The sequence below is a fragment of the Cynocephalus volans genome, chromosome 3, assembly GCF_027409185.1.
Source record: "Cynocephalus volans isolate mCynVol1 chromosome 3, mCynVol1.pri, whole genome shotgun sequence".
NCBI lineage: Eukaryota > Metazoa > Chordata > Mammalia > Dermoptera > Cynocephalidae > Cynocephalus > Cynocephalus volans.
Genome location: NC_084462.1, coordinates 38,772,121 through 38,844,209, shown reverse-complemented (window position 1 = coordinate 38,844,209; position 72,089 = coordinate 38,772,121).

The window sequence follows — 72,089 nt, the reverse complement described above, 5'->3', positions numbered from 1 at the left end:
AGAATTCAGCTGTAAAGCCATCTGGTTCTGAGCTTTTATTTGTTGGAAGATTTCTGATTACTGCTTCAATCTTGTTGCTTGTTATTGGTCTGTTCAGGTTCTCTATTTCTTCTTGGTTCACTCTTGGTAGTTTGTGTGTGTCCAGAAATGTATCCATTTCCTCCAGGTTTTCATATTTGTTGGTGTATAATTGTTTATAATAATCTCTAATGAGTCTTTGTATTTCTGTGGTGTTGGTTGTAATGTCTCCTTTTTCATTTCTGATTTTTGTTATTTGGGTCTTTTCTCTTCTTTTCCTTATTAACCTAGCTAATGGTTTGTCTGTTTTATTTATCTTCTAAAAAAAAAAACTTTTTGTTTCATTGATCTTTTGTATCATTTTTTGGTCTCCATTTCACTTAATTCTGCCCTAATCTTAATTATTTCTTTCTGCCTACTGCTTTTAGGATTGGATTGTAGTTTTCCTAGGTCTTTGAAGCTTACTGTTAGGTCATTTATTTGCAATAAATGCTTACATCAAAGAATGTTTTGTTTTGTTTTTTAAATGTTTCTCATATCCCTCTGTTGTTGTCTGGGCATCTGGTGGGGCAGTTGCTTATTTTTGGAAGTTTTTGAAGGGAGAAACTCTTTCCCATAGAAGTGTTCTATTGTGACACTAGGATAGCGTGTTTTAGGTTTTGTTCTGGGTGACTACAGTAGTGTACTCTTTGCATGACTTCTTCCACAACATTGAATCTTGGAGTTGTCTGTGGGTGCCTCCATGGCATCAGTGGTGGGCACTCAGCAGTTCCTTGTTGGAGTGGGGTTGTTAGGGCTACAGGCAGTGTCTTTAGCACCTGTGAGATGTGCAGGTGCACTCAGTGTCTCTTAAGCTGAAATGAGACAACTGGGCAGGGTGGCTGGGGTCACCATTGGGGCTTCGGTTTTGGGGACAGGTATAGTTGCAATCCACTGCCCCACTGCTAAAGTGGGCAGGGTTACTGGGGTATTGGGTGGCTTTTGCACCCCTGGGATAAGTACTGGGAACTACCCTATGCCCTTGGGGAAAGTGTTGAGGTGTCTTTTTTGATGCACATGTTATTTAGAAGTGTGTTGTTTAGTTGACACGTATTTCAGGGCTGTCCATTATCTTCCCAGTTATCCTTTGATTTGTACTTTAATTCCATTGTGGTCTCAGAGGATACACTGAATGACTCCCTTTATTTTAAATTTGTAACAACATATGTTATGGCCCAGAATATGATCTACCTTAGTGATTGGTCCATGTGAGCTTAAGAGGGATGTGTAATCTGCAGTTGTTTTATGAAGTAGTATGTAGATGCCAATTCCATTCTGTTTGGTGATAGTGGTGTTCAGTTCAGCTGTGTCCATACTGAAAATTTGCCTGCTGGGTCTGTCCATTTCTCATAGAGGGTATTGAAGTTTCCCACTATTCCAGGGGACTCATCTCTCTCATTGCAGTTCTGTCCATTTCTGCCTCATGTAATTTGACACTTTTGTTAACCACATACTCTTTAGAATTCTTAAATATTAATGTAAAATTGACCCCTTTATCTTTATGTAATGCCCTTTTTTATCCCTGATAATTTTCCTTGCTTTAAAATATACTGTGTCTGATATTAATACAGGCACTCTTCCTTTCTTTGATTAGTGTTAGCATGGTCTACCTTGTTCCATCTATTTATTTTTAAAGTTTATTCACCTTTATATTTTAGGTAGGTTTCTTGTAGACAACATATATGTGGGTCTTGTTTTGATCCACTCTGACAATCTGTTTTTTAATTGGTACCTTTAGACCATGACATTTAAAGTGATTTTTGATTTAGTTGGATTAATATGTACCATATTTGTTACTGTTTTCTATTTTTTGCCCTTGTTCTTTCTTCTTATTTTTGTCTTTCATTCATTTTCTACCTTTTGTGGTTTTACTTGAGCATTTTTTATGACTTTATTTTATCTTCTTTCTTAGCATATTAACATATCTTATTTACCTTTTTCAGTGTTTGACCTATGGAATAAAACTTTTTTTTTTTCATATTCTTAATTTATTGTAACAGAGAATTTCTAGAAAATAACAATAGCCAACAATGTATTTGATTATGTATATATCATATGTGTTTACATGCATATATATGTGTGTGTATATACATGTATATGTGCATGTATGCTTACAAATAAGTGAGTTGAATGACACCTATAATACAAGGGACATGAGGAAGAATTAGGATTATTTTGTTATTATAAGGTACTCATCCTACGGGTGAAGCAATATACTGTTATTTGAAAAGTGGCTTAGATTATTTTTAAATGTAATATTGCAGACTATAGGGCAAGCTATTAGACAAAAAAAAGCTAGTCCCTTGCTGGCTATTGACCATAGGCTGAATTAACTTCCTTGCCATGTCGGCTTTTCTCACATGGCAAAATGCTTCATAAATTCATTAAGAGAGTGAGAGTTTTCTAGCAAGACAGAAATCATAATCTTACACAACATGATCACCCAAGTGATGTCCCATCAACCTTCGCAGTATTCTGTTGTTTCAAAGCAAGTCACGGTTCCTGTCAACACCCCCTGGAAGGACATTAGAACACAAGATGGTGTATACCAAGATGTGGAGATCAATGGACACCATTGTGGATCCACCTGCCAGGTATTTTCCAGTTTGAAACAGGTTCTTAGTCTTCACTTATTTTTCATGACACTGATCCTTTTGAGAAGTACTGATCTGGTATCTTGTAGAACATTCCACCAATATGGATTCTCTGAAGGCTTTTTAATGATTAGACTAGGAATATACATTCAGTTAATCACTCACATTTATCTGTTTGAATAGGAAAACTTGAAAAATATACTATTTTGAAAAACAAATATAGAGAGAAAAATAATAAAGAAAAAAGTTGGTAATGACAAATAAAAGGGTATTTCAAAGAGCTCGTGGAAAAATGAAATCGAAAGATAAAATGAACCTTTCCATGAACTTTTTGAAGTATGCTTGTAAGTAATTCACGTTAATAATAACATTAAGAGGTTAAGAAAGATGAAGATGCCAGAGAGATGCACTCAAGGGGCGTCAACAATAATGCTAATGCTCTGTTTTTTAAGCTCTGTGGTGACTTTAAAAAATAAGATTTAAAAAAATTTTAGAATAGTTTAGATTTACAGAACAGTTGCAAATATAGTATAGAGTTTCTGTATACTCAACACATAATTTTCCTTGTTATTAACCTCTTACATTACTCTTATCCACACTTTATTCAGATTCCCTTACTTTTCATTTAATGTCCAATTTCCTTTACAGGATCACATTCAGAATGCCACATGTTTAGAGATCCTGTCTCCTTAGGTATTTTTGACTGTGACAGTTTTTCAGAGTTGGCCTGTTTTTGATGGCATTAATTAACATTCCCAGTTTGGTTTTTTTGCTGTTTTCTTTCATGATTACACTGTGTATCTGTGTGTACTCACTTACATATATTTCTTTATGAATAAATAATCCAACATGTGTCCATATGTATCTATATTAAATTAACCATGAATTCCTACTAATGTCTCCAGCACCACTTGATCTAATCCTGCACAGCATGAATCAGTCTACCCATTCCCACTGGCTTGTATGTAGCCTCCTACTCTAAAAGTTAATGTAATCAGTACATTCCAAAATATAAACATAGTGGTTTCAGAAATGGTAATCTATACCCATGAGATGCAACTTTACCAACTAAAGTGCAGTGCTTATGTGCTATCACTTTGGCCTTTAGACTCAGATTGTTTACTTATTTCCTAAGTTACTTAGGTCAGCTCCCTTTTCCCCCACTCCCCTCAGTGAGGTTACTTCACACATTTATAATATAGTTACATTTGTGTGTTCATCTCTTCCTGTGATCCCCCAACTTACTAAATAGGGTTTTTAGTTAGTAGACATTTAAGTACACTTTTTGTGTTAGTTCTATAGGATTTTAAAAACAGTATCATGCATCCACCATTAGAGTATCATAGAGAATAACTTCATTGTCCTAAAGAAAGCCCCTTTACTTCACTTTTTGACCTTCCTCTCTCCCAAGCCCCTAGTAACCACTAATCTCTTTACTATCTCTATACTTTTACCTTCTCCACAGTGTCATGTAAATTAAATTACACAGTATCTTGCTTTTTCCAATTGCTTTTTTCACTTAGCAATATGGCTTTTAGATTTGTGAAATATATCCCCAGTTGATTACATTTGCATGTCACTAAGTACAAAAGGTGTTGGGCATCTTTTCATCTGCTTACTCAACTTGACTATAGCCTCTTTGGAGAAATGTCTATTCAAATAATTTGCCATTTTTGGGCCGGCCCGTGGCTCACTCGGGAGAGTGTGGTGCTGATAACACCAAGGCCATGGGTTCGGATCCTATATAGGGATGGCCGGTTGGCTCACTGGGAGAGTGTGGTGCTGACAGACAAATAATTTGCCATTTTTAATTGGGATATTTGTCTTTTTATTTTTGAGTTGTAAGATATTTTTATATACTCCCGATAATAGACCCTTATCAGCTATATCACTTGCAAAAATTTTCTCCCATTCTTTGTGTTGTACTTTCACTTTTAATGGTGTACTTTCATCACAAAATGTTTTAATTTTGATGAAATTTGATATATATAGTTTTTCTTCTTTCACTTGTGATTTCAGTGTCATATCATGGAAAACATTATTTAACCCAGGGCCATGAAGATGTACTCCTGTGAGGAAAATAGAGAAATGTAGTCAGGTCCCCCGTCTCAGGTCCAGTTGGGGGTGGTACAGCACATTCTTTGTAAACAAGTTGTGTGGGGGTGGAGTTAGTGCCCATGTGCACCTGTATAATTTTAGCTTGTTGCTATTCTTATGTTTTTCTTCAGAGAGTGTGAAGCAGTGCTCTGAACTGCTAGTGGGCAGAGCTCGCATCTAAACATAGAGCATGTTTATTTTGCTGGCAGCTGCTCAGTTTTTCTTTGGACTTTGCCAGCAGCTGCTGAATTTCTCCTTGGACTACCTAGCTTTTAGATGTGTGTGTGTGCTGAATAAAGCTTATTATCTCTTTACCTATGGCTCCAAGGACCTTTTTCCTGTTATCTAGCTCATAGACCTGTGTGTGAAGGTTTTGTGAATGGGCTTGAGGGGTCTGTGAGCTCCAGACCCAGCTCAATTGGCATAGTCCACATCAGGATTCTGAGCCAGTACAGGAGCCAAAATCTCCTGTGAGAAGAAGGAAATGTGGCTACTTTTGAATATGTTGTGCCCCATGGCCACTTTCCTGTTGACCAGGATCTGGTTGCTGCTCACTGTACTACAAGGCAGCATAGACCAGGCACTACAGCGGAGAACCCCTTGGAAGGGGGAGGAAATGTGGCTGTCCTTGAGCATGCGGTGCCTGGTGTCCACTTTTCTGCTGGCTGGAGCCTGGCTACTGCTCACTATGCTGCAAACTGATCGAGATTTGAAGATGAAAGCAGAGTTGTTGGATATCCCTCACACCAGGGAAAACAGCAAACCCAGTGGTGAACTGGGGGAGACTGTGTCTCCAGGCACAACCTGTTGTGCATCAGAAAGTGAAACATGACTATCCTTTGGGACAAGGTGGACAACCAGTGGGCAATCCACAGGTGACCCAATTCACTACCTATGTCCCATATACCCAGGTTGAATTAGTTGACTTGGGGAGACAGTTCTGGCAGAAACAGGGGGATCCCCTGGCTGCTTGGCTGTTGCAGTTATGGGACCTAGGGGTGGATAGTGTGGTATGCTCTGCTGAGAAGATGGAAAAATTAGCCTCCATTACTGTGCTCCAGTCCCTGAAGCAGCGGCTACAGCATAGCCACAGATATGCACAAGGGCCAAGTAATCACTCCTTAATGGAGTGGGTGAGTGCAGCTGCCCGAACCATGTGGGCAAATGCTGGAGAGCTGCCCAAGATTGTGAGTAAATGGCAAACATGCTGAGTTGGTTTAAATAATTCAGGAGCTAGGGATGTGGCAGTCCATGTTTAATGTGAACACCCATGGCCGGATGATGAAAATTTTACAGGTAGCATGAGAGACATAGTGCTGCAAAATGCCCTGTCAACATCCTTTGGGTCACTGATGGCTGTACTGGCCCCATACATTGGTTGTCCTATACATGAAGTAACGACCATGATAGCTAGCTTGGGTGAGGTAGAGGAGAAAAGAAAAGCAAAGGGGGTCTGAAAGGTGGCTAAGACCAAACCGCCAAGAAATATTTGGGATTTTATCCCAAAGGGACCAAGCAAGACTAGCCATAAGCAGATGTGGCTTGACTTGCTTGCAACAGGGGTTGATAGCAAGAAAATTGACTGGCAGCCAAATGCGGTTCTGTTTGCCTTGTAGCAGGAATTGCACCCTGAACAGCGTTTAACCAAACATCTGGAAACAGGTAGCAAGGTACGTTCAGTGGATTTAAAGAATTTTTTGATTGCTCCTGAGGAGGCAGATGAAATGTTTCATTTCAATTAAGGAGCAGGCTGAGGTACTCATCTTTTGGGAGCAGGCAAGGACTGGAAGCCTCAAGTTTAACTGGCAATACATTGGTCGAGGACAAATGCGCAGTGTGTTTTGGCATTTGTGGATACAGGCACAGAATATAGCCTGATATATGGCAATCCAGATAAGTTTACAGGGGCCACAGTTCGTATAGATGGCTATGGAGGAAATACTATCAAAGTCAAAGCTGTGTCCTTGCCATTGGTCATAGGACGATTGCCTCCTCATGTATTGTGTGTGTGTGTGTGTGTGTGTGTGTGTGTGTGTGTGTGTGTGTGTGTGTGTGTGTGTGTGTGTGTGTGTGTGTGTGTGTGTGTGTGTGTGTGTGTGTGTGTGTGTGTGTCCCCAGTAGCTGAATACATCTTGGGTGTGGATGTACTTTATGTGCACCTGCAAACAACAATTGGAGAGTTTAAGCTGTGAATACATACAGGAAAGCCTGTGTTCCGAGGATATGCTAAACATGGCCCACAGGTGTTACCCAAGCCAAGACATGTAGTTAATGTAAAGCAGTATCACCTACCAGGAGGACATGCAGAGATAGGTTTCACTATATTGAAGTTAGAGAAAATTGGCATTATTTGTCCAGCTCATAGCTCATTTAATGCTCCAGTATGGCCAGTGAAAAAGCCTGTTGGTACCTGGAGAATGACTGTAGACTATTGAGAACTAAACAAAGTAGTGCCTCCTTTGCATGCAGCTGTGCCTTCAGTTCACGACTTGCTGGATCAGCGGACAACTCAGCTAGGAACTTGTCATGTATTGGACCTTGCAAGTGCTTTTTTCTCTATTCAAATCTCAGCTGATAGCCAAGATCAGTTTGCCTTCACCTGGGAAGGGAGGCAGTGGACTTTTCAAGTATTATCTGCATAGCCCAACCATCTGTCATTATTTAGTGGCTGTGGACCTAGCCAAGTGGACTAGGCCCAGCACAGTTACAATGTTTCACTACACTGATGATGTGTTACTAACCTCTGATTCTCCTGCAGATTTAACCCAGGCAGCTCCAACACTGCTAAGTCATTTGGAACAATATGGGTGGGCTGTGAACACAGCCAAAGTACAAGGACCTGGGCTGTCAGTCAAATTCTTGGGAGTGGTCTTGTCGGGTAAGATGAGAGTCATCCCAGAAGCTATTGTAGACAAGATACAGGCATACCCTCAACCCACAGCAGTAGCTCAGCTAGACATATTTGGTACTTCTGGGGTATTGGAGAGCTTTTGTACCCCATATGGCCCAAATGGCACACTCACCATATACATTAACAAAGAAAGGAGCCCCCTGGTATTGGACTGAGAAAGTAGAACAGGCTTACTGAGCTATAAAAAGGGCAATACAGCAAGGATGGGCTTTACAAGTGGCTGATCCCACTAAGCCTTTTGAGTTAGACATACATATAACCCAGGAGGGATTAGGATAGGGTTTGTGGCAGAGACAAGACTGATTCTGAACACCTGTAGGATTCTGGTCTCAGCTCTGGAAGGGTGCTGAAGTGTGTTATTCTCTAATAGAAAAACAGTTAGCAGCTGTGTATTCTGCCTTGAAGGCCACTGAAGCTATCACCTGAACTTCCAAAGTCCTATTAAAGATGACATATCCTATACTAGGGTGGCTGCGCATGTGGGCAACCAACCCCTAAAATTGGCATAGCTCAGACTCCCACTCTCTCTAAATGGGGAGCATATATAGAACGAAGAAGCACTGTGTCAATGTCCTCTGTCCAAAGAGTTACAAACTGTGCTAGGACCAGAAGAGGTTGTGGAGGAAAATTTGGCACAACCCTTATGCATGGAGGTAGAGGCTACACCTTTCCATGAGGGACAGAGACCTATAACAGAGAAAGCTTAGTATACAGATGGCTCTAGCATGGGACCTTCAGCATTGTGGACAGCTGTTGCTGTCCAGCCATTAACAGATACTATGTGATGTGAAAATGGCACAGGGCAAAGCATCCAATGGGCTGAATTGAGAGCTGTATGGATGGTGATAAAATATGAGTCTGGGCCATTAACCATCTGTACTGACAGCTGGGCTGTGTACAAAGGTTTAATCCTTTGGATCTCTACTTTCAAATATCAATGGTGGATGGTAGGCCACCAACCCCTGTGGGGAAAAGCCATGTGGCAAGAGTTATGGAAATTGGGACATGAGAAAGAAGTAGCTCTTTTCCATGTCACAGGGCACTTCCCCTTAGCCAGTCCAGGAAATGATGAAGCCAATGCCTTGGCTAAGGTGAGATGGCTGGAGAGAGCCCCAGCCACTGATGTAGCCCAATGGTTACATCGACGAATGCAGCATGCTGGCAGCAAAACCATGTGGATGGTGGCTCAAAGATGGGCCTTGCCTATAAAATGGGAAGATGTAGTGAATACATGTTGTGCTTGTCCAGTATGTGCTCAGCAGAGTCCACACCCCTGGCAGGTGCCCCATACAGATGGGCAAATAACACAAGAAAGGGTGCCCCTGACTCGGCAAGTAGACTTTGTTGGATCACTACCAAGGTTAGAGAATTTCAGATATACATTCACAGCTGTTGATATGGCCACTGGTCTTCTATTTGTAAGGCTTTGTAAGGCCCCAGACCGGGTAAACACTGTGAAGGCACTGAATATCCTGACTGCCATGTATGGCCATCCTGTAGTCATAAAGAGTGATAGTGAAACCCACTTTACTGGACATGGGGTTCAGAGGTGGGCCTCCCAGTTGTCCATTCAGTGGAAGTTACATGTGCCATATCATCCCCAGGCAGTGGGAATGATTGAACGGTACAATGGTCTTTTAAAAAAGGGATGAAGGCTACCTGCCCAACCCCCATTCCTGAAGGGGTGCACACGGTGGTTATGGCTGACAGTCAGGGTTCTAAATGAGAGACCGCACAAGGGTGGACCCTCTCCAGTGGAAGCTCTGTTGCATAGGGCTGCAGCATCTATACAACTGCAAGTTACTACTAAAGATAAGCTTTTGAAGCCAGGATATGGCAAGAATGGAAATATTCTCTTACTGACCCCAACCTGTTTGCAACAGGGACAGACAGTACAATGGGAATGGCCTTGGAGAATAGAAGCCCCCCGTATTCACTGAGTAGGTATAATAGGGCCTTAGGGGAAAGGATTAGAAGAAGACTTGCAAGTTTCACCCTGGGTGACAAGTACTGGGCCTCCTCAAATAAAGGTAACATGGGCAGGAACAGATAAGCACTCTGTTCCAAAGGGCACATTTGCATTATCATTATGGCCAATTATGAGTTCCCCTATACTGTTACATGTAGAACTTACAGATCCAACAGTGTTAGCAGATAATGTATGGTATCATAAAACAGGTAAGATACCTATTCCTACAACCATCCTTTATCAGGATGGCAAATTGGCATGTTTCTTACCAGAGGGGCGAGAACTTCCCCTATTGGTCCCAATAACCCCTCTGTCTTTTCGCCCATAGTGTTCTGGCTACAGGCACTGCACCAGAGTCGCGTGACCAATGTGTCAGCCTACTGAATATGCATTTAACTTCCCATCAGTATGACTACAAGGTTCCCAAGGAAAATCACACCAATGATGACTACTAACTGGACATGTGTGGCTAATAGTTGAAAGGACAAAACTACAGGACAAGCCTTAAGGCATATTGAACAGACAATAGGTTATATAAATATAAGGGTCATTTATCCTCGCTGAGGGAACATCACAGAAGATTCTGAGCATGTAGATTGTACGGTGAGGGACCCTGAAGGGGGGGATTGTGAGGAAAATAGAGTATAGTCAGGCCCCCTCACCTCAAGTCTGGCTGGGTGTGGTGCAGCACATCCTTTGTAAACAAGTTGTGTGGGAGTAGAGTTAGTGCACATGCATGCCCATGTATCCTTTGCCTTGTTGCTATTTTTGTGTGCTCTTCAGTATATGAGGCAGTGGCTCTGAACTGCTGGTCAGCAGAGCTCACATCTAAAAATAATGCCTATTATTTCTTCACCCATGGCTCCAAGGAACTTTTCCTGTTTTTTAGCTCATAGACCTGCATGTGAAGGGTTTATGACCCAGTCCGGGCAAATGAGGCATCTGTGAGACTTAGTCCTAGCTCTTCAATCTTTTAATCTATTAATACAGTGCATTACACTAATTGTTTTTGTATGTTAAACCAGACTTGAATTTTTTAGATAAATACCCTTGGTCATAGTGCATAATTCTTTTTATAAGTTGCTCATTTGTTTTCTAGTATTTCCTTGAAAATCTTTGCCTCTGTATTCATAAGACTTGTTGGTCTGTAATTTAATTTTCTTGTAATGTCTTTGTCTAGTTGTGGTATCAGGGTAAACTGGCCTCACAAAATGCATTGGGAAGCAATCTCTCTGCTGTATTGCTATTATTGTTTTGAAGAGTTTGTAAGGATTTTGTATTAATTTTTAAAGGTTTGGAATAATTCACCAGTGAAGTTATCTCAACCTAAGCAGAGAGTTTAATCCTAACAACACTCACAAGAGCTTGGAAGGGGATCCTTGTCCAGGTGAGCCTTCAGTGGAGACCTCAGCCTTGGCTATCATCTACTTCAAGACTCCTGACCCAAGAAGATGGTGAGTAATGTGTGTATGGTTTTGAGCCACCAAGGTATGCGGTAATTTGTTATGCAGCAGTAAATAAGTACTAAACATGAAAGTAAATGTAATGTGGGATCCTGGATGTATCCCAGAACAGAAAAAATGACATTATTGAAAACCTGATAAATATGAATAAAGTCTGCAGTTTAGTCAATAGTTTTGTAACAGTGTCAATTTTTTTAGTTTTCATAATTATAATATGGTTATGTAAAATGTTAACATTATAGAAAGCTGAAGGGTGTATGAAACAAATATGTAAGATCTATGCAAATCTGTGTAAATCTAAATTTTCTCAAAATAATTTTTTTTTTAAATTGTACTAGTTTGTTAAAAAAAATAAGGAAAACAAAACTTTGACTCGGGGTGAATGCACATTCATTATGTATTCTATTGACACTCACACTATAGATTTTTATTACTTATTGCCAAGTCCAAAAGCCACAGCACAGAATTTGCCATTGACCCAGGTGAGGAGGGGATAAAAAAATGTTTAAAATATTGTAGTTTAGGGCATCCTTGGTTTTTGGCAGGTGAAGGCAAGTAAGCGGTACACATGTGTTGTGCACAGGTGGAGAAATCCTGGTTTATAAAACAAAATAAAAGGCAGGAAGCAGTATATCCCCAACCATACATGCAGTTGTCAAAGAGATGGACACAGGCTGAATGATGACTCTGCACATGTACTGGATAAGCAGAGAATCCCACAGCAGGGAGGACTGTCCACTCCTCCCACACAGCTCCCTGCGCACAGCCCACAGCACTCTGCTGGGCAGCTCCAGGATTGTGTCAAGGAACCTTGCCTGCAAATCTTATAAAGTCATGGGACTGCACCCTGTACTCCCATGGACATGGACAACATTAAGACTTTTGACTTTTCAGGCCATAATCATGGGTATATTCTCCACACCTCATTAACTACATCAGAGAGAAAATGAGCTCCAACATCCTAGAGACGTGCAGTGAGACACAGCTGATCTGCACCACATTTCTCACTCTGAGATCACGGTAGTCTTATTTAGGTGCAGTTATTTCGAGCATTTGTAATTCAAGAAGCATTCTCACACCCCCAAGCTCATGCTCACTTTTTGAAACAGAATTGACACATTTAATTTCCTGATCACAAAACATGGAGGTTTATTCCGTTCATTTCACTTTAACTAGAGCCTCTGTAATAGATGAGTGACAAGGCAAATCCCATCTTCTTCTGCACCTCAATGGACACATTGTAATCCACCGTGATATATTCTGTGAGTATAGTCCTTCAGAGAAAAACTTTCCCAAGAAATAAATGAATGAATAAATAAATAAATAACTAAAAGGGAAGAGTGGCAGGCCATACAAGAGCCACAGGTAGATCTGGACAAGTGACCCACCTTAACTCGAAACAGGGTTTAGTGATCTCTGAGTGCTAAGAGTTAAGGGTTAAGAGAGAACAGATGACAGACAAAAAAATGTGCTAACATGATGTCACAGGCACAAAGGACACAGTGCCTGTCACCCATTCCTGAAACATTACTCTGATAGCATGGAAGATAAGGTTTCTCTCAATCTACTAAATCACCTGTGACTATATTTCACAGAGACTGGCCTGACCAACAGAATTCTCAGAAAGATGCCATTGAAAATATTCCAGACCACATCATGAGTCAAGAACCCACCACCCCATCTCCACACTCCAGCCTGAATAGCAGGCGGAGTCCAGGGGATGCCCAGGTTTTACATTTGAGACCAGGAGTTGCTGTTACCTTAACTGAGCCTTCCTGGAGCCTGAAACTCTAAGTCCAGTTTCATCATCCTAAATATCAACTATAAATTTCTCCTTCACACAACATATTCATCACGGAACACCCAAGCTGATTCCACACTTCAACTAACCAAAAGTAGAGTTGGTCAGAGAAGCAATGGCAGAGGGTTTAGAGCAAGCAGGTGCGAGTCCCATGAAGTCACACTATGTGTGAGGAGCAGTCACTGTGGCATATCTGACCAGTCTACACAAGGTGCAAGAGTCAGTGGGTTGAGTAAAGTGTGTGTCCAGCTGTCCCATAGGGATGCAGTCACCAAGAGGTGGTTGTACAAGGTAGATATATGGATTGAACATAGTGAGGAACTGGGAGGAGGCAGAGGACGGAGACTGTGTGAAGGGTGACTGAGCCCTGCTTCCACTGTGAGGAATTAAACCTGATTCAAAATTGATTCTGAGTGAACATAAAATCATAAGAACTCACAAACAGATATAAAACAGTAATTCTAGTATTCCACTAACTACTCTAATATGTTCTAATAGCTACATAGAAGGTAAATGGATTTGGTCAATTTAAATGGGAAGGAGAAAAAGATGGATACACAGTTGTTCTGGATTGTAAAATTGGATTCAGAATGCAACCTCAAGGGAGCATATTTCTAAGAATACGGCAGGAATTTTCAGGCTACTACCACTCCAGTGCAAACTTTCAGCAAACACTGCCATTTATATCTTCTTTATGAATGAATTAATTGAAACATAGATTATAAAATTACTTCACCACATATAAAATAAGAATTTCAGCAGTCCAATAATTAACTCTAGTATCTATAATAGCTTGGAAAAAGGTAAAATGAATTGGTTAATGTACATGAATCTATGTTTGAGCTCATTTCCTCAATAGTACACAAGAATACAGCAGATGAGCCATCATGGTTTTACAATGAGAAATGGGCAGTCACAAACTAAGATAGCATATTCCACTAATGCTAGATGGATATTTTCACATTTTTAAGTAGCTATGCATCTTATATTGATATTCTAAAAACACAATTGATTGTCCTTGTACACACCCCTGAGTGCCTTTGGTGCAAGCACAGATGCCCCAGTGGCAAAGTCCTTCTCCTCCTGACCACATGCACCAACAGCTGGTCTGAAGCAGGTGCAGCTGGGCTGAGAACTTGTCTGTGAAGCCTACATGGGCAAGGACAGCTGCCCCAGCACTTCCTCTGGGGCATTTCAGGGATTAACTTTTTTGTATAAAGGTCAAGTTTGTTCAACAATCATTCTTCTTCCTGACCAAGGATACATTATAGCTTCAAGCCTTGCCTTATAATATTTGTTCCTGATTTTGTTTTGGCATGAAAATATCTTTAACACTTGTGTACCAATTTACTTTTTTCTTTTGGTCACATAAACATCACCTACAACTAAATTTATGTTTTTGAATTGTGCATGTGAAAGTTGTCAGAATCAAAGTGGAGTTGCGTGTGTCAAATTCAAATTAAAATAAATAAATAAAGTGTGGAGGCTGAAAAAGGAGGACACACAAGCATAGATACCTATTACAAGCATAGATAACTATTACAAAGACTAATGCAGCATGTACATCCGTAACAAAAGCTGTTGCCAAGGGCTTTTCAAACTGCAACTTGCTACATATCTCAAGGCCAGATGTACAGGAACACTTGCCTAACACTGATGAACTGGCTTCAACTCCTGAGATAAGCCCCTATAACCAATGTTCTCTTTGTTTCAAAACAAATTCTGCAAGTACTTTTCTCTTTTGCCACTAAAAAATCATGTCTTCCTTTCCTCCCTGAATATGCACATAGTTTACTATGGCATGTGTGTATTCCCAAATAAAACTTTTCCTTAGAGATTTGTCTCTATAATTTTTCAATTTTAACATGTATTAATGACTTTTATTTCTGTTTTTTAAAATGCATTTGTAATCATTTTCCAAGAATATTTTTTTTACTATTTTCATCTTTTCAAGCACCACTCTTTCCTAAATAGAAATGGAATATCAGTTTTATTAGGAAAGATATGTTACACATCCCTGTTTCAGTATTTTTTCAGACATTTCCTCTGAAATACCTTTGGTTGAGAAGAAGAGGGATAGAGACTTTTCTGGGAGCCAAAAGAAAAACTGTGCTCAATCTTATGCTTTAAAATGTTTATATTTTCATTATTTTGTGTTAAAAGACAAAATGTTAACAAATTTAAATTTGGGGTCTAATTGGCATTTATTCACAATTTAATTTTGGCAGCTTCTCATTCTATAAAAAGAATAGGTGCTCTGCTGGGCATGACAGAACAGTTGGGTTTTGTAAGATGGAAATAAGAAAAAAATAATAATGATAATAATAATAAGCTGATTGCTCTATATCAGTTTATTTCATGCTTCTTTTCTTGTAAGGTTTAAAGCAATGGGGACTTCTTGTTGGTTCAGGTTGACCAAACCCTTATCCCATTGGTGTTGTGAGTCTCTTGTTTTTAGGAAAAACTGGTCTATTTGTTTGTTTACCTGCTTCCTTAAAGTTTCAGTCTGATACTGTGGCACAAAGCATGAGTGACTCCATTGCTCCATTGGCCTCCTATATATTATATGAGTGTACTTCGAAAAGTTCATGGAAAGATTCATAGTACCATTTATTTACATTCTTCCACTAACTTTTTAAAGTGCAGTTGTATTTAATAATATGGTTTAGTTTGTTCTAATTGTCAAAAGTTTACAGAAGTTACTGAATGCAGATAGCAGCCACGTTGTTTCTGTGCAAGCGTGAACCTCATGAAATTGTTTGATTTTCTCCTTGCTCAAAAGTTACAGACATTGGCTGGAGTCCAATATTCCTTCCCCCATGCTTCTGAGAATGTCTGCATGATGTTTCCTTTGTACAGATGGACCCTAAGTTATAAATATACATTTTTACTTACTATTTGATGAGTGATTATTACAACGTTTTTTAGTTTTCATTCAAGTAAAAAATGCCATTGAGGAAATGTGTATCTACATCTAAAGGCAGCATATATTTTGGAATATGGTCTTGTAGAAGGGAATTGCAATCTTTATTTATTTTCTATTATCAACTAACAAAATATTTTTAAAGGTTTTCATGCTTGTAAGGTTTTTAGATTTTCATTAACATTGGTTTTGGCAATAATCAACCCACTGTCCTATTGTTTAGCTGACCTGTTGATGTCCATTGTTTTATACTGAGCCTTTGACTCTCCTCTGACATGATTTGTGTGTGAATAGACAGCTAAGTGTCCTGATAGTGAAGATGGATTCCTCAACATGGTTGAACAGGGACTTCCTCACCTGAAACCTCCAAGAGACACAAAATCAAGAAGAGGGAAGAAACAATTTAGGGCTCCATCTAGCAGACTAGGACTTATTTAGGGCATGCAGAGCAGGGGATGCTGACACCAGCATGACTGGGTAAAAGTACACATTCTCTTCAGAAGCAAACATTCCCGTGGAGTGAGTCTAAGACTCCATAGCATATGAGCACTATTCAGGTAATGAATGGTCAGTCTAAAAACTGTTTTGTGGAGGAGGACATTTGTCCAAGATTCATGAGATGTGAGTGACCAACAAATAAAAGCATTGAAATTTCAGGGGTACTTTGACTCTAAGTAAATACTTGTACGTGGGCATTTTTTTTCCAGGAAATGCTGCAGTCAGAATCTCTGGTTTCAATACATATACAGAGAATTTCAAGGCCAGATCTTGCTTAAAACAAAACAAGACATGAATCCCTCATCTTCACTCTGTTATTGTATTAGAGTCTGGCACCATTGACCATAATCTCACTGCCTATAAAGAGCAACCCAATACTCCATGCAAACTACATAGACTGTAGCATTTATGCAGTGAAGGACAGAGACAAGATGGTTCCCAAATTTAAAGCAAACTGGACAATTTATATGGGCACAAATGGAGAAGATAATGTTTCCTACTGGTTTCTCCTTCTTTTCATGATGATCATTTTCTCCTATTATAAATAGAAAGCTCTACTTAAATCATTTCATATTTACTAAGTTTACCAGCCACGCACAACAAAAAGTCATAGAAAAGGCAGGTAGGCTTCACTTGGGTTGATTCAACCTACTCCCACGTGTCATTTTGTCTCCAGGATGTCACTTCATCCTTTGCCTTGTTGTAAGAGAACCGCGTCATGTAAAGGCCTCTTTTTTTGCAATGAGGAATAAGGTGAAAGGGTTGAGGACAAGTTCATTCAAATGGCTTCTTTGTGTTTTTGCCATATTCTTCTGTTCCGTTCCTGTAACTCTGTGGCCAGTGTTGCAGTGGAGTAAAAATGGCATGTAGCATCCCTGTCTGAAGGGAGCTGGCATGACTACTCTCTGCCCTTCTCAATAGTGCATGTGGAGAATGGCGTGATGACATTGGGCCACCTTATTCTCCAGACTCTCAATTCCACCTTTTCAATTCAGAAAGTCTGCCAAAGTTCTCGCCACACCATAGTCTTTAAACTCTATTGAAGCAATAACCTGAGGCAATGGTAGTGCTCACATCATTCTTTTGTATCTCTCAACTATCATCCTCTCATTGTTTTATGTACACTGTCTTGCAAATCAGTATTTCACATATTTTATCCTCTTTTCCTTTTTACATGTGATAAGGCATATCCAATTTCTATTACTTTCTGGACAACATCTTGATTCATTCCTCCCGTAATTTCTTAATTGCTACTGTACTCCTGGTTGTATGTTTCTAGGTGGCAATATCAAGGTGAAAAAGAAACAATTTGACTGAAACTCACAGAAAAAGGCACACAAGTAAATTGGCATTTGTAACACTAAAGAGAAGGTCAGAATTTGCCAATTCATAGTGTCTGCAGAAGTTTCACTGGGGTCAACCACTCTACAAGTATGTCAATGAATTAAAGATTCAATGAGAATACTTAAAAAAAGGAAAATGTCTTCATTAATTAAGCTATAAGCACATAAAAGGCTTATTTTATACTTAGAATAAAAACCCTTATAGACTTATAAGTTTTACTTCTATATAAATTAAAGCAAAACTGAATTTAATTCAGAAATGAATTCACTGCTATCTTGACATCCTCATTCTGATTGTTCTGACTCAGATTTTGATCCACAGTCATGGATATCACATCACCCTCTGTGGCATGAAGAGTGATAATATTGAAATGTTTGTTAATATAAGAAGCTGCACCACTGTCTGTGTGACTTCCTCCTTTCCTGCTGACAGCCAATCTGCAAGTGTTGATGCAGGTGATCTTAGCAGAAGGTGACAGGACCTGTTTGGGGTGCATCCACAAATTTTGATAAATAGTGCTTTCATTTCCTTTTAGTTCAAAAGAATTTCTCATTTTCTTAAAATTTCATCTTTGGTCCATGTGATATTTAAACTGTGTTGTTTAATATCTACTTATTTGGAAATTTTTCAGTTATTTTTTTCTTACTGGTTTCTACCTTAATTCCATCACGGTCTGACAGCAGATATTGTATGATGTTCAATTTTTTACATTTGATAGGGTGTGTTTTATTTATGTATTTGTTTGTTTGTTTTTAGTTTGTCAATAAAAAATGTAGTTGATTTTCATGTCCCTTTACCAATTCTTTTTTCCCTCCTCCCTTTCCCCCCTCCCCGCCATCAACATCATATCTGTTCACTTGTCTTAACAAGTTCAAGGAAGAGTTGTGAATGTTGTGTCTTCTTCCCTGCTCCCCCACACTTTATTTGTATGTTTGTTTGTTTGTTTATAGCTCCAACAAATAAGTGAGAACATGTGGTATTTCTCTTTCTGTGCCTGACTTGTTTCACTTAATATAATTTTCTCTAAGTCCATCCATGTTGCTGCAAATGGTAGTATTTCATTCTTTTTTATAGCAGAGTGGTATTCCATTCTGTAGAAATACCACAGTTTCCTTATCCACTCATCTGATTATGGACATTTGGGCTGGTTCTATCTCTTGGCTATTGTGAATAGTGCTGCAATAAACATTGGAGTACAGGTATCCCCTGGACATGATGATTTCCATACCTCTGGGCATATTGCCAGCAGTGGAATAGCTGGGTCATATGTTAGATCTATCTGCAATTGTTTAGGGAACCATTTTCCTAAAGGCTGCACTATTTTGCAGTCCCACCAACAGTTTATGAGAGTTTCTCTTTCTCTGCAACCTCTCTAGCATTTATACTTTTCAGTCTTTTGGATATTAGACATCCAAATTGGAGTGAGATGGTATCTCAGTGTGGTTTTGATTTGCATTTACCAAATGCTGAGTGATGTTGAGCATTTTTTCATGTACCCATTGGCCATTCATATATCTTCCTTTGAGAAATGCCTATTGATCTCCTTTGCCCATTTTTAATTGGGTTACTTGTTTTTCGGCTGTACAGTTGTTTGACTTCCTTGTATATTCTGGATATTAATCCTTTGTCAGATGTATATTTTGCAAATGTTTCTCCCATTCTGTTGGTTCTCTTTTAACTCTGTTCATTGTTTCTTTTGCTGTGCAGAAGCTTTTTAGTTTGATATAATCCCATTTGTTTATTTTTCCTTTGCTAGCCTGTGCTTTTGGGGTTGTATTCATGAAGTATGTACTCAATCCTACTTCTTGGAGTGTTCCCCTATGTTTTCTTTAATGAGTTTTATTGTTTGGGGATGTATATTTAATTCTTTAATCCATTTTGCATTGATTTTGGTAAATGGTGAGAGGTATGGGTCTAGTTTCATTCTCCTGCATATGAATATCCAGTTTCCCAGCACCATTTGCTGAAGAGGCAGTCTCTTCCCCAGTGTGTAGACTTGGTGCCCTTGTCAAAGATCAGATGGCTGTAGGAGTATGGGTTGATTTCTGGATTCTCTATTCCATTCCATTGATCCCTGTGTCTGTTTTTGTTCCAGTACCATGCTATTTTGGTTATTATAGCTTTGTAGTATAGTTTAAAGTCAGGTAGTGTTATGCCTCCAGCTTTATTTTTTTTCTCAGAATTGCTCTTACTATTCATGGTCTTTTATTTTTCCATATAAATGTCTGGGTAGGTTTTTTTTCAATTTCAGAGAAAAATGTCATTAGAATTTTGATGGGGATTTCATTAGCTCTGTAGATCACTTTGAGTAGTATAGACATTTTCACAATGTTAATTCTTCTATTGCAAGAGCATGGGTTATCTTTCTATCTTCTTGTGTCATCTTTAATTTCTCTCAGCTGTGCTTTGTAGTTCTCATTATAGAGATTTTTCACCTCCTTGGTTAACTCAATTCCTAAATATTTTATTTTTCTGGTGGCTATTGTAAATGGGCTGGCTTTCTTGATTTCTTTTTCTACATGTTCACTGTTGAAGTATAGAAATGCTACTGATTTTTGTGTGTTGATTTTGTATCCTGCTACTGTGCTGAAATCATTTATCAACGCTAAGAGTTTTTTTGTAGAGGCTTTAGGCTGTTCGATATATAGGATCACATCATCTGACAAAAGGGACAGTTCAAATTCCTCTTTTCCAATCTGGAAGTCTTTTATTTCCTTGTCTTCTCTGATGGCTCTGACTAGTCCTTCCAACACTGTCAAATAGGAGTGGTGAGAGTCGGCATCTTTGTCTAGTTCCTGTTCTTAAGGGAAAAGTTTTGATCTTTTCCCTCTTCAGGATGATACCGGCAGTGGGTTTATCATATATGGTTTTAATTATGTTGAGATACTTTCTATCTATACCTAACTTGTAGAGAGTCTTTATCATGAAAAAATGTTGAATTTTCTCAAATGCTTTTTCAGCATCTATAGAAATGATCATATAGTCTTTGTCTTTGCTTTTATTGATGGGGTGTATCACATTTATTGATTTGTATAGGTTGAGCCAACCTTGCTTCTCTAGGATGAATCCCACTTGATCGTGATGTATAATTTTGTGTATGTGTTGCTGTATTCTCTTAGCTAGAGTATTTTATTGAGGACTTTTTGTGTCTATATTCGTCAAGGATATTGGCCTGTAGTTTTCTATTTTTGATGTATCTTTGTCTCATAGATAATAATAAGTTTGGGAGAATGGCCTCTGTTTCAACTTTAGGAATAGTTTGTAAAGAATTGGTATCAGTTCCTCTTTGAAGGTTTGGTAGAACTCTGCAGTGAACCCATCTGGTTCTGGGCTTTTCTTTTTGGAGAGCCTTCTGATAACAGCTTCAATCTCTTTTATTGCTATTGGTCTGTTCAGATTTTGTACATCTTCCTGGCTTGGTTTTGGTAGTTTGTACATGTCCAGAAATTTATCTATTTCCTCCAGATTTTCAAATTTCTTGGCATACAGTTGTCTGTAGTAGTCTCTAATGATTCCTTGTATTTCTGAGGTGCCAGTTGTAATATCACCTTTTTCATTTCTATTTTTTGTTATTTCGGTCTTCTCTCTTCTTTTCTTGGTTAGCCTTGCTAAAGGTTTGTCAATTTTACTTATCTTTACAAAAAACCAACTTTTTGTGTCATCGATCTTTTGTATCATTTTTTGGGTTTCTATTTCATTTAGTTCTGCTCTGATCTTAATTATTTCTTTCTATCTACTAACTTTGGGTTTGGATTGTTCTTGTTTTTCTAGTTCTTTAAGGTGAAGTGTTAGGTTGTTTAATTTCCATCTTTCCACTCTCCTCAAGTAAGCATTTAATGCAATAAATATCCCCCTTAGTACTGGTTTTGCCGTATCCCACAGGTTTTGGTATGATGCATCATTATTTTCATTAGTTTCAATAAATTTTTTGATTTCCTGTTTAATTTCTTCTTGGACCATATGTCATTAAGTAGAATGTTGTTTAATTTCCATGTGTTTGTATTGTTTGCAGAGTTTTGTTTGTTGTTGATTTTTAGTTTTAACCCATTGTGATCTGAAAAAATACATGGAATAATTCCAATTTTTTGAATTTGTTGAAATTTACTTTGTGACTTAACATGGGGTCTATCCTAGAGAATATTCCATGTGCCGATGAGAATGAATGTTCTGAGGTTGTTGGATGAAATGTAGATATCTGCCAAGTCCAATTGGTCTAAAGTGTTGTTTAGATCTCATGGTTCTCTATTGATTGTTTTGCCTAGATGATCTGTCCAATATTGAGAGTGGGGTGTTCAGGTCCCCCGCTACTATGGTGTGTTAGTGTCTATCTCATTTTTTAGATCTAATAGTATTTGCTTTATAAATCTTGCTGCTCTGACATTGGGTACGTATATATTTATGATTGTTATGTCTTCTTGATGGATAGATCCTTTTATCATTATATAGTAGCCTTCTTTATCTCTATTTATGGTTTTGGGTTTATTTTATCTGATATAAGAGTAGCTACTCCAGCTCATTTTTCATTTCTGTTTGCATGATATATTTTTTTACATCATTTCACTCTTAGTCTATGTGTATCTTTACAGGTGAGATGAGTCTCTTGAAGGCAGAATATAGTTGGGTCCATCTTTTTAACCCGGTCAGTCAGTCTGTGTCTTCTGAGTGGGGAATTTAATCCCTTTACATTTAGAGTTATTATTGAAAGGTGTTGATTTACTCCTAGCATTTTATTGATTTTTGTTTAGATGTCTTAAGTATCTTTTCTTCCTTTCTTTCTGATTTTTTGTTTGTCTTCTGTGTTTGTTGTTTTATTGGGGTGGTAGATAAACTTTTTTTTCTCTCTATCACTAGCATTTTTGTTTTACTGGTAAGTTTTGTTCTTTCTTCTGTATTCATGGCAGTGATGGTTGTTTTTCAGGTATCAAACTCAGGATTCCCTTGAGAATTTCTTTTAAGGCTGTTTGTGTGGTAGTGAACTCCTGCAGTTTTTGTTTGTGTGAGAAATATACTATTTCTCCTTCATTTTGGAATGATAGCCTTGCTGAGTAAAGCATTCTTGGCTGGAAATTTTTTTCCTTTAGTATTTTAAATATATCATCCCATTCTTTTCTGGGTTTTAGGGTTTCTGATGAAAGTCTGATGCTATTCTGATTGGGGCTCCCTTATAGGTACTTGCTGCTTCTCTCTTGCAGATTTTAAGATTCTCTCTTCATCTTCGAGTTTTGCCAGTTTGACTCTAACATGTCTTGGAGAGGACCTTTTTGAGTTGAATGTGTTTGGGGATCTTTGGGCCTCCCAAATCTGAAGATCTGTGACTTTCCCTATACCTGGGAAGTTTTCTGCTATTATTTCATTGAGTATGTTTTCAATGCCATTTCCTTTTTCCTCTCCTTCTGGAATACCCATGATTTGGATACTTGAGCACTTAAGGTTTTCTGTTATCTTAGATTTTCTTCAATGTTTTAAATTCTTTTTTCTTTTTGTCTGGTCCACCTGTATTAACTCAAATAGCCTGTCTTCATGGTTAGAAATTCTCTCTTCTTATTTTAGCTTGCTGGTTAGACTCTCTGTTGTATTTTTTATTTCATTGAATGAATCCTTTAGCTCCAGAAGCTCTGCTACATTTTTTTCAGGCACTAATTTCTTTGTACATTTCTTCTTTCAGGTCCTGTATATTTTTTCTCATTTCATTGTGTTGCCTAACTCAGTTTTCTTGTATTTCTTTTAGTTTCCTTAGAATTGTTGCTTTAAATTCCTTGTCAGTCATTTCAAGGACTTCCTGTTTTATAGGATCAAGAGCTTGAGGGTTATTATTTTCCTTTGATAGTGATGTACTTTCTTGATTTTTCATATTTTTGGTACCTTTCCTTTGGTGTTTAGTCACTGTGGCAGGAGGTATTATGGTTCACTCATTCCACCCTGATGTCTGTCCTGGATTCTGAAGGGACTGCCAATCCTTTTCAGCAGGGACTAGCCTGGGCTGGGGGGTGCCACAGTGCCTGCCTGTTCCAGCATAGCTGGGTGAGGGCATGTGTGCCCAGTGGCTTTCAGGCCTCTCTGGGTGGCAGACGTTGGCCTTGGCTGGGGATCCTACAGCTCCTGCCTGTTCTGGCATGGCTTTCTCAGGGTATGTGGGCCCAGTGGCTCTTGGACCCTTGTAGGCAGCAGGGACTAGCCTGGGCTGGGGGTCCCATGGTGCCTGCCTGTTCCATTGTGGCTGATTCAGGTCACGTGGGCCCTGTGGCTCTTGGGCCTCTCTAAGCAGCAGGGACTGACCTGGGCTGGAGGTCCCATGGCTCCTGCCTCCACTGAAAAGATATTTTGAAAAATGATATGAATGCATGTTAAACACATGGTGAAAAGCATTAGGATACAACACAAAATACAAAGTTGGCTTTAAATGATGATTTTGTCACCAAAAACGGGAATATTACTCTCCAGTTTTAAAGACATCTGAACACTAGAAATAAAATCAAGAACAAATATCACCAGGCAATGCCAAAAGCAAGTATAAAAGCAATTTAATACAGTCTTTAGAAGGTAATTTAGGTAAGTAATTTCAGTACCAAGGGGTATGGAAAAATTTCTTAACCTACTCCTAGAAAGTACTTACCACATAACAGAAAAAATAACATAGTTGCTGTGAGCAAGAACTCTGGAGACAGAACAAGTCAGGCTCACGGTTCTTCTACTCCTTTCTCATAGCTTCAGCTCAGATTCAGAAATGGAACACAGGAGTGGTGATAGTGCCCACCTCTTGAGATGCTGTGAGCATTAAATGAACTAATGATACCTAAAGTGTGTAGACTAATAGTAGGTCTATATTAGCCACTAAGCGTTTGCTAATACTGACAGTTTTTTCTAAGTAATTGCAAGACATATCATTTATATCAGTGATAAAATACATCATTATTTTATATATCATAATGTAAGAATAAAACCACTGACAAACTATGACATAAGTAATGATTATCACTTAAAATTACTGTGCCGAGCCCGTGGCGCACTCAGGAGAGTGCGGCGCTGGGAGCGCGGCGACACTTCCGCCATGGCTTCGGATCCTATATAGGACTGGCTGGTACCCTCACTGGCTGAGTGCTGGTCACGAAAATGACAAAAAATAAATAAAAAATAAAATAAATAAAATTATTACCTCATAATTACTGAAAAACAATTTGCAACTTACATAAATGTGGACATGTGTTTTATACCACAGCTGTGATCACATGAGATGGAAGAGATGAGCAGAATACATTCACAGAAGTATTCCTAAAATATCTCACATTGAGATCAAATTCTCCTGAATCACTTTTCAACCCATCTTGTCCATGACTTTCCCCATATTATCATCATCTCTGTGATTCAGAAGCTATGGTGATGTCACATTTTTTGAGCGACCAAGAACAAACACAATATACTGCCTTCTGACCAACAGTGTTTTGCCATTATTAAATTTAAGATGCAACTGTATGGGAAAGACGTGAAAATGTGCACTCCAGCATCAATGGTATATGATAATTTTTCTGTATCCATTTGACAGTACCTAATAACTGTGACTCGTCTGCTGCATTCTGCTCCATTATTTAAAAACATATTTAAATATAGTTTTATATAAGTTGACCAACTTCATTTACCTTCTACCTAGTTATGAGCGATATTAGAGTTATTGGTGGTCTACTGGAATTCTTATTTTAAACCTTGTAATGAATTCTTGTAATTTTATTTCCCTGGCATTCATTTTGAATATAAGTTTAACTTGTTCCTACAAGAAGCAGGGCTTACCCACCATTGACATGGTTTCCAGTTCTCTGCTTCCTCCCAGTTCCTCAATGTTGTAGATCCAGATAACTCATTATACAACCCCTTCCTGGTGACCACTCCTTACAGGACAACTAGACACAACACTCGACTCACCCCACTGACCCCCAGACCCCATGTGGACTGTGCGTATGTCCTGCAGTGACCACCTCTCAGTCATAGTGTGAAGCCATGCAGCTCCTGCCTGCTACTTCTAAACCAACCAATTAGAATTCCCCCTGAAAAACCAGCTCAGGTATAGTTCTGGATCTCAGTAAAAGCTCAAGCCCACTGGTAGCTCACTCTGTTTCTCTGTTTTTGGTCCCCATATGGTAGTTTGGGGCGTGTGTCTAGGACAGAGCTCCCCTTCTTATTGGCTCTGTGTGTCATGCTGCCTTCTCTCTGTGATCTGCAGGTAATACACTGCTTCTCTTATTTCTTGTGTTTATTGAGTTGCCCACTCTGTGTCTCACTTGACTAACACACCTGATCCTAACTTCTTTCCCATTCAGGTATCTCCTTGGTAGGCTACCTTGGTAGGGGTAAACTGGACACAGGTCAGACAAGATCCTCAAGAGTGTCTCACAGTTGAAAGAAAAATTCTTGTGAGAGGGACACCTGAATGAAGGTCAGACACTTAGGTATTAGGCCATTCACCAACATAAATAAGTGTTCTGTGAGAGGCACATTGAAAACATCCAGGACCAAATCCCCTGGAGTCCCATCAGGGCAGGTCAGAGTGTATTGCCAATGTCTTTAAGTGAGAAATCATGACCAAACTAGAAGTAACAAACATAAAGCATATGTGGAGAGGTAATTTTATAAACTATGATACAGGAAATTTATTGAGAAGAAAGATAGAAATGACAGTGTTACTTGAAAGTTTGCACTGAAGTGGTAGCTCCCTAAAATCTTAGTTAAACAAGTATTCTGAGAGTTTCTGCCCTAGAAATATTAACAATGATCCCTGTAAGCTGCATTCCAAATCCAAGTTTTCAATATGAGGAGCCTTCAAAAAGTTCGTGGAAAATACATATTGTGAAAATTCTATGCATGGATTGTAAAAAAAAAAAAAATTGTGCCTAAATACACTCATAATAACTCGTTATAACATGTCTGAACAAGTTCTAGTTTGAGGTACTATGAAGGATAAGACAATAGTTTGAAAAGAGCCCTTATCAAAGTAAGACAAATTCTGCTAAAATTGAAGAAAGAACAAACATCAATTTTATGGTAAAACTTGGGTGGAAGAATGGGGAAATCATTGATCATTTATCAAAAGTTTATGGGGATAATGTCCCAAAGAAACCAGCACTTTAAAAATGGATAACTTGTTTTAAGAATGAATGAGATAAAGTTGAAGATCAAGTCTGCAGTGGCAGACCATCCACATCAATTTGCAAGGAAAGAGTTAATCTCATTGTTGCCCTAAATGAAGAAGATCTATAGTTAACAGAAATGACAGCCAACACCCTAGACATCTCAGTTGGCTCAGCTTACACAATTCTGACTTAAAACTACAGTTGAGCCAGCTTTCCATTCTATGGGTGCCAAAACTATCACACTCAGATCAGCTGTACGCAAGAACAGAGCTTTCAATGGATATTTGAAATGAGTGAGATTAGGACAGAAAGAAGGAAACATCAAGAGAATGAAAGAAAGACCTGAAGGCATTTCAGAGATCTGGGAGGCGGCCCATCACAGGCCCAGAGGCCTAGGGAGGCAAAATTATCTGGGAAACAGTCCCATGTGGCCCTACCAGGGCTTGCTGCCCAGGCCCACCTCAGAAAACTGCTCCCTGTATTTAAGCAGTTTTCCTCAGCTGCCCCACTTGTAGCTAATTTGGCCCCAGGTGCTGCTGGACCTGATGCTTTGGAAGATAAAAACCAGAAGACTTGGCAGCATCCACATGATGTTAGGTCTGCAGGCTCACAGAATGCCAGAGCTGTGGAGGCACAGCAGCCTTCACCCAGATTTTGAAGGATATATGGAAAAGCTTGGGGACTGAGAAAGAGGTTTGTCACAGGGATAGACTCACTTCGAAGAGCCTCCACTAGAGCAATGCCAAGCAGAAATGTGGGGTTGGAGTTGCAGCAGGGAACCCCCACCAGTGCCATGTCTAGTGGAGCCATGAGAGCAGGACTGCCACTGGGACCCCAGAACTGTACAGCTACCAGCATATAAAGTCAGCCAGGGAAAGCTAAAGCATAGGCTGAGCCCAGGAAAGCCATAGAAGCAGGTCTGCCAAGGACTTGGAGGCCCAATCCCTGCACCAGTGTGCAGAGGATGACGGACATAGAGCCAAGGTAGATTACTCTCCAGGTCTGAGATTTAATGCCTGTCCTACTGGGTCTCAGACTTGTTTGGGACCTGTTACCCCTTCCTTGTGGCTCATTTTGGAATGAGAATTTCTGCTTCATGCCTGTCCCACCATTACCTCTTGGAAGCAGATAACTTGTTTTGATTTTGTATATGGGATTGTGGACACTTTTGAGTTGGTGCAGGGGTGGATTAAGATTTTGGGGCTATGAGGATGGAATGTATGCATTTGTAAGAGGTCATGAGCTTTGGGGGGGGCCAGGGTTGGTATGCTGTGGTTTGAATGTTCCCCCAAACTCATGTTACAACTTACCCCCCAATCTGGTGGTGGAAGGTGGGGTCATTAAGAGATGATTGGAAGATGAGGACTGTGTTCTCATGAATGAATTTATCCATTCATGGTGTAATGGGTTGATGGTTTAATAGGTTGTCAAGGGGATGGTTCTGATGGCTCTATAAGGGCATCAAGAGAGGTGGGCTCTCTTACTCTTGCCCTTCTCACCATGAGATTGTCTGCCTCACCACAGTACTCTGTAGAGTCCCCACTAAAAAGGCCTTCAACAGATGTGTTCCCTGGATCTTGGACTTCCCAGCCTCCAAAACTGTAAGAAATAAATTTTATTTTCTTTATTCATTTGCCAGTTTCAAGTATTTCCTTAAGTTCTATTTGGTAGGGCTATAGTTTATAGCCACTGTCCAGAAGGAAACCTCAAGAGAACCTAGAAATAATAAAACTATGACATATGTGGAGAAGTAATTCTATAAACTGTGGTTCCTAAAATCCATGAGAAGGAAAGTAAAAATGGTAAATAATTAGTTGAATGTTTGTCCTGGATGGTAGCTTTCTAAAGTCTTAGAAAAAGCTGTATCTTGAGAATTTTTGACGTAATCTCAGAGATAACAATGCTTCCTATAAGATGCATTCCAAATCCAATTCTTCAATCAAGAATAACTGTATATCCATTTTCTTTTACATCCCTTTTTTTAATCATATGGACCATGATCATATAAATCACTTTGAAATGAATAAAATTTAGCATCAGTTAAAGGATGAGACACAAACACAAGGCAGCTCGCTGAAGAAGGATTTTTTTTTCCAGCGGGCACATCTGCTTTTATAGGGTTAGAAGAGAGCTGATAGGTTCGCTGAGGACACGGGACGTTCAGGGATTGGATGGATTGCTTTGCTAAGGGGCCAGGAGCAGGGAGCCTGTGCTGATTGGTGTGAGATTCATGCCGGCGGGAAGGTATTGTGGCACCGGCGGGAAGGAAAAGGTGGAAGAGAAGGGTAGCCAGCGCCATGATGGGGCACGGACGAAAGGGTTCTCATACGACCTAATAGTCCTCCCTTTTGGTTTTGTTAGGAAAAGGGTGACGTTTCTCTTTCTGGCTACTTCCTGATGGTAGGGGGTGTCGTTTGGGAAGGGGTTGGAGTGTCAGGGAGGAATATGCTCAGGAGACCCCATAATATGGTGGAATATAAAAGAACCCCCTGGGGGTGAAATGGATGAAAGTTCCCTGCAGCTATAAGTCGATAATCTGTTGAGTCCATTCCTGATGTGTAAAAGCCGGGTGTAGTAGCCAGGCGTCAGAGGAAAGGGCATCTAGGAAGGCAATTTGTCGCATCCTGTATGTTTCATCAGCATGTGGTGAGGAGTTTCCGAGAAGAGGCGGAGGGTTCATCAGTAGCTAGGAGTTGGTAGTTTCTAAGTAAAAGCTGGTTAAAAGTCTGGTTAGAAATTTTGTCCACTTGGGTTTGTAAAAACTTGGGTATACAAGGTAAGAAAAGGCATACCAGAAGGATTACAGAGAGGGGGCCGAGGATGAGCCAAACCCAGGTTAGGAGAGGGTTGGACATTAGAGAGGAGAATGGGCTGGAGTCGGGTGGGGCACGCAGGCTGGTAGCTAATTCAGTGAGTTTAATGATGTTATTTTCTACCACACCCGATTTGTTAATGTAATAACAACATTCTTCTCTTAGGAAGAGGCAGGTGCCACCTTTTTCCGCTGTGAGCAGATCAAGAGCTCTCCTCTTCTGGAGGGTCACTTGAGCCAAAGAAGTTATTTGTTTTTGTAGAGAGGTTAGAGATTCTGCCGTGGATGTGAGGGCCCTTTCTGACCTGGATTTAATATCTTCGACAGCCCACAGAGAGTGGCCCAGGGCTCCTACCGAGAGGCCGGCACTGGTGATGGAAATGGTTAAAGACATACCAACCAAGATAGGGAGGAAAGCCGCTCTTTTCTGTCAGTCTGTGGGATTAAGAAGGTGAAACATTTTTGAGCTGGTGTATAGGGTGAGCTGGGGAACAACAGTTACGAGAAGGCAAGGAGAAGTTATGTTGGGGAGGAAAGTGGTGATAAGGGTTCCATTGCACCAAAAAAAGGTTCCAGGTGATGCATGAGTGGTATTTGTGAGGTTCATTGAAAGATTTGGAAATAGTGGGGCCACAAAGGCATGTTCTAGGGAGGAGGGTGTGGTTGCCATCCTCAGGCTCCCACAAAGGAACATTGGGTAGGGGTGAAGAGGGCAGTGGGGCCTGGGAAGGGTTTGGACGAAGGAGTGAGTCGGTGTTGTTGACTGGGACAGCAGCAAGCAGGGGACGAGCCAAGGAGGTGCACAAAAAGCAATTTCTGGGGGAAATGGATGGAACAGTCTGGTTTAAAAAGGACAGGGTATTGGAGATGATCTGTAACCAAGTAGCCCAGGTGAGCCCAGGGCATGAAGGGAAGGGGCATTTTCTAAAGAGGATATGATGTTCTGTTCATGATCTTTTATGTCTGTAGAGACAAGAGATATAGGGTCGTGAAGAGGAACATACTCACGGGATATTTCAAAAATTCTGCAGGGGTGTGAAGCATAGCCATTACAGTAAACAGAAGAAAGGACCCTGGTAGCCCATCAGCTCTTCCATGGATCCTGTATGGTTAAAGAACAGTGTCATTTGCTGTCACACTGAAAAAGTCTCCTACCAGTAGGCTGTCCCACATACCCTAACGCTCAGTGGATCTTACATGACCAATACGGACAGCCACCATAGGTGTCAGGCCACCAGTGGCAGTAATCATGGGTCTGATCAAAGAGGAAGCAAAAGTAAGGGCGGTTGGCTTGTTTAACTAACTTAGAATTGGAAAGAGTGATAGTGACAGCCTCGGAGCAACCTTTGATGGAGCAGTCCGCAGTAGCGGCCAAATGGGTGACTTTGGTGTTTTTGTGTGTGTGTGTGTATGACTCTCTCACCTTAAATCTCCATACGTAAGATGGAGAAGAAGAGAAACTTTGAGGAAGTATAAAGAGAAAGAGGAGGAGGATCTTAAAAGTGTTAAAATTACTAAAAGGGAGCATCCTTGTGGTTGATGAGAGGAGGGGCAGGAATGCTGGAAAATCTCAATTTCAGGGGATTAGATGGGTCTGGAGTACAAGAATAAGAGGGAGAAGGAGTAGATGGAGAGGAGCCTTGGGACTCTTCTGAGATATCCTGGACGCTGGTGGGGACGAGGTTCTGGGTTTCTGGTTTTAATCTAGAAATGTGAATCCAGGGAGTAAAACGGTTACCAGGTAAAGGGAGTTTAGCAGTTGTAGGGGTGCAAAGAATAACTAGATAGGGGCCCCCCCACTTGGGCGTGAGAGGTCCTTTTTCTTCCGGGGAGTTGTAATATACTAGTTGTTCAGGGTGGAGAGGCAAGAAGTTTTGAGAGGAAGCAGGGTCAGGAAGAAGCCAATCTTGAAATTTCCAAAGTTCAGAGCGGAGATGGAAAAGGAGAGGTAAATTGAGGTCTGGTGGTATTGGACCCTGTGAGGGAGTGAGCCCTGGAGGTAAGAGGGGATGCCTGTACATTATTTCAAAAGGAGACAACAGAGAGGGTTTTCTGGAAGATCCCTTATCCTGAGTAAGGCCAACAGGAGTAGCTGAACCCAGTCCAGGTGTAGTTCTAAGGATAATTTTGTTAAAATATTTTTAAGAGTTCTGTTGGATCTCTCTACCTTGCCGGAAGCCTGGGGATGATAGGGACAGTGTAAGTGCCACTGAAAAGAGAGAACTTGGGAAACTTTCTGGGTAATATGAGAGATAAACTCAGGACCACTGTCTGACTGTAATGAAGTGGGCATTCCAAACCTAGTGGTAATCAGAGAGAGGAGGATGGATGCCACTGTAATAGCCCTTTTGTTAGATGTGGGGAAGGCCTCTACCCGTCCAGAGAAGGTATCTACGAACACTAGGAGATATCTGGTGCGTCGTACAGGTGGCATGTTAGTGACATCCACCTGCCACTCAGCTGCAGGTGTGTGACCTCTGGCCTGGTGGGAGGGGAAAGGTTTAGGTTTTAAAGGAGTGTTGGGGTTAGAGCACTGGCAGATTTTATAAGTAAGGGAAATTTCCAGTAGGAGGGCTTTATCTAAAGGGGTGAGCATAAAGAAAGTTTGTAAAAGATTGTTAAAGTTTGGGGGCTAGAGTGGAAGAGAGCATGGAGAAGCTGGAACAGGGCCGTATGGTCCGCGGGGGGTATGTCAGTGAGGGCGGCTAAAAGGTGAGCAGGTTTATGTTAGGAATTCATGGCCGCTGATCGTGCAGCCGCGTCAGCCCTGGAATTGCACTGTGTGATACGGGAGTTGTCTTTCTGATGAGACTTGCAGTGAACTACCCCTAGCCGGACGGGCAGACATGAGGCCTCTATAAGTTTGGTGATAAGGGATGAATTAGTGATTGAGTTTCCTTTTGTGGTGAGTAGGCCCCGTTCCCTCCACACAGCAGCATGGGACAACAGGATGTGGGAAACATATTTTCAGTCAGTGTAAAGCATGAGGGATTTACCTTGGGCTAAAATACAGGCTCTTGTAACTGCTATAAGCTCAGCCTGTTGGTTGGTAGTGCCTGGGGGTACGGGTTTGGCTTCCATGATTTTGGTGAGAGAGGTTACGGCATATCCTGCATAATGGGAAGAGTCCTGTCTGAAAGAACTACCGTCTGTAAACCAAATGTAATCGGGATGAGAGAGAGGTCCTTCTGAAATAGAGGAATGACAGGGCAGGAAGTTTTCTAGGGCCTCCAGGCAATCCTGTACCTGAAGGACAAGGTGTGGGAAGTAAAGTGGCAGATTTAAGGGGGGGCATGGAAGAAAGTTGATGTCAGGATTTTTGAGGAAGGAGGTGAGAAGGGACAAAACCCTGGACGGAGGGAGGGATTGAAGTTCCTTGTATGTCAGGAGATCCTTTAAGTGGTGGGGTGAAAGGATAGTTAATGGTGCCCCGAAAGTTAATTTGTATGCCTCCTTCTGTAAGAGCTATCCGGTGGCTAGGGCCCTTATGCAGGGTGCCCATCCACGGATGGTGGGATCTAACTGATTAGAAAGGTATGCTACGGGAGCAAAGGTGGGTCCATAATTTTGTCCCAACACCCCGGTGCCTGTCCAACTTTCTTATGGACGTATAAGAAGAAAGGTTTAGAGAGATCAGGGAGATGAAGTGCCGGCGCCTGTACAAGGGTCTGTCGCAATTTTAAAAAGGGATGGCGGTGGGGAGGAGAGTAGGGGTTCGTCAGGGGGACCCTTAGTTAGGTTATACAGAGGTCTGGCCAGGAGGGAATAATTTGGGACACAGGCTCTGAAGTATCCAGCTAATCTCAAAAATGACAATATTTCAGCCTTTGTTTGGGGAATGGGAAGGTCAGTGAGAAGTTGTTTTCTGTTAAGCGTAATTGACTTTTTCCCTGGGGAAAGGGTGTTGAAAGGTGAGTGAGTGGGCTGGAGATGGCCCTTTTTTTGTAAATCCTGAATGATGAGGCAAAGGCCAAGAAGGGCTGTGGTGGTCAGGAGATACTGGGCCTGGCATATAAACTTAGTGGGGTCCTTAAGCCTAATGTGTATTGGAGAACACTTTGCAGTTGAGGGGCTTGACATGTCCCAGACAACCGTGTCGACAGGCTCAGTTAATGTTGGAAAAGGAGGCCGTGAGTCCGAGTCGTCGGACAGGAGTGCTATAAAAAACTGTGTGGTAGGCGAGGCATGGGAGGTGATGCTGATCGTAACCCTGAGAAGGGAGAGAATATCTTTTCCCAGTAGAGGGATGGGACAGTGGAGCATGACAAGGAAGGAGTGTGAGAAGGGTGTGGAAACATCTTGCATGGTGCATGTTAATGGGGGGGGGTTTACAAGGGAAAATCTGTTTATCTCCTACCCCAAAAATAGGAGAGGTGGAAGGTGTAGTTGGGCCCCAGAACTCCCTCAGGACTGAAAAAGTGGCTCTGGTGTCTAAGAGGAAAGAAATGGGGCACCCATCCACCACAAGCTACCCCCTGGGTTCCTGTGTCGTGATGGTCTGATGGTCATGGTCGGTAACAGAGACCCAAGGCCCCATCAATCTTCTCCTCCTAGCCCCAAATGGTCGGGCTTAGATTGTGGGGTAACTGGCCCCTCTCCCCTTCGGGTGGCAGGGCAATCAGATCCCCAATAGCCCCTTTTGTGGCATTGGGGCAGGGAGTGGTTGGAGGCCGAGGAGAGGGGCATACTTTTGCCCAATGTCCCTCTTTTCCACATTTAAAGCAGGTTCCAGGAGGCAGCTTATGGGTTTGTGGGCGCCTGGGTTGCGGCTGTCCTTGGATTATTTGTGCAAGCATCTGAAAATTTGCCTGATCAGCTCTCTGCTTGCGGCTTTCCTTTTCCTCCTCTCTCTTATGAAAAACCTTAAAACCCACCATAAGAATTTCAGTCTGAGGAGTAGCGGGCCCCTGCTCTAGCTTTTTAAATTTAGCCCTAATGTCGGGGTAGCTCTGGACTAGGAAATAGGTCATTAAAACATGACAACCATCTGGGGTTTCTGGGTCTAGGTTGGTATATTGTTGAAGGGCCTTGGTTCCTTTTTCTGTATTACTTCCTGCATCCTTTGGAAATTTATTGTGGCGCTGGCGGGAAGGAGAATGTGAGGCCGGCTACAAGGCAGGAAGCAAAAATATCACGGGAATTTATGCCTATTGGGATGTTATAATCCCATTGGGGATCCTGTTCTTGAACTGCATTGGGACCTGTAGGATGGTTAGGATTAGTCCTAACCATGTGTTTCATCTGCATGGGCTTGGCCCAATTCCCATACATGCCTTCACTCCTCAGGAAGGAGAGTGTTAGCTATCAACATGTATATGTCATGGTGTGTGAGACTTTAAGCCTGCAGGATCCACTGATACTCCCTAACGTAGGTGGTGGGGTCAGTGGTAAAGGAGCCCAGTTTCATCTCTAATTGTGTGAGATCAGAGATGGAAAAGGGTACATGAACTCTGATTACCCCTTCTGGGCCAGCCACCTCTGAAAGCAGTGCAATAGTGGGAGGGACCAGAGGGAGCCCCTGTGATCTAGTCTGTGGAGGACTAAAAGGTTTTACGGGAGGAGGGGAAACGGGGGGCAGCTGTGGAATTGGAGTGGAAGGGGAAAGCTGAAATGGAAGATGGTGGAGAGTGGAGGGGGAAAGGGAAGTGGGAGAGGAGGGAGGTGGGAGATCAAGAAGGGGTGGAGACTTACAGGCCAGGAGGACTTGGGAGGGAGAGGGGATCTCCTTCCACTTTTTAGGCGCTGGCAGTAGTTAAAAAGGTCGCAAAGGAGGTCTGGGTCTAGGGATCCCTCAAAAGGTCAATGGTTTTGGTTGTCCAAGGGGTGCTGGGGCCAATCTTGAGTGCAAAATCTGATCAAGAGCTTTGGCTCAGTATCTGGTGTAAGGGAGAATACAGTAAGGTTTCTGAGTAAGCATTTGAGGGGCAAGGCTTCTGGAAGGGATGAGGAGGCTCCCATTGTGAAGTGGACAGAGATAAGGAAATCAAGAGGAAGAGAAAAAGAGAAAATGAGGAAATGAATGCCCTGGCCGGAAGTGGGTCAGCAAAATCCAGGAAGCATCCCCCGAGGAGTTTGTGAGCCACGGAGGTTCTATCAGATCCGGATTAGGAGGAGAGTGAGGGTCGTCACTCACACTTCAAGCTCCCAGGAGGCACAGTGCTGGAGGCCACGAGGAACCCACTAGGATTTTTGGAACCTGTTTTAGCATCCAGAGAGAGAGAGAGAGAGAGAGAAGCAGAAAGGAGCCTCCACCCTGAACCCTCATGCTCAAAGGCTCCTGGAGAGAAGGGAGTGGATAGCCGGAGGGCCCGTCATGAGCATAAAGGTCTTAATGGGGTGTAACTTTCCACCTCTTAATGGCATCGGAGTCTAGTTGGTTGATACCTGCTCCGCTATAGCCCAGAGGAGGGTGGCAGCCTTATAAGGGAGCCTTATCTAAAGGTGAAAGCGGTGGTGAGTGCAAAGAGCCAGCACCCGAAAAGGTGGACAAGGGCAAGCCACCTTGGTTGAGACGGAGACGGGGTCCACAGTGGACAGTCCCGTCCCGGGTTTTGGCACCAATGAAAGGAATAAAATTTAGCACCAGTTAAAGGATGAGACACAAATGCAAGGCAGCTTGCCGGAGAAGGTTTTTTTTTTTTTTCAGCAGGCACATCTGCTTTTATAGGGTTAGAAGGAGCTGCTAGGTTTGCTGAGGACACGGGACGTTTGGGGATTGGATGGATTGCGTTGCTAAGGGGCCAGGAGCAGGGAGCCTGTGCTGATTGGTGTGCGATTCAGGAAGGTATTGTGGTGCCCGTGGGAAGGAGAAGGCGGAAGAGAAGGGTAGCCAGCACCATGATGGGGCGTGGCTGAAAGGGTTCTCATACAACTTAATACACTTCACGACCAATCACTGCAGAAGTAGATGCATTATGGTCTTCATAAGATGTTTTGCACCAAAAACTTAGTCAATTCTACCGTTAGGTACTTGGAAAACTGGGATTTGTTAGTCTGAGATGAATATATGGAATGAAGAAGAAACGCATGTAATTTATAACTTAGGTTGTTCAGTCTATTTACACCTAGAGTTTCAGGGTCCAAGTGGCTTAATTAAGTTCACAGTACATTCTCATTTCAAATGTATGAGCCATTAATCCATTGAACTCTAACATCTATTGAGGCTAGTGAGTAGAAACAGGTTGTTGGGTTCCTGCCTCATCATGATGTTTGCAATGGCATCTTTCTGAGAATTCTGGTGACAAGTTCAAACTCAGGAAAACATGGTTACAGGTTGTTTGGTAGGTTATGGGAGATCATATCTTCCACATTTCAGAGAGCAATGTTTGAGGAATTGGTGTTCATCCCTGTACCCTCTGTGCCTGTGGCATCACGTTGGTACAGTTTTGTGTCTGTCACCTGTCCTCTCTGAACCATGAGCACTTACAGCTCTTTGACCCTCTTGTCATTTTGAGTTGGGTCCCTTCTTATCCCCAGCTATTTGTGTCTCCTTCATGGCTTGCCACTGTGCCATTTTTTTTCCTGAAAAAAAAAAAGATGTATATATCATGGTAGACTATAATGTATGTGTTGAAATGAAGAGGAAGAGTACATTTGAGGAGTCATTTGGCTCTTACAGTAACTCCTCTTACAATGAAATGAATGACATTACCTTCTGTGTATTAAGATGGCAATTTTCATGAGGCTGTTCTTTCTCAAGGAGTGAAATATGAGCTTGGAGGGGTGAGAAGTTGTCTTGAATTACAAATTCCCAGAGTAACAGCACCTAAATATCTACTATTCTCATCTTATAAATGAGAAATGTGGTCCATATCAGCTGTATAACTTACTTCATATGTCTCCACAGCAGGAACTAGTTTTCTCACTAAAGCTACAAATGTAAATGGAGAACATATTCTTTTATCATGGACCAGAAGATCCCAAATGTCTTGACTTTGTGGATGTCTGTGGAAGTTCGCTATTTTTACCCATGGCTTTGTAGGCTTTTTATACACAGTTCCTAGATACAACCCTGGTCTCTGCCCAGCAGAGTACTGTGAGCTGTGAATAGGGAGGGGTGTGTGGGGGGGTGAATGGACAGTCCTCCCTGCTGTGGGACTCTCTGTTTAGCCAGAAAAATGCAGAGTCCTCATTCAGTCTGTGTCCACCTCTTAGATCACTGCATGGAGGGGAGGCCTGGAGATGTGTCATGTCCTGCTTTTTTGGTTTTTGTTTTTTGGTTGATGTAGTAATTGAATTGTGTCCCCCCAAAACTATTGAAGCTTGAATTGTCTTCCAAGTTTTATGTATTAGAAACTTGGCCCCTGCTGTGACTGTTAAGAGGGTGAGAAATCCTATAATGGTAGTTGAAAGGTGGAGCCTTAAAGAGGTGATTGGGTTGTAGGACCATGCAGTGGTGAATGGATTAAAAACGGTGGTCAGGGGCATGGTTCTGAGGGCTTTAAATGAAGAGGAGAGTCTGTCTTGCTCTCTTTGCTCTCTCTGCTTCCACCATCTTGCAGTGTGAGACCCCTGGGTCACTGTTGCCACCACCAGATGGACTTTGGACTACTCAGCCTAAGAAACTGCAAGCAATAAATTTCATTTTCTTTGTAAATCACCCAGTTCCGTGTATTCTGTTATAAGCAACACAAATAGACTAATACAGTTGGGTACTGGGTGATGGCAAGTGTGATGGGCATAAAGAAAGAAGACAATTCATGGAACATGAAGGATTTTTCCTGAAGTATTCCTGTGCTTGGAATGGTGGATAGGTATGGGAAGGTGCTTTTCTGTTCTCCCCTACATGGCCCTTCACCACTAAGCCCAAGGGTTTTCATTTATGGTTGTGTTTGATTTTTTTAGGTACCAAAATACTATTTTTAAACAACATGTTTATTTTGAGGTAAACAATATATAAGGAACTCAACCTACTCAAAAACAGGTAAACAGATAACCCCATTAAAAATGGGCAAAGGAGCTGAATAGACATTTCTCCAAAGAAGACATACAAATGACCAACATGTAACTGAAAAAAATGCTTAACTTGTGCATTCATCGGAGAAATGCAAATTAAAATCACCTCCTACCTGTCAGAATGGCTAGAGGAAAAATACGAAGTGTTGGGAGGATGTAGAGAAAAGGAAAGCCTCGCACACACTCGGTGGTACTGAAAATTAGTATTCCTGTTTTGGAAAATAGTATGGAGGTTTCTCAAAAAAACCAAGAAATAAATTACCATATAATCCAGCACTCTCACTTCTGCTTATATACCTGGTGGGATTGAAATCAGTATGTTGAGAGGTGTCTGCATTCCCGTACTCATTGCAGCATCCCCAGTAGCCAAGGTAAGGAAACAACCAAAGTGCCTATCGCTGGATTAATGGATTTGAAAATTATCTGTATACACAATGGAATACTATTCGGCTTTAAGAAAAGCAATAACTTATGTTATTTGTGACAGTGTGAATAAACCTAAAGGACATTATGCTTAAAAAATAAGCCAGGCAGAGAGAGACAAATACTGTATGATTTCACTCACATGTGGAATCTTGCAAGTTGAACTCATGGAAGTGGAGTAAATGGTGGGTACCATAGGTTGCTGTGGGCAATGGGTGGGGCAGGGGGAGATGTTTGCTGAAGGGTACAAAGTTTCAGTTAGTCAAGAGGAATACGTCCTGGTGATCTATTGCATAGCATGGTGACTACAGTTAATAATAATGTATTTTACAGGATCCTGTATTGTGAATGTCTGATATAACCATAGTATATTTATGAAAACAAAGAGATTATCATTGATATAAAGATATTAACTCAACTACAGACTTTCTTAATATTTTACCTGGTTTTACATTAATGCCATTTTTCTGTCCAGGATCCAATCCAGGACACCACACTACACTGTCATTTGTATTTCTTATTTATTGCTGCATAACTAATTACCACATAATTCAGTGGCTCAAAATCACACACACAATGCTCACAGTTTCTCTGGATCAGGAATCCAGATGTAGATGATGGCCTAGGCTGAGGTTTCACCTGAAGGCTCATCTGGGTAAGGATCACCTTCCAAGCTCATGTGATTGTTGTTAGGATTCAACTTCCTGCCCAGGTCTAAAAGACATCATTAATTAATTATTCCAAACCTTTAAAGAATTAATAGCCATACTTCATGAACTCTTCTTTCAAGAAAACAAACAAACAAACAAAAACCACAAAAAAGTAAAGATAAAGACAGATAAAAACAGAAGCAAAAAAGAGAGCACTTGAGCACTTCATGATGCATTCTATGAGGACAGTTAACCCTGAGATTTCAACTAGACAAGGATTTACAAGAAAGAAAAATTGCGGAACAATATGCCTTGTTAATGTAGAGACAAAAATCCTCAAGGAAAGACCATCAAAGCCAATCAGCAACATACACAAAGGATTATACACTGACCAAGGATATTTATCCCAGGAATGCAATTTTGGTTAGGCATACCCAACCAATTAGTATAATGTACTACATTGAGAGAATAAAGAACAAAAACACATGATTACCTTTACAGATGCAGAATAAACATTTTGCAATTTCAAAACCCATTCACGGTAAAATCACTGAACAAATTAGTTATAGAAAGAAACTTTCTTTACCTAAAATGGGCATCCATGAAAAACTCACATAAAACATGTAGTATTGTGAAAGCCTCAGCAATTTTCCCAAGATTAGAAACAAGACAAAGATGTCCACTGTTGCCATTTCTATTCAAAATTGCACTGGAAAATGTAACCAGGGAAATTAGGATGGACAAATAAATAAAAGACATCCAGATTGGAATGAAGTCTAACTATTTCTATTAAAATATAATTTTGTGCATAGAAACTTCTAAGGAATCCATTAAACTAAGAATAGAAGCCCCAATCAAGTTCAATAATATTGCAGTATATAAAGCCAATTAAAAAATCAATTTTATTTCAGTATATTAGCAATTAATCTAAAAATGAAAATCATAAAACAATTCTCATTAAAATAGCATCAAAAAGAAAATATACTTAGGAATAAATTGAATAAAATATGTGTAAGATATGTACACTGAAAACTATAAAACAAATTGAAAGAAATTAAAGAAATTCTAAATAATTTTTTTAAAAATCCCATAATGATCAGAAAACTTAATATTGTTTGTTTTGGTGGCTGGTCAGTTCGGGAATTCGAATCCTTGACCCTGGCTGGTGTTATTGTCACCATGCTCTAGCCAAATGAGCTAACTGGCTAGACCAGAAAACTTAATATTGTTAATATGACAATAGTTGCCATATGGATCTACAGATTCAATACAATTCCCATGAAAACCTAGCTTTAAAAAAAATTGCAGAAATCAGCAAGCTGATTTTAAAATTCATATGTGAATGACACTGTTAGAAAGTTGAAATTAGGACTTCTGGTTAAGATGGCAGAATAGACGGTCCCCAGCATCATTCTCTCCCACAAATCAACCAATTTACAATGATAAAAAAGCAATGACAGCCAAGCTGGGCCGCTAGAGTTCAGGGAAAGAGGAGGAGAGACCTATGGACAGTGCACGAAGGCAGGAGAAGCCACGACGAGAGAAAGAAAAAATTGCTCTGACCATTTCAAATCTCAGCTGCTTCGAGCCTTCAGCTGCTGAGTGCATGGAGCAGGACCTGGCAAAAAGCCACAGCTGTGCCTTTTGGATAAAGTTGCTTGGAAGTGACAAGGTAGAAGAGGGACATGGTGGCCCCAGGCCAGCAAAGTAGGGTTCTTGTGGACCCACATAGGACCAAGGAGCCACAACAACTGAAAAAAAGGAGCCACTGAGAGGCCGGTGAGTCATTGCAAGGGATCAGAGCATGGCCCGTCCCATGGGAAGTGTTTGGAGCATGGGCAGTGGGGAAGACAGGCCCACTGGGGAAACACTGGGGCACAGCAAGGACAGCTGATCTGCCCCCAATCAGCATAGGACCACTCAGAGGAGACTGTTCAGGAATATAGAATTGCATGGGATAGTTTGATGAAAAGAGGCCCAGACCAGAGTTTCTACACAACCCAGGTGCACCAGATTTCACTAGACCCAGAAGTACCTATAAAGTCAACCATTAAAACCTGAGCTGCACAAAAAAACCTTCCCTAGGGAATCAGCAGCAAAGCAGCAATTTAGCTCAACCACAGAGCTCAAATACTAGTCCCCACAGGAAGTTCCCCCATTTTAGAAGTAAGCAAAGGACAACAAATTAGTTCCAGCATGGAATTTAAGTGGTGGGAACATCAAATAATCCAACACAGAACTGAAAGTAAAAACCAAATTTCCCACAACCAGAGACAAAGTTTGATATTAACTAGTAAAGGTCTCATTTCACCAAAGAACACCTATAACACCTAGAAGGACTGGAAGTCTTCTGGGCTACCAAGCAAGAAAGGGAGGAAGGCCGGGGGCCTCAGCCATACCCCTAACATTTGAAACTAATCCCAAGGGTGGGGGCCGAGGGCCTCAGCCATGCCCCCCCATCTCACACAGCTAGCCCAGTGACAACCACTGAGCCACCATAGGAAGTGCCCTGGGCTCTCCTGAGCCAGGGCAGTGGAGGGGCTGGGGGCCTCAGCCATGCCTGTCTGACACCAGCAACCTACCCAGCAATGACCACCAAGCTGCCACAGGAAGTGCCCTGGGTTCTCCCGAGCAGAGGCAGTGGGGGGTCGAGGGCCTCAGCCATGCCCCTCTGACACGTGCAACCAGCCCAGTGAGAACCACCAAGCTGCAGCAAGAAGGACCCCTGGTTCCTGAGCAGGGGTGGTGGGGGCGGGGGCTTTTGCTACACACCCCTGACATCTGCACTCAGCCCAGAAATGACCAAGCCACTGCTGGAAGCCCTGTGGTCTCCCCTGTGAGAAGAGGGGGTTCCACAGGCCTCAATCCCCCCCTTCTTTTTTATTCCATCACACTTCTTTCCCCTTTCCTCTCTACCCCTCCCTCCCAACTGCTCAGCAACAACATCCTAAAATGTAAAAAAATAATATTATTAAAATAAAAATAAATAAAATTTTTAAAAAGTCCAAAGTTCAAAGTCCATCTGTGAAATCAAAACAAGTTTTCTACTTCCAAGATACAATGGTGAGACGACCATAGGGTACACATTCCCATTCAAAAAGAGAAAAATAGGGCAAAAGGAAGGGGTAACAGATCCTAAGCAAATCTGAAACCCGGCAGGGCAGGCATTACATCTTAAAAGTGGTGAATCACATACCTTGATTTCATGTTCGATGTCCTCTACACAGTGATTTGGAGGTTGGGTCCCCATTTCCTCAGGAAGCTCTGATCCTATGGCTTTCCTGTTCTGAGCCCACACTTCAGCTCTTCCAGGCTGGCATTGCATGCTGGTAGCTCCACAATGCTGGGGTCTCCATGGCTGCCCAGTTCTCACAGCTCCATCAGGCATGATGCTGATGGGGATTTTCTGCTGCAACTTCAACCCCATATTTCTGCTCAGCACTGCTCTAGTGAAGGCTCTCTGTGGTGGTTCCACTCCTGTGACAGGTCTCTTCCTGAGCCCCCAGGCTTTTCCATACATACTTTGAAATCAGGGTGGAGGCTGTGAATCCTCCACATCTCTGGCATTCTGAGAGCCTGCAGATGTAACCCCATGTGGATGCCGCAAAGGCTTCTAGCTTGTATCTTTCAAAGCTGTGGGTCCAGCCAAATGTGGGGCCAACTTAGTCACAGCTGTAGCAGTCAAAGAGCCTGGGGTGCTGGTGCTGGAAGCAGCTTCCTGAGGTGGCCCTGGGCAATGAGACCTTGAAGGGCACTTTGGGCCTGTTCACCATGACCATTCTGTCTCACTAGGCCTCTGGGCCTGTAATGGAAGACTCAGCCTCCAAGACCTCTGAAATACCTTCAGAGCCTTTCTCCCATTGTCTGGGCAATTAGCACCTGACTGCTTCATAGCCATGCTAATGTCTTTAGCAACCAGTCCCAGTGCTAGGATTTTTCTCCTAGAAATGTTCTCTGCTTCTATACCACATGACCAGGCTGCAAAATACCTGGAACTGGGTGATTTATAAGAAAATGAAACTTATTGCTTATAGTTTCAGAGGCTGGGAAGTCCAAAGTCCAGGGAACACATTTAGTGAAGGTCTTAGTGGTGGTGACATGAAAAAAGACATCTCACATGGCAGAATATGGTGAAGCAGAGAGAGACTAACCTCCATATGTGCTCTTCTTTTAAAGCCCTGAGAACCACGCCCCTGACCACAGTTATTAATCCATTCACTACAGCATGATGCTATAATGCAATCACCTCTTCAAGTCCCCATTTTTCAATTACCATAATAGGATTCCCCACTCTCAACATTTACAAGGGGGTTAAGTTTTGGGGGGACATTCAACCCCAGGCAGGTAGTATAGAGATTTTCACAGTATTAATTCTTCCAATCTGGGAGCATGGGATGTCTTTTCATCTTTTTATGTCATTTTGAATTTCTTTCAGCAGTCTTTCAACTCCTTGTTTAAATTGATTCCTAGGAATTTTGGTTTTGGTCACTATTGCAAATGGGCTAGCTTTCTTGATTTACTTTTCTGCTACTTTAGTTATTGGAATAGAGTAACGGGACTGGTTTGTGTGTTGATTTTGTGTCCTGCAACTTTATTGAAATCATTTATCAGCTGTATAAGTTTTTTGTATTGTTTTGTTTTTGTTTTTGTTTTGTAGAGTCCTTAGGTTTTCTCAATATTGGATCATGTCATCTGAAAATGGACAGTTTGACTTTGTATTTTCCAACCTGGATGCCTTTTATTTATTTCTCTTGCTTGATTACTCCATCTAATTCCTCTTTTCAGGCTTGGTTGAATTCAGCAGTAAAGCCATCTTGTCCTAAGCTTTTCTTTTTGGGGAAACTGCTGATGCCTTCTTCAGTCTTGCTGCTTGTTACTGGTCTGTTCAGATTTCCTATGTTTTCCTGGTTCTGTCTTGGTAGTTTGTATGTGTCCAGAAATTTAATCATTTCCTCCAGGTTTTCAAATTTTTTGGTACATGGTTATTTATGATAGCCTATATTGGCTCTATTTTTTTGGTATCAGTTGTAATGTCTTCTTTTTCATTTCTAATTTTAAGTATTTGGGTATTTTCTTTTTTCAGTTGGCCTAGCTAATGGTTTGTCTATATTGCTTATCTTCTCCAAAAACTAACTTTTTTGTTTTGTTGATCTTTTGTATCATTTTTGGGTTTCTATTTCATTTAGTTCTGCTCTGCTCTTAATTATTTCTTTTCCACTATTGATTTTGGAATTGGATTGTTGTTGTTCTTCTGGTTCTTTGAGGTGTGGCATTAGCTTGTTTACTTGAAATCTTTATATTCTTTTGATGCAAACATTTATTGCAATAAGCTTCTTTCTTAGTACTGTTTTTGCAGTATCTTACAGGTTTTGATGATGTGTCTTTATTTTCATTAGTTTCAAGAAAATTATTTCCTGTTTAATTTATCCATGGACTCATTCAAGAACATATTATTTCATTTCCATATGTTTGTATAGTTTCCAGAGTTTTGCTTGTTATTACTTTCTAGTTTCAATTTTCTGTGGTCTCAAAAGATAATTGAAATGATTTCAATTTTTAAAAAATTTATTCAGATTTGATTTGTGACCTAACGTGATCTATCCTGGAGAATGTTCCATGTGCTGATGAGAAAAATGTATATTCTATCATAGTTGGGTGAAACATTCTGTAGATATCTGTCAAGTTTAATTGGTCTAAAGTGTAGTTTTAAATCCCATATTTTTCTTTTGATTTGTTGTCTAGATGATCTGTCCAATGCTCAGAGAGGGGTATTCAGGTCACCAACTATTATTGTATTGGGATTGATTTCTTTCTTTAGGTCTTACTGTGTTTGCTTTATATACCTGTGTGCTGTAGTGATGGGTGTGTATATATTTATAGTTGTTATGTCTTCTTGCTGCATAGATCCTTTTATCATTATATACTGGCCTTTTTAATCTTTTTTTATGGTTTTTGGTTTAAGGTCTATTTTATCCAATATAACAATAGCTTCTCCTGCTCATTTTTGGTTTCCTTTTGCATGGTACATCTTTTTCCATCTCTTCACTATTAGTCTGTGTGTGTCTTTACAGGTGAGGTACGTCTCTTGTAGAAACTTATAGCTGAGTTTAGCCTTTTAATCCAGTCAGCCTGTCTGTGTCTTTTGAGTGAGGAATTTATTCCATTTACATTTAGGGTTGTTATTGAAAGGTATTGTCCATCTCCTGACATTTAATTATTTTTTCTATGGTTGATTTAAATATCTTTTGTTCCTTTCTTCTCTTTTTATTGCTTGTCTTTGGTGTTCATTGATTTTTTGAAGTGTTATGATATAGTTTCTTTTTCTCATTTTTTTATCAGCTCTACTAGTGATGTTTGTTCATTCTTGTGTATTCATAATGGCGATTATCATTTTTTGGGTTCCAGGTGCAGGACTTTCTTAAGGATTTCTTGTAGAGCTGGTTGTGTGCTGGTGAACTCCTGCAGCTTTTGTTTTTCTGTGAAATACATTATTTCCCTTTCATTTCTTCTTTACCTCTGTTGTGTATTCTTTGCTGACAGTTTTTTACTTTTAGTACTTTGAATATATCATTTCATTCTTTTCTTGCCTGTAGAGTTTCTGTTGAGAAGTCTGCTGTTAGTTTGATGGGGACTGTCTTATAGGTGACTTGATGCTTTTCTCTTGGTCTTTTTAGGATTCGATCTCTGTCTTTGACTTTTGGCAGTTTGACTACAATTTGTCTCAAATGTTACCTTTTTGGATTGAACCTGTTTGGGGTTCTTCAAGCCTCTTGGATCTGGAAGTTTGTGTTTGTACCAATACCTGGGAAGTTGTCTGCTATTATTTCACTGAATGTTCTCATTGTCTTTTCCTTTATCCTCCCTCCTCAGAACACCCATGATTCAAATGTTAGTGCCCTTAAGGTTGTCTGCTAGCTCTCTTAGATTTTCTTCATTTTTTCCTTCTGTTTTTCTTCTGTCCACTGGGTTATTTCAAAAAGACTGTGTTCAAGATTAAAAATTCTTTTCTGCTTGCTCTAGTCTGCTTCTTATGCTCTCATTTGTAATTTTTAATTCATTAAATGAGTCCTTCATTTTCAGGAATTCTGCTGCCTTCTTTCTTATAGCATTTACCTCTTTGTAAGTTTCCTCCTTCATGTCTTAGATTGTATTTCTCATTTAATTGTGTTGCCTAAGTTAGTTTTCTTGTGTCTCACTGAGTTTCTTTAAGATTTTACTAAAAATTCCTTTTCAGACATTTCAAGGGTTTTCTGTTCTTTGGGATCTGGTGTTTGATAATTATTATATTCCTTTGATGGTGTCACATTTTCTTGCTTCTTCATATTTCTAGCATCTCTAAGTTGATGTCTAGTCATCTGGTAGAGAAGTTGCTTTTTCTATTACTCTGGAAAGGGCTTTGAAGAGAGAGACTTCCTCCTGTAGATGTTATTTTATTTTGATCTTTGAGTAGAGTGTTTTAGTACTGGTTCTGGGTAGACACAACAGTGTAGTCTCTGTGTGGATACTTTAGCCATATTCAATGTCAAAGTTGTGTGTGAGTGCCTCCATGGCCTAGGCTTGAGGGCATTTAGTGGTTCCTTACTGTGGTTAGTGACACTGTGTTGGGTCATTGAAGATGTGGGTAAGATTGTGATGTCTTGGGTGAAGTGCCTAGTTGTCTAGTCACTCCTTGGCTGTGGTGGGTAACCATGGGCTGGCTTTTTGGTTCCCTGGCTAGTGTCCCATGACTCTGATGGGTGCACTGGATCTCCTGAGCTTGCATGGGTGACCCTGAGTGGAAATTCTCTTTACTTACTCTGACAGGCTAAGGCTTCTCCTGGGTCCTTGTTTCCCTTGGTTGGGAGATAGGTTGGTGGTGGTTCAGAATTTTCTTCTGTACACTATTTGGATATCCTGGGTTTCTCAAAATCTCTAGGATCTCAGCATGTGTGTATCTCCCTGGGTTAAGGCAGTTATGTGCACTGCACACATAGCTTCCACCCCCAGGTTCATGACCACAGAGGCAGAGTTACTTCCCCTTTGGGTTGCGCTAGTGGAATGTGGATCTGTGATGGCTTACTTCTTCTTGGTGGCTCTGCTCATTACCCCACTTGTATCATTGGGTGGTGGTGCCAGTGGGTCCCATATACAGTCAGTCTGACTGGTACAGTGATGGTGGTGGTGGTTTATGGTGGTTTATGGTTGGCAGTGGCAGCAGTGGGAGGTGGGAGTCATGTTGCACGTAGCATTTGTGGTGGGTCCCACACCTAGTTGTGCTGGCTACTGTTTCTGCATCAGCAGGGGTTCCCATGTGAGGCTAGTCTGGCTGATATGATGGTGTGGGCTGGGATTCTGTACTTGGCCATTCTGGCTGGCATGATGATGGCAGCAGTGTCTACATTGCAGTTTGCAGCCAGGCTGGCTGGTGAGGAAGTTTTGATGGGAGATTCCACAACCAGTCTGGCTGGCTGGTGCAGTGGCATGGGTCAGGATCCTGTGCACAGTTGGTGTGGCTGGCACTATGATGCTGGTGTGGATGGCTGCTAGCAGCAGAGGCAGTGGGTGCCATTCTAAAGGTAGCTGTGGTAGGGAGAGGGATGAAACTCACTGCAAGAAAGCAAGTGAATGTCCTGGGGCCTGACAGTGTCACCACTGAGTGTAGTGGTGTTAGAGGTAAGCCTGTTTGGTCTTCTACCATGGGAGGATCATGCCATGAGGTCTTTTAGTCTGCCGTCTTCCCACAATTCTCTCATGTATGTTGATGGAGTTTGGGTGTATTGTCCTCCCACAATTCACAGAAATCTGATCCCCAGGGTGGCAGTTTGAGCCGTGGGGGCAGATCACTCATGAATGGATTAATGCTCTACCTGGGGGGTGGGGGTCCTGAACGAGTTCTTGCTCTATTAGTTCCTGCAAGAGCTGGTTGTTTAAAAGATCCTGGCACCACCTCTCTCCCTCTTGCTTCCTCCCCATGTGATCTGCTTATACCAGCCAGCTGCCTGCCACTTTCCACCATAAGTACAAGCATCCTGAGGCCTGTGCCAGATGCAGCTGTCCCAGAATTGTAAGCCTCATAAACCTCTTTTCTTTATGAAATACCCAGTTCCAACTATTTTGTTATAAGCAACAAAAACAGACTAATACAGAAAATTGGTACCGAGGAACGGGGTGTTGCTATACAGATACCTGAAAATGCAGATGTGGCGTTGGAACTCGGTAATGGGCAAAGGTTGGAGGAGTTTGGAGGACTTAGAAGAAGACAAAAAGATGAGAGAATGTTTGGAACATTTAGAGTTAAATCACTGTGATGTTGATAGAAACATGGACAGTAAAGACCATGTGTATGATGAGGTCTCAGATAGAAATGAGGAACTTATTGGGAATTAGACAAAATATCACCCTTACTATACCGTAGCAAGGAACTTTGCTGAATTGTGTCCATGCCCTTGGACTTTGTGGAAGGTGGGACATAAGAGTTGTGAACCAAAATGTTTAGCGGAAGAAATTTCTAAGCAGCAAACACTAAGGAAGCTGCATGGTTAGTTTTAACAGCCTACTCTGAGTTATGGCAGCAAAGGCATGATGTAAAGCCAGAATTTAAAAGGGAAGCACAGCATAAAGATTTGGAAAATTTGCAGCCAGTCCATGTGGTAGGGAAGTGGAGAGCAGGAGAAAAATGCAAGGGCAAAGCAGATAAACTGCTTACTAAAGACATTAGCTTGGAGATGTGGCAGCCAGATGCTAATAGCCAAGACAATGAGAGAAAAGCCCTGAAGACATTTCAGAAGTCTGGAAGGGTGGCCCTCCAATCACAGGCCATGAGGCCTAAAAGGACTGAGTTGTCCCAGAGGACAGACATGGGGCACAGCTGCCTTTGGGAACCAGCACCCTGCATCCCAGCTGCTCCAGCTGGAGCAGCCCCAAGTGTGGTTGGTGCAGCAGCTCTGGAGAGTAGAAGCCTGAAACCTCAGTGGCATCCACGTTGTGTTAAGTCTGCAGGCCAGCAGGATATGAGAACAGTGGAGGCATGGCAGCCTCCACCCAGATTTCAGAGGATGTATGGAAAAGCCTGGGGACCCAGGCAGAGACCTGCTGCAGGGGTGGAGCAGAGGCCATCTACTAGAGCAATTCCAAGCATAAAAGTGGGGTAGGAGTCCCTGTAGAGAGTCCCCACCAGGGAAATGTCTAGAAGAGCCAAGGCAGCAGGGCTGCTGCCAGGACCCCAGACCTGTAAGGCCACTGGAACTGTGCAACACCAGCCTGGAAAAGCCACAGACACCAGGAACACAGCCCACTGGGATGTGCCTGGCAGAGCTGTGGGAGTGAGGTTGCCTGATGCTTTGGGGGCCCAGATGCCCCATTGTGCCCAGGATACAGGACTTGGAATCAAAGAAGGTTATTTTGGAGCTTTAAGACTTAATGCCCTGTTGGGTTTCAGACTTGTTTGGGCCCTATTTCTCCTTTCTTCTGGCCTATTTCTCCCTTCTGGAATGGGAATTTATACCCAATGTCTGTTCCACCATTGTATCTTGGCAGTAGATAAATTTGGTTTTGATTTTTACAGGTTCACAGCTGGAAGGAGTTTGGCCTTTGGTCTCAGATGAGACTTTGGTCTTTGGGATTTTAAGTTGGTGCTGGAGCAAGCTAAGACTTTTGGGACTGCTAGGATGGAGTAATTGTATTTTGTATGTGAGAGGGACATGTGTTTTGGGAGGCCAGGGGTGGAATGATGGAGTATGGATGTATTGTCCTCCCAGAACTTATGCAAATATGATCCCCAGTGTGGCAGTTTGAGCCATGGGGGCAGATCACTCATGAATGGATTAATGCTCTCCCTGGGGTGTGGAGGTCCTGAGTGAGTTCTCACTCTATTAGTTCTCACAAGAGCTGGTTGTTTAAAAGAACCTGGCACCTTCTCTCTCTCTCTCTCTCTCTCTTGCTTCCTCTCACCATGTGATCTGCTTGTACCAGCCAGCTGTCTGCTGCTTTCCACCATGAGTAAAGCAGCCTGAGGCCCATGCCAGATGCAGCTGTCCCAGAATTGTAAGCCAAATAAACCTCTGATCTTTACAAATTACCCAGTCTCAGATATTTCTGTTCTGGCAACACAAATGGACTAGTACATATGTCTTCTTTGGAAAAATGTTTATTCAGTTTGTTTGCTCATTTTTAAATGTTTTTTGTTTTGTTTTGTTTTTTTACTATTATTTAAACATTCTGGATATTAATCTCTTGTCAGATGCGTAGTTTGCAAATATTTTCTTCCATTCCACAGGTTGTCTTTTCACTCAGTTGATCATTTCCTTTGCTGTGCACGAGTTTTTGGTTTCATATAATCCAATTTGTTAATTTTTGCTTTTTTTCCCTGTACTTCAGACATATTATTCAAAATATCTTTGAATCTCTGTGTAAAGATATTATGTGTTTCCCATAGGTTTTCTTCTAGATGTTTTATAGTTTTGGGTCTTACATTAAGTTTTTAATCCATTTTGAGTTGATTCTGGTATATAGTGAGAGAGAGGGGTCTAGTTTTGTTCTTCTGCATATCGATCTCTAATTTTCCCACACCATTTTTCAAAGAGACTATCCTTTCCCCAATGTATATTCTTGGCTCCTTTGTCAAAAGTCAGTTGGCTATAGATACATGGATTTATTTCTGAATTCTCTATTCTGTTCTGTTAGTCTGTATGTCTGTTTTTGTGCCAGTACCATGCTGTTTTGATTACTATAGCTTTTATTAATATTATTAGCATAGTAGTATGTTTTGAAGTCAGGGATCAAGATACCCCCCACTTTGTTCTTTTTGTTCAGGATTGCTTTGGCTATTCAGGGTCTCTTGTTGTTCCATATAAATTTTTGAATTGCTTTTTTCTATTTCTGTGAAGTATCTCATTGATAGTTTGATGGTAATTGCAATGAATATGTAGATCACTTTGGGGAGTATGGTACTTTCAACAATATTGATTCCTATAATTCATGAGCATGGGATATCTTTCTATTTTGTGTGTGTGTGTATGTTTGTCTTCTTTAACTTCTTAAATCAGTGTTGTATAGTTTTTATTGTAGAGATCTTTCACCTCCTTGGTTAAATTTATTCCTAGGTCTTTTATTTTGTGTTGATTTTCTAGTTGGATAGCTTTCTTGATTTCTTTTGTATAGGTTCATTGTTGGTGTATAGAAATGCTATTGATTTTTGTATATTGATTTTGTTTCTGAAAATTTACTGAATTTATCAGGTCTAGGATTTTTTCGGTAGAGTCTTTAGGTTTCTCTCTATATAAAATCATGTGTTTTGCAACTAGGGACAACTTGACTTCCTCTTTTCCAGTGTGGATGTTCTTTATTTCTTTCTTTAGGACTTCCAGTACTATGTTGAATAAAAGTAGTGATGGGGGCATCCTTGTCTTGTTCCTGTTCTTATAACTGGAAAGCTTTCAGCTTTTCCTCATTTGGTATGATGTTAGCTGTGCATTTGTCATATACATCCTTACATGTATTAAGACACTTTTCTTCTATAACTAATTTGTTGAGAGTTTTTATCATGAAAGGATGTTGATTTTATCAAATGATTTTTCTGAATCTACTGAGATGATCATATTTTTTTCTTTATTCTGTTGATGTGATATATTATTTTTATTGATGTGTGTGTATGCTGAACCTTTACACCCCTGGAGGAAAATCTCACCTGATCAATGTGTATAATCTTTTTGATATACTGTTGAATTTGGTTTGATATTATTTTATTGAGAATCTTTGCAATATTCCTATATTCATTAGGAAGATTGGCCTGTAGTTTTCTTTTTTGTTGTTGTGTTCTTGTCTGCTTTATTTATTTAAATTTTTTATCTCTGAAATGGTGGCCTCATAGAATGAGTTTGAAAGAATTCCATCCATTTCAATCTTTTTAAATAGCTTAAGAAGTATTGATATTAGTTCTTCTTTAAATGTTTGGTAAAATTTAGCAGTGAAGCCATCTGGTCCTGGTCTATTCTTTGATTGGAGACTTTGTACTACTGATTCAATCTCACTACAAGTTAAAGGCTTAGTTATGTTTTCTATTTTTTCTTGATTCATCCTTTGTAGCTCATATGTATCCAGTAAGTTATCCATTTTCTCTAGGTCTTCATATTTATTAGCATATAATTGTTCATAATAGTCTCTGATAATCCTTTGTATTTCAGTGCTATCTGTTGTACTATCTCTATTTGCATTTCTAATTTTATTTGTTTGGGTCTTTTCTCTCTTTTTCTTGGTTAATCGGGCTAGCAGTTTGTTGGCTTTGTTTATCTTTTCAAAGAACCAACTTTTCATTTTATTGATCTTTTGTATTGTATTTTTAGTTTCAGTTTCATTTATTTCTGCTCTGATTTTTATTATTTCTCTTACCCTACTTATTTTGGGTTTAGATTATTCTTGCTTTTCTAGTTCTGTGAGGAGAATTTTTGAACTGTTTATTTTATTTTATTTTATTTTACTTCTCAAAATACATTGTAGTTGATTTTCATGCCCCTTTACCTGTTCCTCTGAACACCCTCTCCTCCCCCCCCCCCACATCATATCTCTTCACTTTACAAATAGTTCAAGAAATTTTTTGGTTATTCTGTCTTCTCCCCCCCACACCCTTGATTTGTGTGTTTATTTATTTATATATTTATTTTTAGCTCCAACAAATAAGTGAGAACATGTGGTATTTCTCTTTCTGTGCCTGACTTGTTTCACTTAATACAATTTTCTACACAATGGAATACTAGTCTGCTATAAAAAGAAAAAAATACTACCATTCACAACAAGATGGATGGACTTAGATAAACTGTTTATTTTAAATCTTTCTTTTTTTTTTTTGATGTAGGTGTTTATTGTTATAAACTTTCCTCTTAATACTACCTTGGCTGTATCTCATAGGTTATAAGTTGTGTTTCTGTCTTCATTAGTTTCAAGAAATTTTTTTGATTTCCTTTCTAATCTCTTCTTTGACCCATTGGTCATTTACAGGCATGTTGTTGAATTTCCATGTGTTTGTGTAGTTTCACAAATTTCTCTTGTTATTGATTTCTGGTTTTATAACATTATGGTCAGAAAAAATGCCTGACACAATTTCCTTTTTTTTTTTTAACTTGTCGAGACATTTTGTGGCATAACATATGTCAGTCCTGGAGAATGTTCCATGTGCTGATGAAAAGAAGTGTATTCTGCAGCTGTTGGAAGAAATGTCTGTATATTTCTGTTAGGTCCATCTGGTCTATGTGCAATTTAAATCCAATGTTTCCTTATTTATTTTCTGTTGTGATAATCTCTCCAGTGCTGAGAGCGGGTGTTAAAGTGCCCTACTAATACTGTGTTGGTGAATATCTCTCCTTTTAGACTGAATAATATTTGCTTTATATATCTGGGTTCTCTGATGTTGGGTGCATATATTATTGTTATATCCTCTTGTTGTATTTGATCCCTTTCTCATTATATAGCACCCTTCTTTGTCTCTTAGTACACATTTTTATTTTGTTTAAAGTCTGTTTTATCTGATACATGTATTGCTACTCCTGCTCTCTTTTGTTTTACATTTGCATGGAATACCATTTTTCATCCCTTCATTTTAAGTTTATATGTGTCTTTGTAGGCAAGGTGTGTTTCTTGTAGGCAGCAGATAGATGGGTGGATGGTTCTTTTTTGTTTGTTTTAATCCATTCTGCCAGTCTATGTCTTTTAATTGGGGCATTTAACCCATTTACATTCAATGCAATTATTGTTATGTGAGGTCTTACCCCTCTCATTTTTTGTTGTTTCTCTGTTTGTTTTGTGTATTCCTTGTTCTTTTCTTCTTCACTGTAGTGGATTTGATTATGTCCCCCCAAAACTCACTGAAGCTTGAATTGTGTCCCCCAAGGTTTGTGTATTAGAAACTTAGCCCCCACTATGACTGTTAAGAGGGTGGGAAATCCTATTATGGTAATTGAATAGTGGAGCCTTAAAGAGGTGATTGGATTGGAGAATCATGCCATAGTGAATGGATTAAAAATGTTGGTTCTGAGGGCTTTAAAAGAAGAGGTGAGTCTGGCTGTCTTGGCTCTCTCTGCTCCCTCTGCTTCCACAGTCTTGCAATGTGAGATCCCTGGGTCACTCTCACCACTAGATGGACTTTAGACTTCTCAGCCTCAGAAACTGTAAGAAATAAATTTCAGTTTATAAAATACCCAGTTCCGTGTAGTTTGTTATAAGTAACAAAAACGGATGAATACACTCCCTTATTGTTCATGCTCAAGATTGGTGGTTTTCTGTTTTGATAATGTTTAAATCCTTTCTTTTTCTAATTTGTGTATCTATTTTACCAGTAAGTTTTATATTTTCAAGTATTTTCATGTTGGTTGTTATTGTTCTGTCTCTTCTACTTGAAGGATTCCCCGTAACATTTCTTTAAGGCTGGTCTGGTGGTGATAAATTCTAAGTTTTGCTTGTCTGAGAAATACTTTATTTCTCCTTCATTTATGATGTATAGCTATCCCGGGTATAATATTCTTGGATGGCAGTTTTTTTCTTTTAGTACTTTGTATATATCATCCATTCTTTCCTGGCCTGTAGGGTCTACTCTTAGTCTAACGGGGATTCCCTTATAACAGATGACATTTTTCTTTTACTACTTTTAGAATTCTCTCTTTGTATTTAACTTTGGACAGTTTGACTGCAGTGTGACTTGGAGAAGATCTACATGAGTTGAATCTATATGGGGACCTTTGAGCTCCCTGCATTCGGATGTTCCTATCTTTGTCAAGACTAGAGATGTTATCAGTTATTGTTGCATTGAATAGATTTTCAAAATATTGTTTTGTTTTCTTCTTCCTCTAGAATTCCCATAATTTGAATATTTGGTTTTCTTGTGTTATTTCAAAACTGCTGTGTTCAAGATCAGAAATTCTTTATTCTGCTTGATCTATTGATCTAGTCTGTTGAGATTCTTAGGTGTATTTTTTATTTCATTAAATAAATTCTTCAATTCCAGATTTTTTGCTTTTCCTTTTCTTTTCTTTTTTTTTTTTTTTTAATGTTTCCACTCAGCAGCTGCTGCCACCACCCCAGGGTCCCACCAGGGCCCTGAGGCATGAAGCCAGGGGGTTGAAGAATCTCCACTCATTTTTGTCTTCTCTATTCCTAAGCTGGCCAGTGCAGGGATCTGAACCCATGACTTTGGTGTTATAAGGCTACTCTCTAACCAACTGAACTAACCAGCCAGCCCAATTCTATATTTCTGTTTGATCTTTTTTTAAGGGCTATCTATGCCTTGTTGAATTTCTCATTCAGATCATGAGTTTGTTTTTTTTTTTTTTTTTTTTTTTTAATTTCATTAATTTGAATTCCTTTTCTGGCAAGTCAGCAATTTCTGATTCTTTTGGATCAAGTTACTGGAGCATTATTTTATTTTTCTGGTGGTGTCATGTTATGTTGTTCTTTCATGTTTCTTGTTCCCCTGTGTTGATGTCTGGGCATCTGGTGGAACAGTCACCTCTTTGAGTTTTGTTGAGTGGCTTGTGTGGGAAAAGTCTTTCACCTGTAAATATGTCCTAGGGTGCAGGAAAATACTTTCCCCTGTAAATATGTTCTAAGGTGTTGATTTCGTAGAGTGCAAAAGCTATGCTCAGGATGAGTGCGATAGTGTAGACTCTGTGTAGTTTCTTCGGCTGTGATCCACTTTTGCTATAGTGACTCAGTGACCCATGCTTTGGAGGTTTGTGGCAGCAGTGGCACAGATTTCCTGGGGTAGGTATTGCTGGGTTGCTTCACAGGCTGTGGGTGTGCACATACACCCTGTGGGTCAGTCATCTTTGGAGCTCGCTCACCAGGGATGTCATTGCTGGATTGATTCTTGGGCTGGGAGTGTGGGCGTACAGTGTGTCAGGGTCTCTGGGACTAGTTTGCCACTGGTAGGGTCACCATGCTGCTTATCCCAACCATGGCTGAGCCTTCCGGGGTCTCATCAGCCAAGCTGTTTCTCACTTGAATATGTGTGCATGTGATGGCTCAAAGACTCAGGGATGGGGCTTTCAGGGCCATGACAGCTGAGCTGTTTTTCTGAGCCAGGATTTTGGGTGCTCTTTGGCTCAGCTAGCTGACTGTGGTTCTGCTGGTAGCCCTACTAATGTGCCACTTCTTGGGGCCAGATGCAAGGCCATTTCTCCCTTTGTAATTTACGAGCTTGTCTGCCAAGGGATGAGCTGCTGATCGACTTCTCAGAAAGTGGGTCAGAACACTAGTTGAGGCTGCAGTAAGGGTACCCATCCTGCTGCTTCTCAGGTGGTGGATGGGGCCACTAGGCAGGCCTACAGTGAGGGGGCCTCTCGAGCTGCTTGTCTGACCATTGGAAAGGCTTCCAGTTTGGACTGTTCAGGATGGAGCCACCTTGCTGCTTTATCAGGAGTGTGTAGATGCACTTTATTTCCACTGGCCTGAAGGCACAGTAGATAGGGTAGCATACCGTGAGCTGTTTTTCTGAGTTGGGGGCTCAGGTGCACACAACGAGTCAGCTGGTAGGGCTTGGGGGTAGGATGAGGAATGGGATGTGGTCCATCTGAGGAGGATCTGTGTGTCTGCTCTCTGGCTGTGGATGTGGGGGTGCATCAGGTCAGCAGGACTAGAGCTGGTTTCCCAGACTGCAGAACTAGAGTCATAGCCTCTCTAAGCCCACTGGCATCAGGGCCTTTCCTGTAAGTGCACTGGGGTGCAGGCAGAGCCTTAAGGCTGGGAAGTGCTGTGGCTACTGGCCCAAGAAGAGGGCACACTCATGGCAATGGCTCTGGTTTCAAGATAGTGTCTTCCTGTATCAGCTTGGTTCACAAGGGTGGGAGTGAGGAGTGCATCATTTGTACTTCTGTTCTAGAGCAATGCAGTGTGTGTTATTCTAGGCTGTTCCCCACACTTAGCTTTGAGCTCATCCTGTAAAAGGTTCTGCCCACCTCTATGGTGAGGATAAGGGTTGGTGTGGGTGCTTGGCCTACCTTTTCACTGTAAGGGAAAATTCCCCCTGCTTCAATTTCAGTGTTGAAGATGGCTGAGGTTGTGTGTCTCACTCTGCTCTCTATGCCACCATCCTGGTCTTTTGTGCTCCACAGTGTTCTCTCCAGTCTCCTGCTGCACTTCTATGCTCTCCCACAGATGTTCTTGTCAATATTTAGCTGTCTGTTAGTTGTTCTGGACCTTTTCTGTGGGAGGAATGCACCCTGGGCACCTCTAGTCTGCCATCTTGCCCCACTTTCTTTTTTTTATGATATCAATTTTAAGATGCATCTCTATTTGAATACATGATAAAGTGCAATCTGGCATCAGTAAAATACATTATTTTTCTGTGTGACTGCACAACAGCTTTGTGTTTAGTACCTCTCTCTCCTACCCCTGGGCACTCAGAACTCATAGACCTTCATTTGCCACTTTGAGAATAGTCACACATTGTCCAGATATATATGTGGCTCATTTATGGCCTGACAGTCTGCCCCCCTTCACAGCTCCCACGCTTTTTATTTTTATTTTTTTCCTGAAGAGTTTGGTGAAAGATGATATTCAGAGTACACATCATGACAGATTATTATATATGCACTAAAATTAAGAGCAAAATTGGATTTAACAAATCACTTAGTTTCATGGAAATTCCAGTTAAAAAGAAATAAATAGAATAAATGTTTTAAGGTGAGAAATTTAAATGAGTCTATAATTTTTCAAAGAGTGGAGTATGAGCTTAGAAGGGTGAAAAGGTTTCTTGAATTATAAATACCCAAAATAACAGTATCTCTCACTGTAAGTCTCCAGGTTGCAGGAGCTAATTTTCTTACTGAAGCTATGAAAGTGGTTTGTAGAATATACTCCATATGATAAAAAGTAAGAGCCTTGACTTTGTGGATGTCCATAGGAGTGCGGTTTGTAGTCTATGGCTCTGTAGGATTTGTAGACATGGTCCTTGGACACGGCCCTGGTGCTGCCCAACGGAGTGCTGTGGGCTGTGCACAGGGAGCTGTGTGGGAGCAGTGGACAGTCCTCCCTGATGTGGGATTCTGTGTTTAGCCAGCACGTACACAGAGTCATCGTTCAGCCTCTGTCTATCCCTTAGATCACTGTATGGAGCTCTGGGGAGGTGCTGTATCCTGCTTGTTCTTTTGATTTTTTTTTTTTTTTCTACAAGGATTATTTCACCTTTGCTCTACACATTCTAATGATTTGTTTGCATAAACCTGCCAAACACCTGGTGTCTAAATGTTCATTTCAAGGTCTTGTTAAGTGGGGACTGGCCAGTATCACAATATTTACAAACATTTATTAATTTTTTTTTTTTTGACACCTAGGTCTCTTGCTGCATGATGATAGCTGTTGTGTGGCTTTTGGTTTGGCAATGGGTAATATTTCATGATGTAAGTGTCAACAGAATATCTGCATACTGGATTGATCATGGAGTTTGTAGAATGAAAAGTACTTAATTATCATAGGCTTCTCTCATAGACTTGAGGGTAAAGTTGTCTTTTGAACACTTGTAGAAGGAAACCTTGTATGAAGAAAACACTCTCCTGAATGCAGAAATGTGATTTATGTTACATGTCACTGACAGTTCTCAATCATGGCTGCTAATGTTTAAAACCCACGCCTTTCTAAAAGGCTTTAGCTGTGTCTTACAGATACCTGCTCGATGATGTCTGAAATGAGGCATTCTGAGATATATGAGGCACAGGCACCTATCACTGAAAAAGTGTTTACTGACTCTCAAAGTGGTGACTGGGTAATGGGGAGTTTGATGGAGAAGAGGCAAGAGTAGGAGAGTCCCTGGACCATGATGGTGCCTTCCTGAAGCAGGTGCACCTGTGCTTGAGATGTTGAATAGATAAGGGAAGCTGTTTGCTGTTCTCTCCCTACTTCTTTCTTCATCTCCCAAGCCTAATGATTTCTGTTTACGTGTTTCTTTGGTATCAAAATAATACTTAAAAGAACATTTTTATTATGAAATAATTTGACATTTACTCAAAGTTGATACAGAGTTTCATTATACCCTTCAGCTTCCTGTGATGTTAACATTTTACATCACATATTACATTTTTGAAAATTAAGAAATTGCTTGCAGTACAAAACTATTAACTGAACTGCAGACTTCCTTCATATTTTACCAGCTTTTACACTAATGTCATTCTTTAGGATCCAGCTGGGATACCAATTACATTTATTGTCAGGTGCATTACTTATTTGTTGCTGCATAATATATTACCACATAACAGTAGTTCAAAATTGCACATGCACACATTACCTCACAGAGTCTCTGGCCAAGAATCCAGATGTAGATGATGACCAAGAATGCAGTATTAACTGAAGGCTCAGATGGGGAAAGATTTCCTCTAAGCTCATGTGATTGTTGATAAGATTCAATTCCCCTCCTAGGCTGAGATTATATCACTGGTGAATTATTCTAAATGTTTAAATAATTAATACTGATCCTTCTTTAACTCTTAAGACTAAAAGAATAGAAAGGGACACTACTTATACTTGTTCTAAGAGGCCAGTTTACCCTGATATCACACTATGTCTAGTGTGATAGATTCATTTCAAGAGAAAGAAATTGCAGACTAAACTGCTTTGTGAATATAGTAGCAAAAATCCTCAAGAAAATGTGATCAATCTACATTCAGCAACTTAAGAAAAGGAGTGTCCAATGTGACCAAGTGTCAGGCTGGATCACAGACCCCCTGCCCCAACCTGTGCAGGTCCTGATTCAGGTAAGGGAAAGACGAACCAAGTAGCCACTTGCAACGTGGACAAGCTTTATTCTTCAGGTGCGAGCTCTGCCAACCAGTGGTTCAGGCCACGGCTTTCAATACCAAAGTACACAATAGCGGCAAGAAGCCAAGGGGTACACGGGCACACATGAGCACTAACTCTACTGCTACACAACTTGTTTACAACAGATGTGCTGAATTGTACCCAGCTGGATATGACGTGAGAGGGCCTGACTAAACAAACTCCACTTTCCCCACACCAAGGGTATTTTTTCCCCCCGAAATAAAAGTTTGGTTCAAATAAAAAAAAAGAAAATCTCATGCACTATAATGTTTCAGCTAAGGGCAAAAATCACGTAAACACCTCTAAAGATGCAGAGAAAGCATTTGACAAATCTAAAACCTGCTCATGACAAAAATTCTCAACACATTAGGCGTAATTGGAACTTTCTTAGTCTAAAAAGTGAACCCATGAAAAAGTCACATAACATCATACGCTATTGTAAAAGACTCAGCACTTTCCCCAGGGTTACAAACGCAATATAGATGTTGGGTTATGTAGCCAGGGAAATTAGGCTAGAAAAACAAATGTAAGGCATCCACATTGAAAAGAAAGTCAAAATATCTCTACTCAAAATTGGCATGATCTGGTGTATAGAAAACCCAGTAGAGTCTACTAAAATATAATTAGAACTAAAAACAAGTTCAGCAACGTTTCAAAATATAAGATCAAATTATACAAATCAATTGCATTTCTCTATACTAACAAGTAAGAATCTAAAAATTATTCTCAGAAAGCAATTCTAGTCAAAACAGTATCAAAAAAGAAATGTACTTAGTAATAAATTTAATAAAATAAGTATAAATATGTACACTAAACAATATAAACATATTGAAAGAAATTACAGAAGTCCTAAATTAACTTAAAAATATTCCATGATCATTGATCAGAAGATTTAATATCATTACTATGGCAATCCATATGGATCTGAGATTAAATGTGATCTGTATGGAAATCTCAGGTTTTGTTTGTCTATTTGTTTGGGTCTTTTTGCTGTAACTGGTAAGCTGATTCTAAAATTCATGTGGAAAAGCAAGAGATCCAGAACAGCCAAAACAACATTGAAAAGAAGAACAAAGTTGGATTACCTGGTTTCAAAACTTACTACAAAGAGGCAGTAATCAAGACATTGTGGTACTGGTATAAAGATAGCCATACAGATCAATGGAAAAGAAGTGACCGTCCAAAAGTTAACCCTGGCATTTGTTTCTGGGGCAAGTAGATGTCCACATGCAAGTTGAACTCCTTCCACACACTATATACATAATTGAGTAAAAATGGTTCATAGACCTAAAGCTACAAAACCCATAGAGGATACATTTTTCATGGCATCAGGCTAAGTAATGGTCTTTATGATATGACAGCATAAGGACAATTGACAGAAGAAAAAATAGATAAATTTGTCTTCATCATAATTAAAAACCTTTGTGATTCTACGTACACTATGAAAAAACTGAAAGACAACCCACAGAATGGGAGAAAATATTTTCCTGTCCCATAGGTGATAAGGGCTTACTGTCCAGAATATGTGTATAATTCTTACAACTAAAAAAGAAAGAAAGAAGGAAAGGAAGGAAGAAAGGAAGGAAGGAAGGAAGGAAGGAAGGAAGGAAGGAAGGAAGGAAGGAAGGAAGGAAGGAAGGAAGGAAGGAAGGAAGGAAGGAAGGAAGGAAGGAAGGAAGGAAGGAAGGAAGGAAGGGAAAAAAGGCAAATACTCAATTAAAAATGGATAAATTGTTTTAATTGGCATTTCTAAAAAAATGCTATACAGATGTTCAGTAAGCACATGAAAAGATGCTCATTGCCTTTGGTCCTTAGGGAAATGAAAATCTAAACCACCTTAAGATACAAGTCACCAGAATTAAAGCATATTATTAAGTGAAAGAAGCCAGTTTTAAAAGACTACAGACTGTTTTAATTCTATTTACATGACATTCTGGAAAGGACAAAAAAAAAAAACCAGTGAAGATAGTAAACAGATTAGTGGTTATCATGGTATTGGGAAGGAGGAAGGCCGAATAGGGGAAGTACAGGGGGTTTCTTTAGGGAAGTAAAATTATTCTCTGTGATACTTTAATGGTGGATACATGATACTTTTTTTTCAAATTCTATAGACAACACAAAGAATGGTACTAAATGTATGAAAATTAAAAACATTATTTAGTAGGCTGTGGGATTCTAGGGGTAAATACAGAGGAAATGATCTAACTGTGTAACAGATATGAAATAACCTCACTAAAAGGAGTGGGGGAAGAGGGCGCTGACCTAAGTAATTTAGGTATAAAGAGAAGGGAGATTCTACGTCTAAAGGCTAAAGGATTTGTACATGAGCACTGCACTTAAGTTGATAAAGGTGTTCCCATAAAGGATAACAATTCTGAAGCCACTGAATGTGCATTTTGGGACTCAACGATTAAGTAAATAAACTTTCTCACTGTTATGGGAGGTTACATATGGTACTGAAGAAATTAGTAGGAATTAGGAATTCATGTTTATCTTAATATAGACATATGGACATGTGTAAAAATATTTATAGATATATACTTACATATGAATTACTTCAAAACATTTGTGCCCAGTGCTGACATTTTTATTTTTAATACCACTTACCAATAAAAGGAAATAGAACTCCTTGAATAAATAAATGGTGGGTGATAGGCCTGGGCAGGGAGTGAACACAATTAGCCAGGAGTATCTTGTAGTACTGGACGTAAAATAATAAGAAGGAACAATGCAACCAACTAACCACCAAACATATAAAATCAAAGTGCAATGATATGAAATAATGGTACAGGAGCCAACTGAGAGCAATTCCAAAAGCTTTCACTGGAAAAATTTGAGCAACAATATAAATGAAGTAGTGTAAGTAAGGTGGAAAAGAAATATCCTTAATTTTATGTAATAGTTTATGTTATATAAATAAATGACTGGATGCATATGGACACAATGGAGAATAGGCAAACTGCCCATGGTGAAGAATACCAAGCCATTTTTTCAGATATTCCATGCTTAAGGAGGTGATTCATGACTCCCCACTTCTCAAGCATATGCCGTGCATGGTGACTTATTTTCAAAAGTAAAACATGGAAAGGAGAAAAAAATAATATCACAGTGGAGAAATTTTACAAAAACTGCTTTGTCCAGGTGATCAAATTAACATCAGCAGTGACCAATCAGCTTGATAGCATGTACCCGTGGTGGTATAACGTGAGGAAAACAGTACCTTCCCTCTCTGGTCTCCCTCCGCACAACCCACAATCACTAGAGGAACATCAGAGAATGTCCAAATGAGTGATGTCGCTGTCATCAAAAATAAGAAAATTTGGAGAAACCATCACAGCCAAAGAAGCCTAAGTAGACATAATATCTAAAGGTGATGTGGTATCTGGAAGACATACTGGAATGGAAAATGCACATTAAGTGAAAACTAGAGTGTGGATATTAGTGAATAATAATGTATAATATCGATTACTTAATTGTGACAAATATGGCTCACTAATGTAAAAGATTAATAATAAAGGAACTGTGTGAGTTATGTAGATATTCTTTGTAGTATTTTCACAACTTCTGCAATTTAAAACTACTCTAAAATTTAAAAGTTTTATGTTTTTTAAAAATCACTTCCAAGCTTAACAGCTAGATTGTTAACACTATTGTTTATGCCCAATGAGTGCATCTCCCAATTCTAACCTCTTTCTTATCCACTGAAGGCTACTATTACTTTGAGCTCTCTGTTAATAATTTCCTTAATTATTCTTTATTATTTTCCTCTTTGAGTTTTTATTTTTAAATAATATGTTTTTAAGGTTTTTTTTGTCTTCAAACTTAGATAAATGTTAACGGCCTAAATTAATGCATATCTCTAGCCTAATCATGAGAAATCAACAGACAAATCCATATCGAGGAACACTCTACAAAGTACCTGACAAGTACTTTTCAAAAGATTTATGAAAAGTAAGTGAAAACAGATAAACTGTTGCAAATTGGACAGGATCTGATGCAGCAGGCAGACCCTAAGATGGCACACAATGACCCCAATTGCCAATACACACAAGCTTGAATTCTACCCTCTTCCAGGAGAGTGGGTACAGGAACTGTGGCTTGCTTGTAAGCAGTAGAATGCTCAAAGTTGATGGGATGTCATTGGGGTTATTATAAGATTGTGATTTTTCCCTTCCTAGAAAGCTATCAACTTTGATGGCTTTGATGAAGCATTCTGTCATGTAAGAGAAGCCCACATGGTAATGAACTAAATGCAGCCTGTCCTGTAGACAGAAGGAACTGAGGCCCGCAGTCCAATAGCCAGTCCTGGAATTTGCAATATAAATTTTCAACTACCTCAAGCCCCCTTTCCAATTATACTACATGAATTCACTGGTTGTGTGAGTATACCTTACAATAAAAAAAAAGAAAACCTAATTTCTCTTTCCAATCTCATGTACTATTGCTGCCATTCATTTCATTTACATATGTGCATATATGCATACATAAATCATATATAATTAAGAATATTCACAATTGCATTGTTGGTATTATTATTTTTAACAAACTTTTATTTACTATATCACTTAAGAATAAGAAAAATAAAACTTTTTATCCTCTAGGGAAATCAGTAAAAAATTCTAAGAAAAAGAAATATAGCTAATATACTTGGAAAAAAGAGAAAGTGGAATCATATAAAATGCTCAGTTAAAACCACAATAAACCAGACTGGCTGTTTTGCTTAGTTGGTAGAGTGAGATGTTATAACACCAAAGTCAAGAATTCAGATCCCCATACCAACCAGCCACAAAAAAAGAAAGAAAGAAAGAAAGAAGAGAAAAGAAAAGCCCCGACAAACCAAAAAAAAAAAAAAAAAAAAAAAAAAGTGGAAAATAAAATGAAATCTAAAATCTAGGGCAACAAATAGAAAATACATACATAGGTGGTAGATACTAATCCAACTATATCAATATCACTTGGAATATCAATGGTGTAAGTACACCAACTAAAAGACAAATTGTCAGAGTAGATCAAAAAACAAAACCACCTATATGTTTCTACAAGAAACCCACCTTAAATATGAACATACATATAAATTAAAAGAATGGATCAAAATATACCATGCTTATATTGATCAAAGAAAGCAAGAGTAGCTATATTAATTGCAGGAAGAGCAGACTTTAAAGCAAAGAATGTTATCAGGGATAAAGAAAGACATTATATAGGGATAAAGGGGTCAATTCTACATGAATATTCAAATATTAACAAGTTTGTACGTGCCAACAAGTGTCAAACTGTGTGATGCAGAAACTGTTAGAACTGCAGTGAAAAACAGGTAAATCCACTATTGTAGTTGGAAACATCAGTACCCTCTATAATAACGGACAGATCCAGCAGGCAGAAAATCAGTAAAGACACAGATGAACTCAACAACACAGTCAATTGAAAATAATTTACATCTATAGATAACTTACTCCAACAATGGGCAGAATACACATTCTTCCCATGGACCACTCCCCCAAGTAGACCACATTCTCCTCCATTGAACACTCCTTACAAAATGTAAAAGGATGGGAATTATATATCATTTCTTCTCTCAGACCACAGTGGAATTAAACTTGAAATCAATAACAGAAAGATAACTGGAAAATTCCAATATGTATGGAAATTAAACAACACTTATAATGAACATATGGGTCAGAAAGAAATCACAAGTAAAACTTTTTAAAAAATGAACTAAATGAGAATGAAAACCCAACTTGTATTTAACTTGTATTGTAAAACAATGCATAACATTGAATGCATATATTAGAGAAGAAATCTAAAAATCATCTAAATTTCCACCTTCGCAGCTCCTATGAATTGAATTGTGCCCCCCCCCCCCGGAGTTTAATGTGTTGGAGGATTGGTCCCCACTGTGACAGTGTTAAGAGGGTGGGAAATCCTATTATGATAATTGAAGGGTGGGGTTTTGAAGAGGTGATTAGATTGTGAGGACTATGCCATAGTGAATGTATTAATCCATTGATGGTTTAACAGTGGTCATGGACACAATACTGATGGCATTAAAAGGAGAGCCCTTTAAAAGTTCTCTCTCTGTCCTGCTATCTGCCATCTTGCAATGTGACATATGTCACTGAAGTTCCACCAAAGAAGGCCCTGACCATAAGTGTTCCCTAGACTTTGTACTTCCCATCCTTTGAAGCAATATGCAATAAATATTATTTCTTTGTAAATTACTCAGTTATAGGAATTTCTGTTATAAAGAACGGTGGTGGACTAATACAGAAAATTGGTACCAGAAAAATGTTGTGTTGTGTATAACAAACACTCGAAAATGTTGGAGTGGCTTTGGAACTAGATTTTGGGCAAAGGTTGGAGGAGTTTGGAGGACTCATATGAAGACAAGAAGACAAGGGATTGTTTAGAATTTCTCAGCAACTGGTTAAATGGTGGTAACCAGTATGCTAATAGAAATATGGACAATAAAGGGCATTCTGAGAATATCTCAGATGTAAATGAAAAGGGAAAAAAGATCCTTTTGGAATCTGGAATTGGAAACTGGAACAAAGATCATGCTTGCTATGAACTGGCAAGGGATTTGGCTGCATTCTATTCATGTGTAAAAGTTTTATAGAATGTGGAACTTAAAAGTGCTGATCCAGGGTATTTGGTGGAAGAAATATCTAAGCAGCAAAACATTCAGGAAGCTGCATGGCTACTTGTAAAAGCCTACACTGAATTATGGCAGAAAGGCATGAAGTAAAGGCAGAATCTACAATTAAAATGGAAACAGAGTAGCCTCTGTTCATCACGAGGACCATGCCATAGTGGATGGATTAATCCATTGATGGTTTAATGGTGGTCATGGGTGTGGTTCTGGTGGCTTTAAAATGAGAGCACATGAGGAGCTCTCTCTCTGCTCAAGCCATCCACCCTCCTACACTGTGATACTCTGCATCACTGAAGTCACCACCAAAAAAGGCCCTCATCTAATGTGTTACCTGGACTTTAGATTTCCCAGCCTCCAAAACTGTAAGGAATAAATATTGTTTCTTTATAAATTACCCAGTTTCAGGCATTTCTGTAATGAGCAACAGAGGTGGACTAGTACATCAACTTTAAAATAAAAAGAGAAAATTAAATCCAAATTAAGTAGAAGAACATATGTCATATTTTAAAGAGAGTGAGAAAACATGAAATATAAAGTAACTGTATTTTTCAGACATATTGATAACATAATAGTTTCCAGAACATAGAAGTATTCAAAATTAACAAACAGAACGCAACACCCCAAACCAAAGGCTTGCCTTAGAGCATGCAGTGGTGACTCTTCCCAAAATGGGGAGATACTAACCTTTAGAAATGCTTGACCAAAGGCATAGTAATGCATAGTAACATTTGTTTACTAAGTAGGCAAATAATGTAAATATAAATAATCCACCAATGAGAAATTAAGGTAATTATTGCTGAGTATATAACATAAAAGGATTCAAATGGTAGAGAGAATAAAGTCAAAATATGTGTTATGCTCTGAGAAACATGAGAAAATCATGAGATTTGCATGAGAATATCAAAGAACATGTAAGAGGATATGTAGACACAGATGTATGAACATAGGTAGGTCCTCTGAGAGACTTCCACATCTACCACTGCCACCTCCAGGTAACACCAGCCTGCCTTGCCTGTGTCTCTGCCTTCAAGTCTCTTCTGCTGGGCAGCTTCAGAGCCTCTTAGCCACAGCTGCCTGTTATGCTGCCTTCAGCCTCTGGTGTATATGCCAGGCAGAGATGAGACCGCCTGTCCCAATTTTATGATTCATGCATCTCACCTACCCCTGCAAATGCCTGAGGGGACAGAGACCTGCACTCGAGGTAGGTGGTAGTTGGGTGGTGGATGCTGAGAGATGAGGAAGGGAGGTGAACAAGTGCATCCAAGTTCCCTGAGCCTGCCTGTCCATGGGGTCCTCCCTGCCCCTCTCCATCCTTGCTCCTTCCAAGACACAACCTCTCCTGGTAATGCCCAGGGACCTCCCAAGTGGACAGAGAAAGTCCTCGCTCCTTCTGTCTTCCCGGCAGGCAGACCTCATGGGCTGGGGTGAGGTTTCCAGGAACAAGACCCAGACACTCAAAGCCCCTCCACGCAGAACGCGCTGCTCTGCAGCTGTCCCTGCGTCACTTCCTGCCTGTCCTCTCTCACTGCCCAGTCCCACCAAGGTCTGCCTTTCCTGCTTCTGCCACCCTCACCTGTCCCTGTCCCAGTGTCCTTCACATCCACGGCCTCTTCCCAGGCCCTGGCCTGTGCCACGGACACACGTTTCCTCTTCTCTTTCCCTCCCCTGTGCACTTGACTCGCTGCTCCTCACCCTGCAGCGTCTCCTCCGTGTTCCTCCTCCAAGAGGCTTCCTCGTCCTTCCCATTCCAGGTCTCCTGCCTGTGCTCTGAGTTCCAAGTGCAGCTCTTGCACCTGCAGTGCAGTGTCTGTGACGTCTTCTGAATCCCTACTGGTCCCTGCTGCTTCTTACCTCACCTGCACTTCCTTCTTTCCTTCGGGGTATTTTTGCCCTCTGTGACCAAATAAAATCTTGCTATTCTGTAGTACTCACCTCTATTAATACGTGTCATTTGACAACTATTTCCAAATCCTCACTGATTACCACATCTCACAAGTTTTAGCATGTGTGTTTGTGTGTGTGTATCACAATCGCTCTTAACCTGGTAATAGTCATGACATGGTTTTTGTTGTCTGCGCAGGAATAAACTTGTCCTGAAATCTTCTGGTAAGATCACCTGCATTAACACTTGCAGGATGGGTGTCAACAGGAAAGGTGGAAATCACACAGATAATGCTGCAGCCTCGCTTATTAAAAAACATTTCAGTATCATTACTCTCCACATTGCAGAGGCTGATGTGAAGCTACCTATGACTCTGTATCAAAATCTCATTTAGACCAACCATAATCAGAAGGTCAAGATATTTGTGAATTCCTTTATGATCTAATTTCACTATTGCTTCCTTTTTATGGGAATATAACCTCTTACTTTGTAATTCTAGATGGGCTTTTTCACTAGGTATAAAATAAGTCTATAATGTGATAAATAGTTATATTAACAAAGATATTATCCTTTCCTTTAGATTAATCTTAAATCTTTGATTTATTGACTTACAGTGGATGACTCTAGCCAGACACCTGTAGACACTATACACTGACCAGTTCTGACCTTTCCTTTATTGTTACAAATGGCAGGTCACTTGTCTGTCTTTCTCTGTGCGTTTTACTCACATCATTCCTCATTCATCTTAGTATTGCCAACTAAAAGCACTAAATTTGGGAATTATGTATCTCAGACCTTCACTACTAAATGCCACAGTCTATGTAGTTTGCATGAAGTTAGCTTTGCTCTTTATATGCAGTAAAACTAAAGTTAAGTGAAATTAAGGTTAATACCACCAGAGGTGCAGTAATGATTGAGTAATTGCAGGAATAATGAATCAAGGTAATGTGGAAAAACTAATTTGGTTTGGACATGCCTTACCACAGGGAATAACAAAAAATAAACAACATACATGAAATGATGGCTTGCAAGGCACTGCACTTAAAATGCTGTAGGACAGTGATAATAGAGGGATGAGAAACAATAAAGTGAGCCCTACTGTTGCCCCAGCTTACTGCTCCCGAGAGTCTTTAGACTGTGGTGGGCAAGGACGTTGGCAGACTTCTTGAGTTGAGATGAAACCAAGAGCCTGGGGAACAGTTTGGCTCAATTTCAGCAAGCCATTCTTCCTGTCTGGTTGTAAAAATAGGTTAGAGCAATCACACCAGCTTCCATGTAGACAAGAGTGCCTTGGGCCATCATTACTAAGAAATGGTCACAGAACAGTGGGGAAAAGTCCAGAAGAAAAGGGCAAGAACACCAAGAGAAGCCATTTGAATGAATGAACTTGGCCTTCTGTAATTTATGTAATTTCATGTAATTTCTGACTGCAAAGAGACAGAGGCCTTTACATGTCAGGGTGATGTTGCAACAAGCCCAAGGATGAAGGGACACCTTCTAGAGATGAAGGAAATGACAGGTATAGGTTGAACCATCCCCCTTTGACCCAGTCCTGCATATCCTATGATTTTCTTTGTTGTTGTTGTTGTTATGTGTTTGATCAAGTAAATACATTACAAAATAATTTAAATAGCTTTTTCTTTATAAGAGCAAAACATAATTATCATCAAAAGAAGGGAAAAAACAGTAAGACTTATCTCCTTTGTTTCCTCAGAAAACCTCCAGTTTCTTTTAAATTTGGGAAATTATATTGTCTCACAACTTCACTGAATAAACGCCACAGTCTATGTAGCTTGCATGGAGTTAGGTTTCCTCTTTGCATGCAATTAAGTTAAGGTTAATGTTGCCAGGTTCTATTAAAATAATAAAATGACAATTCAAGGTACTTATTTCTTTATTTATTTTAACCACCAACACCTGACACTGAAATTCTCTGCATACAATATTGAAGCCCCAAAATCCTGTTACAGCATTACCAGACAAAACAAATGCCCATCTATCAATTTAGAGTAAAAGTACTGATAAGTGTCAATAGTATTAGTCTGTTGGTTGTTCAGATCTCACGAATCTTAAATGCATGCCCCCTCCAGAATAGTTTTTAGACCATTAGATTGAGGATCATTCCTTGCACAGCACAAATGTGGTACTGAGTCTCAGTGGAGCACCCCATTGGAATGCTTCACTAGACAATGTGGTCCTCTCAATACATGATGTTCATATTAGTACAATACATACTACAAACCTCAAATAAATTCTAGTCTGCTTGTTGGGATCCTGAATCGTTTCTGCCCTCTTTGTGCTTTTGTGTCTCTTGATGGTTTCAGGTGAGGAAGTCCCTGTTTACCCACGTTGAGGAATCCCATCATCACTACCCGGGACACTCAAGCATGCATTAACATACAAACTATATTAGAGGAAAGTCAAAGGCTCAGCCTTAAAAAATGGACATCAGTGGATCAGATAAACAATAGGAAAGTGGGAAAATTATTGACTATGTGAAAAAAATTAAAATCTAATAATGTCATAAGCATGAAAGTTTAAAAACATTATTCTAGTTGACAGTCCCTTTCTAACAGACCATATTATAAAAATATATGATGCCTGAAAATGTATGTGCATATTTTTGAGTGGCATTTCTTATCTTACTAAAATGTATAAACAATTTTAGTAATCACTTGTCAAAGAATAAGAAAAGAATACATTTCTATATTGTGGTTGATCTGTTTTCTGTAAGGAAATATTATGTTGATTTTGGGGCCCAGAAAGTAATACCCCAAAGTGAAGGACTCAGAACCAGCCTCAAAACCAAAGTTTTCCTTTGACTTTCTCCAGCCCTCCTGTCTGTCAGCCTCATTCTCCCCTAAGGCAAGCCAGAGAAATTAGAGTCCATTGTCCCCAAGGCAGGTCATAAACATACTGTAATCTTCCCCCTGCATTTCTGTCTTAGAACTGGTCATAAAGGAATACTCTAATCTACCATGTCTGACTGTAGGTCATAAGACCCCATTCCGGTAAGAGTCCTGCCCCATACCCTGTAGGAATGAATGCTACACAGAGAGGCCAAAAAGAATTTGACATAAAACTATGGTATAATCAAATTTGCTAGACCTTTTCTTCATATTAATCTGCATTTATCAGGAGGTTGAAAGGCACGTCTTCCCTTGGCT